The 52,513-nt window shown below is 34.1% G+C and overlaps 5 protein-coding genes and 1 long non-coding RNA gene across 7 annotated transcripts; 3 read left to right on the forward strand and 3 right to left on the reverse strand.

Annotated features, from left to right (window-relative positions):
* The first annotated feature begins 8,577 nt into the window (after nt 1-8,577).
* On the forward strand, nt 8,578-11,172 carry LOC123910382 (protein WALLS ARE THIN 1-like). Of its 2 annotated transcripts, none has more exons than XM_045961479.1 (6): nt 8,578-8,897; nt 8,998-9,060; nt 9,288-9,404; nt 9,498-9,903; nt 10,199-10,350; nt 10,789-11,172. In XM_045961479.1, the coding sequence occupies exons 1-6, from the start codon at nt 8,719-8,721 to the stop codon at nt 10,961-10,963; spliced, it is 1,092 nt and encodes a 363-aa protein (XP_045817435.1). In that variant the 5' UTR covers nt 8,578-8,718; the 3' UTR covers nt 10,964-11,172. The 2 variants fall into 2 exon arrangements, with proteins under 2 accessions (XP_045817435.1, XP_045817436.1); XM_045961480.1 differs by having other exon boundaries at nt 8,584-8,721.
* Nucleotides 11,173-13,390: 2,218 nt separating this feature from the next.
* LOC123910384 (protein RTE1-HOMOLOG) lies at nt 13,391-15,766 on the forward strand. Its single transcript, XM_045961481.1, has 3 exons — nt 13,391-13,528; nt 13,672-13,985; nt 15,146-15,766. Exons 2-3 carry the CDS (start codon nt 13,704-13,706, stop codon nt 15,566-15,568), a joined length of 705 nt encoding a protein of 234 aa, XP_045817437.1. The 5' UTR covers nt 13,391-13,528; nt 13,672-13,703; the 3' UTR covers nt 15,569-15,766.
* A 1,651-nt stretch (nt 15,767-17,417) lies between these two features.
* LOC123904196 lies at nt 17,418-18,434 on the reverse strand. Its single transcript, XM_045953885.1, has one exon. The coding sequence runs from the start codon at nt 18,432-18,434 to the stop codon at nt 17,418-17,420; it is 1,017 nt and encodes a 338-aa protein (XP_045809841.1).
* Nucleotides 18,435-19,498: 1,064 nt separating this feature from the next.
* On the forward strand, nt 19,499-22,828 carry LOC123910386 (thioredoxin H1). Its single transcript, XM_045961483.1, has 3 exons — nt 19,499-19,690; nt 22,115-22,237; nt 22,514-22,828. The coding sequence occupies exons 1-3, from the start codon at nt 19,595-19,597 to the stop codon at nt 22,655-22,657; spliced, it is 363 nt and encodes a 120-aa protein (XP_045817439.1). The 5' UTR covers nt 19,499-19,594; the 3' UTR covers nt 22,658-22,828.
* Nucleotides 22,829-23,277: 449 nt separating this feature from the next.
* LOC123910385 (beta-galactosidase 3) lies at nt 23,278-29,138 on the reverse strand. The gene is made up of 19 exons (XM_045961482.1): nt 28,755-29,138; nt 28,519-28,614; nt 28,273-28,385; nt 28,077-28,143; nt 27,700-27,792; nt 27,398-27,541; nt 27,187-27,275; nt 26,996-27,101; nt 26,821-26,908; nt 26,570-26,688; nt 26,319-26,483; nt 25,979-26,154; nt 25,490-25,599; nt 25,298-25,407; nt 25,007-25,117; nt 24,806-24,919; nt 24,520-24,722; nt 24,095-24,431; nt 23,278-23,890 (listed from the first exon to the last, which is right to left on the reverse strand). Exons 1-19 carry the CDS (start codon nt 28,917-28,919, stop codon nt 23,765-23,767), a joined length of 2,532 nt encoding a protein of 843 aa, XP_045817438.1. The 5' UTR covers nt 28,920-29,138; the 3' UTR covers nt 23,278-23,764.
* A 12,661-nt stretch (nt 29,139-41,799) lies between these two features.
* On the reverse strand, nt 41,800-43,898 carry LOC123910387. The gene is made up of 2 exons (XR_006810204.1): nt 43,610-43,898; nt 41,800-42,002 (listed from the first exon to the last, which is right to left on the reverse strand). It is a non-coding gene; the product is annotated as an uncharacterized LOC123910387 (long non-coding RNA).
* Nucleotides 43,899-52,513: the final 8,615 nt, after the last annotated feature.

Here is a 52,513-nt window from a genome sequence, read left to right on the forward strand (position 1 = left end):
TAAGAAAAATGGTTCTCTTAGAATATGTATAGATTTTAGGGACTTAAATAATGCTACCCCTAAAGATGAATATTCGATGCCTGTAGCAGAAATGTTAATAGATTCAGCAGCAGGTTTCGAATATCTTAGCATGTTAGATGGGTATTCTGGATATAACCAAATTTTTATCGCTGAGGAAGATGTGGCAAAAACAGCTTTACGATGCCCAGGGGCTTTGGGTACCTATGAATGGGTCGTAATGCCGTTTGGATTGAAAAATGCTGGAGCCACATACCAAAGAGCAATGAACTCAATTTTCCATGATTTTATAGATACTTTTATGCAAGTATATATTGATGATATTATTGTTAAATCATCATCACAAAATGATCATTTGGTCTGTTTAAAAAAGTCATTCGAAAGAATGAGGAAATATGGATTGAAAATGAATCCATTGAAATGTGCTTTTTGTGTACATGCAGGAGATTTCCTTGGGTTTGTGGTGCATAAAAAAGGCATTGAGATAAACCAAAACAAGACAAAAGCGATTTTGGAGACTAACCCTCCAACAAACAAAAAGCAACTTCAATCCTTGTTGGGAAAAATCAACTTTCTGAGAAGATTCATTTCGAATCTAAGTGGTAAGGCTCAAGCTTTTTTACCATTGCTTCGACTCAAGAAAGAAGATGTTTTTACTTGGGGGCAGGATCAGCAAGAAGCATTTGATGCAATCAAAAAATACTTGTCTAATCCTCCAACTCTGATGCCACCAATTAGAAATAAGTTTATGAAGTTGTATATTTCAGCATCTGATACCACATTAGGTAGTATGTTAGCCCAAGAGGACGAAAATGGCGAAGAAAAGGCCATTTATTATCTAAGTAGAGTCCTTAATGATGTTGAAACTAGATATAGTAGTATTGAAAAGCTTTGTCTTTGTTTGTACTTTTCTTGTATGAAATTGAAGCATTATATAAAGCCTATTGATGTTTATGTTTATTCTCATTATGATGTTATTAAACATATGTTGATAAAACCAATTTTACATAGTCGAATTGGAAGATGGGCTTTAGCTCTTTCTGAATATTCACTTTCATACAAACCTTTGAAAGCAATTAAAGGCCAAATAGTGGCTGACTTTATTGTTGATCATTCAGCAATCGAATCACCTCAAAATTACATTGCTCTAGAACCATGGACTTTGTATTTTGATGGATCTAGACATCAGCATGGTACTGGAATAGGTATTTTGATAATTTCCCCACAAAAAATTCCTACTAAGTTCAAATACAGGATTAATGGTATTTGTTCGAACAATGAAGCTGAATATGAGACTTTGATAGCAGGATTAGAAATATTATTGAGCCTGGGGGCAAAAGACATTAGAATAAAAGGTGATTCAGAATTAGTGTTGAAGCAATTGACAAAAGAGTACAAATGTATTAAAGAGCATTTGATTCGTTATTTTGTTATAGCAAATGCGTTACTAAAACGTATCGATTCGATTGACATAGAACATGTTCCTCGAATAGAAAACCAAGAAGCAAATGACTTAGCACAGATTGCTTCAGGATACAAAGTGTCCAAAGAAAAGCTAGAACAATTAATAGAAATCAAAGAAAAATTGATTCCTAATGAGCCAATGCAATTGGAATTGTCAATGCCAAAACTTGAGGGGGCAGAGATGTCACCAAATGACATAAATAATTCTGATAAAGAAATGAATTATGATGAATTCCAAATTTTTGTTATTGACAATTTAATAGATGGTGATTGGAGAAAACCAATTGTAGAATATTTGGAGAATCCAATCGGGAGTGCTCCTCGAAAAATCAAATATAGGGCGTCAAATTATGTGATCATTGGTAATGAATTGTTTAAAAAGACCCTCGAAGGAGTACTGTTGAAATGCCTTAGTGAGAATGAGGCCTACATAGCAATATCTGATGTTCATAGTGGGGCCTGTGGCTCTCACCAATCAGGCCATAAGATGAAATGGCTTTTAGTTCGACAAGGCATGTACTGGCCGTCTATGTTAAAAGATTGCATAGATTTTGCTAAAGGTTGTCAAGAATGTCAAAAACATGCAGGAATCCAACATGTACCTGCAAGTGAATTACATTCGATAATAAAACCTTGGCCATTTAGAGGTTGGGCATTAGATTTAATTGGCGAAATAAAACCGGCATCATCAAAAAATCAAAAATACATAATAGTTGGTGTTGATTATTTTACCAAATGGATCGAAGCTATACCTTTGCCCAATGTTGATCAAGAAGAAGTTATAAGTTTTATCCAAAACCACATCATTTATAGGTTTGGAATTCCTGAAACCATCACAACTGATCAAGGTTCAGTGTTTACTGGTCGAAAGATGCAAGAATTCGCCAGGCAAACAGGGTTTAAACTTTTGACTTCGACATCTTATTATGCACAAGCAAATGGTCAAGTAGAAGCTGCCAATAAAATTATTATTGGATTAATCATAAAACACATTGCTCAAAAGCCAAGAAATTGGAACAAGACTTTAAATCAAGTCTTGTGGGCATGTAGAAATTCCCCTAAAGAATCAACAAATTCTACTCCATTTCGATTAACATATGGTCATGATGCCGTGTTACCAGTGGAAATTCATTTGCAATCTATCAGAATTCAAAGGCAAATGGAGATACCAACTGATCACTATTGGAGTATGATGTTTGATGAATTGGTTGATTTAGACGAAGAAAGGCTAAGAGCGCTTGATACTTTAAGTAGACAAAAAGAAAGAGTAGCAAAGGCCTATAATAAGAAGGTTAAATCAAAAACCTTTGAAGTGGGGAAGTTAGTTTGGAAAGTTATTTTGCCTATGGACAAAAAAGATAGAGTTTTAGGCAAATGGTCTCCAAATTGGGAAGGACCTTTTAAAATAATACAAGTGTTTTCGAATGGTGCATATGAAATAGAAGAATTGACTTCAGAAAAGCGAACATTGAATATAAATGGTAAGTATTTAAAAAAATATAAACCAACGCTTTTAGAAGTTAATGTTAGCACAGAATAAATATTCGAAACGAAATTGAAATGGCATAAACAAAGTAAAAGTGCCATGAAAGGCAATTGTCAGGGTTACAAACCAAATAGAAATAAAACCAGATAATTGTTCGAGAATTTAAAAAACATCAAAAGAAAGTCTAAGACAAACACTTGGATTTGAAATCAGCATAATGGTCCTTAATAAGGCCAACTTCGACAGTCTGGATCTTGATTGCATCTTCGAGAGACTTAATCTCTTCTTTGATCACAGTGGCAGCACTGATGTGAGAAATACCTTCCTTCGCAGCTTCGCGGATAGATTCCTGAGTGGTAGCAGCAACAGCTTCTTCAATCTTCGAACGCTTTGCTTTCTCTTCGAGGATCTTCTTCTCTCGATCAGCAATCTCAGCTCGAAGAGAATCTATCTCTGCCTCCCACTTAGAAATATTGTTGGTACATTCTTGAATCCCAAGGCCTGGTTGCTGAACTTGTGCCTTCATTTGGTCAACTTTCGATTGAGCAGCCATGGCCTTCTCGAATAATGCATCATAAGCAGCCTGCTGACCAACAAGTTTCTGAGAGTTGCGTTTCAAGCTTTGCACCGTAGTAGCAAATTGGTCCAAGATCGATTCGAGCTGGATGACTTTCCCCAAGGTTTCGAGATCAGTTTGAGGATTGTGCAACTTGTTCAAAAAAGATTTATGCTTAAAAGCATTAGCAGGGTGCTCCTCAACTGATGCCAAGATGTCTCCATTGATGAAATCAGTATATAGCTTTGAAATCAGAGAGTCTTGTCGAACAGAAGAATTGATTTCTGAATCTGAAGCAGTCGAATTGCTGGGTCCATTCGAACTTAAAGGATCAGTAGTCGTTTTAGAAATCAGAAGTTTCAGAGCAGCCTCAGGATCATGAATTTGCAAGGAAATGAATTCTTCTTCAGGAAGCCCTAGGCTGGCTGACAGTTTCGACGTTGAAGTTTCAGGCAGCAATTCTGATCCACCAGCTTCCGCTTCTTTCATGGCTTCAGAGTCAAAATCTTCTTCTTCTGAGGAAGTCTCATTAGCATCGACATCGATTGCTGCAGTCTCGTTCCATTCCTTGAAAGGGGATGTCTTGTTATCAGTCTCTGCAGATTTAGGATGCTCTGGTTGATCTTGACTAAGCTCTGGTATGATCTTTTCAGAAATAGTGGTCTCACTATCTTTGAGGGTATCACCACTAGACTTGTTCGATATGATGTCCTAAAAAACAGAATCGAATATGAGGGAAAATAACTTTACTTATTTTTAAATGAGAATGCAAGTGAAGTAGTACAAGTACCTCTGGATTGATGTCTTGCTGGGGCATGTTATCCGAATCATTGAGTGTAGCATCAGGCATAGCAACATCTTCTTGAACTTCAGCTTCAGGGGTAGGCTCTTGTTGTTCACTCGAAATCGATGGAGTTTTAAGGTTGGTTGCAGAGGGATCGCTCGAGGACTTGGACTTTTTATTCTTTTTCTCCCGGGTTCGATCCTCTGAACTTTTCTTTCCTTCTTTCTTCTTTTCCTCTTTCCTCTTTTCTTTCCTTTCCTTCTTCTCTTTCTTCTCTTTCATCTTCCTCTCCTTCTCTTCAGTAGAGAGAATATCAGAAGTAGTTTCCGGAATGTTTGTTTCAATATTCGCAGGAGGCTGTCTCCTTTTTCTCTGGAAACTTCTTCTTCTTCCTGCGAATAGAAGTCGAGACAGGAAACATTTGAATTAATGGAATTGATTTGGGAGGAACTTTGAAAATAAACTAGAAGGAAAAAACTTATACCTCTTCTTCGTCACTAACGACTATCGTGCTAGGTTTTGGCTTCTTCGATGGGCCAGTCTCAGTAGAAGGGACGTTGGTTGGTCTTTTACGTGCCTGGAAGAAGTAGGTTAGAAAAATAAAGATTTAACTTAGAATTTTCAAAAGAAAATAAGTTTCGATTCAGTAAGTACCTTGGAAGGCTCTCCAGTGGTTTCAACTACCTTTGGTGTTGTTTTTTCTTTAACTGTCTTAACAGTTTCTGCAGTTTGTTTCTTGGTGACTAGGGAACATAAGCAAAGGGTTAAATCGAAATAGTATGAGAATATATGACAAAAGAAAAGTGCATACATAAAGACAAGTTACCTGTAGTCTTGACTTGTTGTTCGATTCTTTTTATCTGAGGTTGAGTAAAACCACTCTCCAACCTCGAGATAAGCACTGCATCTCCCAGGTGTTTGCTGTCGAAATATCGCCTCCACCAGTTGGCAAACTCTTGTGTACAGTAGTAAGAAAGGTTGAAGTCAAATGGCTCGAAGCCATAAACATTATCACGACTAATCTTCATATACCTTTCATACAAAGTAGAAGTCACGGTAGTCCCAAGCACGATGTTTTTCTTTCTTATATACATGCTCTTTGGTCGAAGTTGTGAGAAACCAAACTGTATAGAGACCAAATTCGGTTGATATCCAATTAATGCATACTCAGAAGATAAGGTACCAATTCGAATAGACAGAATGGTAGGATCCAAATATGCTGTCCAGGTTTCATTTATTTCCTCCTCAGCATTTGGATTCAGCACTGGTATCTCTTTGACGAACCAGGAGGGACCAATAGTTCTCTTCACAAATGGGGCATGTTCGGGCTTGAATTGGTCGATGGCTAAGAAAATTTTCATGTACTTCATGAAAAGCTGTTGAGAGTTTTGTTCGAGGGGATTAGGTTGGAGCCTTATCAAGCGGGTGCCTTCGACTTTCCTTTTAGCTATCGAAGCATGGTGTTCAGTGGGAATAAACAAACCAAGCTCTTTTTCAAAGGTGGCATTCAACCATAATTGTAATAGCCACATAGGCCCAGCAGCTTGAAAGCATCCATCTGCGGCAGCTTTCTTCGATTTCGACTTAGCAGGGACTAAACCTTTCAGGTTATCACAAACTTCCCCAATAGATTCATACAAGGTTGCCAGCAGAAGGCGTCCTAAGGCAAAGTGGCATCCTTCATGAATTTGCACAGCCATAGGGATAAATTTCCTAGCGACTTGAAGAGATCGAGAGCAGAATACATAATGGGATAGCCATAAAGTGAGAAAAGCCACATGTTCTTCATCTGAGACTTCTTCATTCTCAGGTCCTGAATGTTTAAGGATATAAGCAGAAAAGGCATTTTCTTTGTAGTTCAAAGTGATGTTATCACTAACATCATTGGGGCTGTAGGTTTTGCCAGTGGGTCTTAACCCTGTGATAGCTGACACATCGAACAGGGTGGGTGTCATCATACCACTTTTGAATTGAAAGGTGTTGGTAGATTTTTTCAAAGAAATGCATTGCAGCAATGAGCATTTCAGGTTGGTATTTGGGCCCTATCCTAGAAAATTGTATTAACTCGAAGATCCCATAATCTTTCCAGAATTTACCAAAAGATTGTTCTATTCGATCAAGCCAAGTAAGGTAAAGGCTATTTCCGTAATAAGGATGGGATCGAAAGGGTTTATAATTTGTCAACATATATTCAAAATTATAGGGTTTACTGTCAAAGATTCTGGGTTCGCAAGTTTCGAGACATGGAAATATCTCATCTACTTCCCTAGTCAAGTTCATATCATCTGGAATCGGACCACCAAAAGCATAAACGTTTTTATTAATAGCAAAGGGAATCATTACCTGACTTTCCCAGATTTCTCGATGTTCTTTGCTACCTTTGGGTTCTGGAACGTACTTTGTTCCATCATCAGCAATGGAGAAATCGCTCCATTTTCCAGCGAAAGGGACTTGAATCTTGTTGGATGAAGACGCCATGGAAGCTCTCGGAAAAAGAAGAAGATGAAGAATGTAGATCTGAGATCTGGAAAGATATGATTTGGAGAAGATAATCCAAGATACGGTAAGTTCAGAATCGTTTTGAATCTTTGTCGTTTCAAGATTGAAAGAAAGATTTTGAGAGATTTTTGGAGCGTGAGAAGCTATGGAAGAAGTTAGAAAAGTTTCAACTGAAGTGGCAGAGCTCTATTTATAGCCATTCTTGGATTAAGACAAAATTTAATTAAAAAAAGGAATAAATGCTGAAAAAGCGCTTTTTGTCTATTACGATTCAACTTCTCAGACTGACGCGTGTCCCACTACTCAAAAGGGCGCAGAACGTGACAGTTTTGTAAGAAGTGAAACGGTTACCTTTTTAAAATGCCATGACATCATAAATTCGAAATAAAGGGGTGGCGTTTGGAAATACAGAGGTACTTTGAAAAATGCCCATATCTTATTTCATTCGAATCATTCAAATCGAAATAGGCATTTTTGGGGGCAATTTGTTATCCCATATTTTAGCTCAAGGTAAAATATGTGATAATCTCCAGTTCCAAAGACATTTATTGTTATAAAAACCTGTTGAAATGACTTTAAATAGCCTTAGTCTTTAATGTCTTCAAGAACAAGAGAGATTATCTCTCTTGTCGTTTAAATGAAGGTTAAGGGTAATGTCTTTAAGAACAAGAGAATTCTAATGGAAAAAACTTCACAGCTCGAGACTGAAGAATATTTCGATAGAAGCCAGCGAATCGAAGTAGTCTGGAATTGTGGACTTAGAGCATTTTTCATCATTTAAGTGTGACTCGACTTCGACGGTTACAACGGTTTAAAGGCCTTGGTTCATTTCAAATGCAAAAGGACGCGTGGCTGAAGTTTAGTAGTTTAACGTTAGGGTAGACGTTACTTAGTTTTCTATAAATAGAAGTATGTATAGTCGAAATAGGGGTCACAATTCATTTACACAAAATCTCAAACACTCAAAGTATCCATGTTAAGGCGAGAAACGAGTTACTCGAGAAAGATGTATGAATCGGTGAACCTTTACATTTTCTTTGTAACTTTTACATTCTTAATGCAAATTTACTTTCCATAAGTCTTTACTTCCTAAAGCATTTACAAATTTTGCATTTTATTAGTTCCCTCGTTCGAGTGAACTTACTTTAATTATATTTAACATATGTTTCAGAAATCAAACATATTGTTCTTTTGCAAAATAAGGATGTCTTTAAAGATAAACTTCCAAATTTCTTTTAACAAAATGCATGAACAATTGTCCCGAGATTTACTAGTTGATCTCTCAAGTAATTAATTTAAACTAGCGGTTGTTTACCAAAAATCAGTGTAAACAACTAGTTAATGAAGTAAAAACATAAATATTTTGTATTAAATAAAAATCATTTTTTTAACTTCTAATGACTTAATTTCCAAGATATTATCATTGATTCTTTAACAAGTGCCTTTACTTTAGTCAAAAACAAAAAAAAAGTGCCTTTACTTGTTAGTATTTTCATTTCTTCTATTAGTAAATGGGGCAGAAAATATTACCTCATAGTATAAGTAGAGATATAATTTCTTATTTGCATGCGTCATACTAGAGGTGTATTATTTCAACCTGTATCATAGAATATAAAAATATGAGATGCAATCAGATAAAGACAATAAACACTACTTCACAAATCACAATCACATATTCAATGCTAAAATAAAACATAGTAGTATTGAACTTGTCTTTTTGTTTTGTTTTTATTTTAATTAATTTCCACAATTAGATAGATACAAAGATCTCTCTAGCTATTTACAAAAAAAAAAAGATCTCTCTATCTTGCATCAGATATTTTTTCCTCATTTTTTCTTGGTCAACATCTACTTCTCTGAGTGGATCCATATCAACAAAACCTGCAAACAAAACACAATATCCAAAAGACTATGGTGGGTGAACGAGCTAAGCTACACATAGCCTTAACTTTCTTACAATTTTGTCATGCAGGAAATCATATATTTCTCAGAATTGCACTTAATACAGGAGTTAGCAAGCTTGTTTTTCCTGTATATAGAAACATCACTGCTTTCATTCTTCTAGCTCCACTTGCATATTTCACAGAAAAGTACTATATTATTAAGCACTTTTTAGTTTTACTTTACCTCTATAGTGTTCAACTGTCTCACTTTTTTGTTCTTGTTTTTATCTGTTTCCCTCTTTGTAAGGAAAGATAGGCCAAAAATAACCAGTTATTGTCTGCTACAATTTTTCCTTCTTGGACTTGTTGGGTACATTCTCTTTTCATTAAGTCACTCCATTCATCACGGAGTTCATGTTTGGATTGTTGACGAGTTTGACAAAATTACATTGACACAGATTTTGTTGAAGCTCTGATGCGTAACTTTTGCTAAAATTACGCTGGTACACTGTGATTCTACAAAATCGCCGTCAATCCAGACATGTACTAACAAAACATGTTTGTGTAACTTAAAATGCTACCTTTGATTTCTGACAGAATAACAATGAAAGAAGGATTTTATCTCTTTGGTTTGGACAACACATCACCAACATTTGCTTCTGCTATGCAAAATTCTGTTCCAGCCCTTACATTTCTGATGGCTGTGTTACTAAGGCAAGTTATAACCTCTGAGCTTTAGAGCATAAATTTAAGACCTTTTTGATGAAATATTCATAAACTTGTTCAATTATGTATGTGAAAGTGCAGATATGAGAGCTTACACTTAAATAGGATAAATGGTATAGCTAAGGTTTTTGGAGTACTTGCTTCTGTTGGAGGAGCTTCAATCATTACCCTTTACAAAGGACCTACCATTTATGCTCCAAATCTAGAACTTCACCAAAGACAATTTTTATTGTCGTTATTTGAGGATGCAAATGGGAAAAATTTGAACTTAGGTGGTATCCTTCTATTTGGTCATTGCTTGTGTTGGTCTGGTTGGATTGTGATGCAAGCATTTGTTCTGAAAAAGTACTCAGCGCAACTCACAGTTTCCGCTTTTACTTGCTTCTTTGGTGTTGTGCAGTTTGGGACAATTGCAGCCTTTCTTGAGAAAGATCCTAAATCTTGGAAGCTCAATTCCATTGAAGAGGCTTACAGTATTTTGTACTCGGTTCGTAAATCAAATTTGATTGTTTAATTTACCAGTTTTCTTATAAAATTTTAAAATTTGGGTTGAGCCTAACCCAACTTTACAAAACCGGCATGGAAGGTCAGAGATGTCTCCCACTTATAAACCTGTATTCTCCTGAGTGACCCGACGAATCTTGGATAGGCTCTATTGTGGAAGTGCTTATGTCATAAGAAAACACCAAATAAGATCTTCTAATTGAAGCCTTAATAGGGGATTATGATTAGTGACTTTGACATCTATAGAACTCATTTTAACTATTAGTGGTTTGTATCAGGGACTGGTGATTTCGGGGATGACAGCAGCAATACAAATATGGACTATTAACAAAGGAGGGCCAGTGCTTGCTTCAATTTATCTTCCCTTACAGACAATACTCGTAGCTTTGATGGCGCCCATTGTTTTTGGTGAAGAATTCTTCTTGGGAGGGTGTGTTCTTATAATCCATGTAACTTCAATTTCAATTTATTTCATTGATATTTTGATGATGGCAAAATAGTCCTTGATATTTGTGAATTAGTAAGTACGTCCTTGAAATTATAAAGTATCGCTCAAAATAGTCCAACTAAAAACTTTTACTTTTAGGGATCATGATGTGGCATGTTAACTGCATATGAAGTCTCTCCGCATTGATCCCACATCAATACCACTATACTATGCAATAATTTGCCAATGAAATTTGTCCCAATGTGATCTAAATTTCATAGGCAAATTTATCCTTAGCAAGCTGATATTGTGTGGCATCAATCTGTTATACAAGAAGATCTAAATTTTTTATTATAGAAGCTTTGTTAATATGTTATAGTGTTATACAATTCCTTTGCTCATGCTATAAATATCTTATTGTTTTTCAATTTTGAGGTGCAGGATTATTGGAGCTTTCTTAATTATATCTGGGTTATACCTTGTTGTCTGGGGAAGAAGCCAAGAAACTAAGTTTGTTGAGGAGTTCATAATCTCCACTGAGCCTGAGAATCATTTGAAAGAAAAAAGTGACGGTTCTTCCCTCATAGAGCCATTGATTCCTGTGCACAATTCTTAGGTGTTAGGGGAAAATTTTATATGGTAATAAAATTCTAATAGTCTCTTAAGCCTTAAGTTAAGGTGGCCAAATAATATTACAACATTTATTTGCTGTAACAGTATTGTCATTAGTCAGTTGATCACATACACAAGAATAACAACAACTGGTAGATAACTGATTTAATGTTGTATTAAATTATAAGCTACCAACAAAAATTATTTCACGCACCTTTTAATAGCCTTTGCTTGTTGTTGGGTTTCTTGGCAGTAGCTTTGGTCTGTATTGCTCAAATGATCTTTTCTTGACGAACAAATGATCTTATAAGACTAATTATTTGAGATAGTGAATCTATTTGGAGGTTGATATCTCCCAAAAGTTTATTTACCATACACACCTTGTAATCTATTACAATATAAGAAAACTTAAGTACATGGTAAAGTCAAATATGTTCTTGCTTAATATGTTGCCAATTGTCCAAACAAAGGGTATTTGATGTCCAAAAATTATCTAACTAAACTAAGATGAAGTCTAACTGAGCTATATGGCTCACTAACTAAGCTAGTCTGCATGTTTGTGAGACAAAAACAAATTTTTTGTTTAAGGATTAAATAATTTAGACGTGAATACCCCGTCCGTCGATAACAAAGTCATAGTTTCAATGAAACGGATCTATTTAAAAATGAAATGGAAACTTTATGTCAAATCAAAACTTTTCTCTGTTGAAGACAAACTTACATTTGTCATATCATTTTTCTCTCTCTATTCATTTTTTCTTCATACAACACCAAACTCATTTCTCTCTTCTATGCATACTTGTCATTTGAGAGCAAAAGGTAAAAAAATTCTTTTCATATTATATTTGTCAAATAACTGGTCAACACTAAGAAACTATTATGCGATAGTAAATCATTTTAACTTTGACAAATAACTGATCAACTGCTTCATTATGTAAGATATCGTTCACATACAACTTATATGATACAAGAAACATTATTAGTAAAAGACAAAATTCATCAACTTAGTATTTCATGTGGTCTTCTCATTGTCATAAATGTACCAACAATGAATATTATGTCTTCTCATTAGTAAATCTTATTTCTTTTCACAATTTGTCCTCATGTTTCTTTTCCAATTGGCTTAATTAATAAAATGGTCCCTTAAAGACATTTTTGGTTTCATATTGGTCCCTTAAAGAAAAAAATGTCTAAATAGGTCTCTTAAAGAAAAAAATGTCTGAATAGGTCCCTTAAAGACATATCCGTTAATCAGTTTGGTCCTATTTAGACCTCTTTTTAGGGACCAAACTGATTAACGGAGATGTCTTTAAGGGACCTATTCGGACTTTTTTTTCTTTAAGGGACCTATTTGAACCTTTTTTTTTAAGGGACCAATCTGAAACCAAAAATGTCTTTAAGGGACCATTTTATTAATTAAGCCTTTCCAATTTTATAAACCATTCAGTATTCACAATAGAAATCACAAATCTTTCAACTAAATTCTTCAACTTCATTTCTTAACTTCAAATATCAAAAAATGGTTTCAAGTAAACATGTTCTTCAAGGTGAACCTATTTGAACTTTCTTAACTATACATGTTCCAAACGAGGTTACAAATTTTTTAATTTATTCTTTCTTACAAAGTTTCTAATTTTTCCTTTTCTACAAGTTAATATTTTGTTTATTTATTCTTTTTTAATAGCGATATGGTGAAATCGATCCAATTTTCTTTAAGGAACTTCACAACCATTAATTTGAAAATATTTGAAAGTTACAAGATGAGCACGGAAAATATCATAGAATTCTATTCAATAGAGACTATTGTCATCCATTATTAACTAAGGGTTGGAATAAACTAAGAAATTATTATTCAATGAAAGAGCACCGATTGAAATATTAATTTCATAATAGGCTTAATTAGTCTATTGGTCCTTTAAAGACATTTTAGGTTTCACAATGGTCCCTTAAAGAAAAAAGGTTCGGATTGGTCCCTTAAAGAAAAAAGGTCCGGATTGGTCCCTTAAAGACATATATGTTTGTCATATTGGTCATTTTCGTTAAATTTTAACTCCAAATATAACAAAAAATTCCAATTGTTAAAATTTTAAAAATTAATAAGGTTTTGGTGGACCACTTAGACTTAACGATATCCACAATTTAGTCAACTAAAACTAACGTTTTTTGTGAAAAATTGACAGAAAGGACCAATGTGAGAAACCGATGTGTCTTTAAGGACCAATCCGGACCTTTTTTTTTCTTTAAGGGACCATTATAAAACCTAAAATGTCTTTAAGGGATCAATAGACTAATTAAGCCTTCATAATACTATGGTAAAAATCTTTTTAAAATTCAAAATCTTTCTCAAATTATTTTTGGTGTTGGACATAACAGTAATCTCAAAAAACAAGTGTTGGACATAACAGTAATTTTGTCTTGTGTGTAAAAAAACAGATTGTAAGTATAAAGTACTATGTATCTATAGCCAAGAGTGTAAGATATTATTCCTCCCGAATCTTGGCATGAAATTGTACGCAGAAATGGTCCTCTAGTTATAGCTACAGTATATTACATACTTCTTCTTCACCAGGTAACTCGATCGGATCTCGCTCATATTCCTGTTATTACGTGATTAGCGATGATAATTAGGGTTTCTTCTACTATAATTTCATCGTGAATGAATGATTATTTAGAAATTAAAAGTTTTATTTAATTAATCGTTATTATGTATAGGCAAATTGAGTAGTGTTGTTCCAATATTTGCAATGGAAGCAGAGTTAGATTTGGATCCAGAACAGCAACAAATGATGGAAGGAGGTTTTTCTAGAACTAATACTATGCAAATTGATCCTAGAAGGTCTCGATTTCCATGCTCAATTGTTTGGTCACCACTTCCTGTCATTTCGTGGTTCATTCCTTTCATCGGTCACATTGGTATCTGTAGAGAGGATGGGGTTATTTTGGATTTTGCAGGTCCTAATTTTGTCTGTGTTGATAATTTCGCATTTGGTTCTGCTACTCGATATCTTCAAGTACCCAAAGAAAAGGTTGGTTTCTTCTGTTAATTTGTTCTTTCGTCGTCGGAGAATAATATTGTAAACGCAATTTCATTTTGAGTAGTTGATACTAATCAAGAGACAGAAAGTAAGATAATTGCTTTGTTTACATAAACAACTTAACATACTTATCATATAAGTGTCTATTTATAAGCTATTTCTATAACAAAAGATATAGTAAAGTCAAATGGTTTTCATATAGACTTTAGTAGTTTACATAAGCTATTCTGGTGACCTTGTGGAAATAAGCTACAAAAATCGTATGGATGTATTATAAGCCGTTTTCATAAGTTCTCGCAATTAGGGCCGCCGATAAGGGTGTGCAAGACAGGCTATTGCATAGGGCCTTAAAATTTTGACGGCAAAATTTCCCCGAAAACATTAAATAAATTTTTTTAACGAGTCAAAATTTTAATCAAATATGAAATTCTGAGGGGCTTTAAAGTGTTTAAGGATCCAAGATCTTGTATATACCAATTTTTAAGTGCCCAAATTTTTTGCATATACCAATTTCAGCGTATAAAACTGACGGCCCAAATTCCTGCACATACTAATTTTTAAAATTAGAACAGGGTTCCAAAATGTTTAAGACAACCCTGCTCCCAATCAGTCTCAGTAGTGTTTATGTCGATAGATAAACTCAAGTAAGTCAATCCAAACAAACCTATATATCATGAAACTCTTGCTTCTTTGTGAAGCATTGAAACAATTTTGAGAATCTGTAACTTCCTTTTGGGGTTTGATTTTTGCACCATGTTGTGAAGACCTATATGTCAAAAAAAAATTATGTTAATCACAGATTGTGAGAAATAACAGTTTGTTCAAATTTTGTTACGCTATAGTGTTATAACGCCGCTATTTGACAATACTTTGTACTAAATAGCATATCTTAGAACTATAGTGATTTGTTCAAATTTTGCTACGCTATAGCGCTGTTATAGCTGCTATTTGACAACATTGCTTATAGTGTGTTTATTTTGGCTTTCATTCAAGAAAAAGTGTATTGTATCTGTTGTAGATGCCACAGAAACACATACCGAGTGGGTTTGAACGCCAAAACAAACATTGCATTAACTTGTCCAACTTTTTAACCCAATGGCTTTCTACTCCTTTATTGTTTGTCTAATGATGTTTGATATAACTGCTGGCAGTGTTGCATCCCTTTAGGCCAGTCTGCATACAAGGGTGAGGAACACTACTTGCAGGACGAAACTGGAGGTGAGTTGAGGACCTGGGATGATGCTCTACGGAAGAGTACTCAAGAATTCCAACACCGATCTTACAGTCTCTTTACTTGCAACTGCCACTCCTTTGTTGCCAATAATTTGAACAGACTCGGCTTCCTGTCCAATGGATGGAATGTGGTGAACCTTGCAATTTTCATTTTACTCAACGGACGCTGGGTCAGCAAAACATCTATGGTGCGAACTATTTTACCGTTTGTGGTTGTATTTTTTCTTGGCGTCACATTGGGAGGCTTCACTTTCTTAAAATTTTGGTCCTTATTCTCTTCGGTTCTTATCGGTTGGTTCCTTCTTGGCACATACTGTTTTAAGAATCTGATTCAGTTGTAGTATCCATTTTTCTCATTGATACTTTGTATAAAATTCCAATGCAATACATTCCAAGTTTGTTTTAACCGTGTACTTTTTCTGTTCAGATTTGAGAATCTGATTCAGCTGTAGTATCCTCCTACTGGTATCTTTTCTATTTTGTATAAACCTCTAATGCATTCACATTTGTGAAATATAATCATATACTTTTTGTATTCAGATTATTAGTTACCAAAAATTAGTTGTTTCGGTATGAATCCCTCAGAGGTATTGTGTTATGTGTGATTTAACATTGAAATACTGCAAATATATTTGGCACCAATGGAAAATGTTCCTTGGTCCTAAAGGAACTATCCTTTGGGGTCAGATGTTTACAGTTTTTCATTGAGATGTTGAAGCATCAAGCATGTAGTGGTTTCTTCTGAAAAGGTTGAACATCATGGCCAACTCTTGAAAAGTGCATATGTTATAGTGTAAGTAATATTCTTGTGTCAAATGGTGAAGAATACTAAAAAGGATGGCAGAAAATTAAAGTTGAAATTGTTCTCTAAAGTGACTTGCTATCGTTTGATTCAAACTCAAATTCACTAGTTAAAGTTAAACTAGGAGATACATCTCTAAAGTTGGATTGTTGGAAGAAAATTTGAAATTCATAAATTATTGTGTAAATTTCTCAATTTGACTAGATCAAAATAAAAATTATTGAAATCACGTATTTTGTCAATTTAATTTATAGGCACTCCGTTACTCTTAATTTATATGCACTATTATGCACCATATGGTCAAATTATTTTATACATGCATCAATCACATCTCACCACATAAATATTACTCCCTCCCAGTCCTAAATAAAAGAAACAAAATATTTTGGCTTAATTAGTAAAATGGTCCCTTAAAGATATTTTTAGTTTCACATTGGTCCCTTAAAGAAAAAAAGGACCAAATAGGTCCCTTAAAGAAAAAAATGTCTGAATTGGTCCCTTAAAGATATCTCCGTTAATCAGTTTGGTCTCTTAAAAACATCTCCGTTAATCAGTTTGGTCCTCAAAAAAATGGACGGAAAGGACCAAACTGATTAACGAAGATGTCTTTAAGGGACCTATTCGGACTTTTTTTCCTTTAAGGGACCTATTCGGACCTTTTTTTCTTTAAGGGACCTATGTGAAACCAAAAATGTCTTTAAGGGACTATTTTATTAAATAAGCCTAATATTTTTTAGATTCATTGAAAAATGGATGTATTTGGTCTATAATCACTCGTTTTCGTCCTCAATTAATTGTCAGTTTTGGTCTTAGTCTCAAATGTTAAGTCAACTAACAATTGACAAACGGAAGTCCATGTGGCAGCGCCACATTGGATTCCGTTGACACAACTGTGCGTGCTAATCCCTCCTATTTTAAAAGAAAAATATTTGTTTGCTAATCCCTCGAGCAAAATTATTTTTTTAATTTATTTTTTCTTTTAATTTTTTTTAATATTTATGTTCAACTATTCGATGAAGCCGCTCTTAGGACTCGTGTATCATGCATCTCTCCATATACTTATCTTTAAAATAAAAAAGAGATGCATGATACATGAGTCCCAAGAACAACTTCATCGAATAGTTGAAGATAAGTATTAAATTTTTTTTCAAATATTTATAAAAAAAATAAAAATTAATCACATATTTAAGGGGACCAAACCCTTACCACGGAAACCAATTCATTGTTGGTATTTAACCTAAGAGTTAAGAAATAAAAGTACGAGGGTTTAAATCTTGATGAAGGAAAGAAATACTAACTTCAATTATTTCAAGTTTTTTTTTATAAGCAAAAATTGAATTATAAGGAGTACAAGGTGCACTCAACCCTTACAATTCAAACGAAAACCATTAGATGTTATCAATGCAAACTAACGGATCGTTACACCAATAAGAAAATACAAAAGAAGTATTAACTCCCAAACGACCTATAAAACAAAACCAAGAAATAAAGATAATTTGATCTATCAAAGCATCCAAATTAAACACATCTCCTCGAAACACAATATTATTCCGAGTACGCCATATGCTCCAAGTAGTTGCTAACCAAATGACATGACGAGTTTTAGCAAGTCTCTTACTCATCACCGAATCACCAAAAGATATGAAGTGCTTCCACCCTTCCTCAAAGGGGATGAAATCCACATCCATCCACTTATAAATTTTCTTCCAAACTTGAATTGAGACAGAGCAATTAAAAAATAAATGATCTATGTCTTCTTCTTCTCTAAAGCAAAACACGCAACAAAACTCACGTGAATTATTGATAATTCCTTTTCTTACCAAAGCCATACGGGTCGGAAGTCGTGCTAATAGCAATCTCCATCCAAATATGTTCACTTTAGACGGTACATCGTTCATCCATAAATCTTGCAGCGCATCCACCACATTACTATTAATAGTCAAAAATGAATCACGGTTTTGCAAGAAACAATATGCTGATTTTACCGTAAACATACCGGCATGGTTCATGAGCCATTTTCGATGATCCAAGCATTCCTTCTTAGGCCTAATATCTGCTAACAAAATCGACATCTCAGTTGCAGCATCCATATCATCCCGCGCTAGCTCCACAGCCCAATCAAAACTCCAAGTCCAAATATCATCACTCCAAGAACCGAAAGCAGCTATAGGAGCATCAGGTTGCAACGATTTTGCATACAATTGAGGGAATAAATTCATGAAACTTTCATGACCCAACCATCTTTCTTGCCAAAAACGGATAAGATTGCCGGATCCTAATACATTGCACATGTTGGATTTGAACCAACCCCCGCTCTCTTCACCTCCTATCCTTAAGATGTCGCGCCACCAAATGGATTGAGCTCTAACATTCTTGTTGACATCCAGAAGAAAATTTCCAGCCATTGACCATATCTATACACCAGTAACTTGCACCACAAAGTGTTATCTTCATTAAGCCCTCTCCACTTCCATTTGCATAGTAAAGCTTGATTGAACAAATCAAGATTCTTAATACCCAAACCTCCTTTGTCTTTTGGGAGACATATAGTATCCCAACTAACCCAACACATCTTGTTGTTGTCCAAGCTCCCACCCCATAAAAACTTGCGTTGGATACTTTTTAATTCTTTTAAAACACAAGCAGGTGCTTTAAAAAAAGAGAAAAAGTATAGCGGAAGACTAGATAAAACTGAATTGATGAGGGTAACTCTACCACCGATGGACAAGTTTCGGCCGTTCCAAATACTAAGGCGTTTCTTCATATTATCCACAATAGGGTTCCACGTTAATTTTCTCCTTGGATTGGCGCTAACTGGAATACCTAAGAAACGAAAAGGGATGGACTCTACGCCACAATGAAGAAAAGTTGTAGCAGCGTTCAAGAAAGAAGCATCCAAGTTAATCCCATATAGCTTGCTTTTAAAGAAATTAACTTTCAGGCCAGAGACTAACTCAAAGCTTCACAACACAGTTTTTATAGACCACAAATTGTCTCAATCCCCTTCAACAATCAAAATTGTGTCATCTGCAAATTGAAGAGTATGGAAGAGTAGTTCGCCGCTGATCTTATAACCATGGAAAATTCCATTACCAACAGCCTTTTGCATCATCCTTGTAAGACCCTCGGCTGCTATCAAGAAGAGAAAAGGAGATAACGGATCACCTTGTCTCAAACCTATTTCAATGTATCTAGTCATTTTCTTTTCTTTTTTTTGGTAACTCATTTTATATTAAAATTTCAAATTGAGTAGGATTGTTATCATTTATAGAATAGAAATAAATAAGACTTTTTTTTTTTTACAAAAATAGGACTTTTTTTTTGGTACAAGAAATAAATAACACATTTGTTAGGGGAAAATAATATATTGCATGATTGATGGCAAACTTGTAAAAAAGTAACAAAACCAAGCCTTTTTATTTACAAGACTTCCTAACCCCATTTTTCTTATTTAAGGCAGTGTGACAGAGCTGATAGCATACATTCCTTCCTTTGAAATTAAAATTAAAAGTTGTTATTACCAAAAAAAATAAATTAAAAGTTGTTACAAAAAAATTAGGAGAGAATGGCAGGTTCATCAGAAGAGGGACAAGTAATCAGTATTCACAACGTTGATGCATGGAACGATGTCCTCCAAAGGGGCAATGAATCCAAGAAATTGGTATTTTTTAGTAGCTTAATTATATTTTTAACTATCTTTTATATTTTATTTTCATTTTGGAATTTGGATCTCAATTTATGGCTTCTATTTGTGTTATTTATGAACATGACATGATTATAAATAATGGTTATATTCATATGCTTTGGTACGTTAAACATTATGCATCTGGCTTTTAAAAAATTAATGAAAAAGATTGTCTATTGATTTGTTTTGATCATCGTTTTTGTTATTATTCTCATGCAACATGGTTCTGAAACATTATTCTAGGATTTTTGTTTTGTACAACGTGATTGTTTTTTGTTTATGGTAGTGTCATTGATGTGTATAGTTTCCTGGACTAATACAGAGAAGAGGGATAACAGAAACGTAAATTGATCTTAATTTTCAATGAAAAAAAGTGTTTTTTTTTATTTATTTATAAATTTGAAAAAGAAAAGAAAAACTAGTAATTATTTTAGGAAATTCCTTAAAAAAAGTAATAGCCCTAGTCTTTTTTATAAGAAACAGTTGACTTTTTAAGTTAATTAAATAACTAATGTATCGGGTCCATAATATATATGGTCCATAATATATATCAGATGCATCAAATTATTAGTTTCTTATGCAACCTTAAAATTATTAGTATTTTCACAATAAGCTTCATGAGTCATGACAAAGTTCATAGAGTGCATATTTGTTTTTCTCAACCAAAAAAAGAGTGCATGTTTGGCGTGGATTAACCAAAAACACATTAAAGCTATAGTGATTTTGCAAAAGTTATTGTAACTATTGCAAAATTATGGTGGTTTGGTTTTTGTGATTTTGTCAAACTCGGTGCAAATTAGGTCTGAGCATCGGTCGGTTTCGGTCGGGTTCGGGCCAAAAATCACTAAATCGATAAAAACCGCAACCATTTAATTTGGACCCAATTCCGACCGTCTATATCTTTGGTTTGTTCGGGTTCGGGTCATACGGGTGGCGGGTTGAACGGGTCGATTATTACGGGTTAGATCGAAACTTTGTTTACATCTAAAACTCCTCTATTATCCAAAAATTCCTAATTTTCAAATAGTTTAATACCTCGTACACAATGCAACAAAAGATAGACGAAGTAAATTAAAAAAACAAAGAGGGTTAGATGCAGTTACTTTCTTTCAATATGTAGATCTAAAGACAATAAAATATCAAGTAGAAGAGACGTAGAAATTAAAATAGATCTAGAATATATATTAGAATATATTTCCCACCTTCTTCATCACCATATTATTAATTATATAAGCTTTGTAAAATATAACATTTTTATCTTATATCAAAGATGGATAAAAATAACAAAGAGGAGTATATGAGATTGAGAGGGAAAGAAGGAAAAAAATTAATTTGCATCTCATGGTTGTTCGATCGGTTTCGGTTATGGAGAGATAGAATTTTAGAGACCCGCACCCGCCCGTATGCAACCGTTCATGCCCTGTTTTTTGCAATTTGTTGATCCGAGACCCGACCCGCACCCGACCGAATGCTTCAATGTGTTGTCGGTTATATCGGTTTCGAGTCGGGTCTCGGGTTCATGCTCACCCCGAGTGCAAATCCAAACATGTTAGTGTAAACATAGTCATAGTTACCAGATTCTATACCACATATAAGGTTTACCTTGAAGAAAACCCTATGCAGATGAAGTTCTATATGATGTAAACAGTGAACAATTTGCAAATCAGACTGAATTTATTTTTGAACTGTTAAGCAATTTGTTTATGTTCCTGCCAAATATGACCAATAACCATGAATCATGATGAGGAAGCTTTAGAGGCCAAATTTAATTAGTGTGTGTTATATGCTATGTTGTCTCATGGATTAAAGGTCTTCTTTTGATATTACCTTAATTAGGCTGCTATAAATTAAACCTCATAAATCTATCACAGTTATAGCCTGTACGTTGCCTATGTAGCCCGGTTTTAAATGGAAGACTTGCCTGGTGTCTAAGACATGTGATTACAATTAATCGCTTTTTTTCTTCTCAACTTATTAACAGTGTATGTCTCAATGTCGTGTCTGATGTTCATGTGTCTATGTTTCATAGATTGTTGCAAGTTTCACACTCTTCTACACTATTTTTGCAATAGTATCATTGATTAGATATAAGGAGTGCCGGCTTATAATGATGAAAAAATGCATGTGATTATTTTTTATAATTTTTGGTATGTAATGATTTTTGTTTGTAATTATACAGAACTGAATGATGAATTCACCTCTTCCCTGTCTGTACTTACTGTATTGCATGCAACTCTGTTCCCAAACCTTTCAAAACATTTTCTTTTATGTTTTTTTTTTAATCTTGGTAGTATCATATATCTTAATTTAGTGCAAACTTCAAATATAAGATTCATGAATTCATCATATTATGCTATTATCTCAAAAATTGAAATATATTTACCTTTCTAATTGAACCAGATTGTTGTGGATTTTACTGCTTCTTGGTGTGGACCATGCCGTTTCATTGCACCATTCCTTGCTGAGCTGGCTAAGAAGTATACAAATGCCATATTCCTTAAGGTGGATGTGGACGAACTAAAGGTAAAAAAAATCTAATTAATTTGCATAATGAAGATATACCGTCACTATAAAGCTGTTTTACACCGGCACTCAATGACAATTCATCATTTTGTCGCATTATCGCATAAACTTACTATGTAATTGCATGTATAAAATAATTGCGGAATGATGGATTCTTATTGAATGTCAGTGTAAAAGTGCATGTTATCTGAAAGAAGAGTAAATTTGACAAATAATCAAATACTATATAGCTCATTTAGAGAATAAAGATTAAATAATTGTTTGATTGTTTTGCAGTCTGTTGCTCAAGATTGGGCTGTTGAGGCTATGCCAACTTTTGTGTTTGTGAAAGAAGGAACCATTTTGGGCAAAGTGGTAGGAGCAAAGAAAGAGGAGCTACAGCAGACAATAGAGCAACATGTTTCATCAGCCAATGCTTAATTTTGTTGCTGGTGTTTGTAGCTTCACCTTCTGTGACTTGATGATTTATTTACTGTGATGTTATCTTTATTTTCAATTGTTATCTTGGAGTGGATGTATCAAAGACTATTCTATCTTGTCTTAAATAATGGTGGATGATAATGTTATATTAAGCATTCCTAATTCACAACATTGACATCTTTCTAGTACTATTTGGTTTGGACTTAAAGTTGGAATTGAAGGGCAACTTAGTGTTTTTTCTAGTATGAATCAAACTCAATAACATGCGTTTACTACACTCGCACACACTTGTGCTAGATTCAAGTGGTCGAGGGCATTCAAATCACAACAGATATGAGCGGAAGATCCAACCCTATGCACCAACCTCGGCTATACAAGATCCTTTTTTTTGTCAAGTAACCTATTGGCTAGAAATTCCACCCTCAAGGTGGATAAATGGGATGAGCGGAGTTCGAACCCCGGCCTCCTGCATATATAATGCAATATTCCTGCCTAGTGGCTATACAAGATCCTTTTAATATATGATTAGTAGGTTTGTGTGTATATGAAAGAACATTATTATTCAGCAACCAAAAAATGAGGAATGCCATTGAAGAAAGTAAAAAGCAGTAGAGTAAAAATGAATATAAGAAACAAAATGCATAGAATAATAGTGAACTTCCAACAAATGTCATGGTTACATTAGGATCCACTCCTAACTTTAACCTAAACTGGAGTTTAATCTACTCCAGTAAGACAAACAAAAACACATCATAGCAATGAACTTGCCTTTCTTTCCAGTGCCTATATCCAACTAAAACATATAGGCTTGGAACTATGGACTCCAAATTCACACTCACAAGGGTCCAATTTTTAGACCCTTGATTTCAGATTCACCTATCTAGCAATGACTAATTTTAAATTCGATCACATTAACATAACAACACTACTTAAAATAAATAAAAAAACCATGTGCCTTTGGCACAACATATAAGAACAAAGCTACTTACTACCCTAAAAAATACTATGACACTATCTATTCTACTCTTATTTATTCTTTCAACTTTACTTGCTAAAAAAGTCGCTGCAAATTACACTTAAAAAGGGTGCCGTGTGAACTAATCATCTTTAATTGGTAGTAGTTGGAGTGCAAACTGCTTCAACTGATAACCGCTTCAATACATTTGGACACGGGTCGTGCCCAAAGTTACTGTTTGATACTGTTACTATGCATCTTGGCTTTCCTATACATTTCTGTGTAAAAAAAAAAAAAAAAACAAAGAGTGTAAGCAATGTTATCGTCCAAAGAAATAGTTGTTATTTGTTAAGAAATCAATCATTGGCAGAAAAAAATGAAACTAGTCTACACTGCGCAACGGAATTAGAGAGGATCGTTGATTCAACTTTTAATAATAGTAAAAGTCGATGATTGTTAAATGAAGCAAATGGTTGAGTTACCTTCTCTAAGATGTCATAAGATGCAGAAGAATGACAAGCTCCTTGCTCATAATTTCCACAGGTTCCCAAAGGAGTTCCAAAACTTGCAAATTTAATGGAAGAAATAGCTTGGCCAGGATTGCAATGCAAGTGAACTTTTGGAGGATGAAAATCTTCTGATTTGCCATAGCTATCAATGTGCCAATTCTTAATATTTGGATGGTACTCTGATACATCAGCACACACACTGCTAACCGATCTCTTTACTAATGAAATTTTTGAAGGGTCTCCCCCAAGTTCCTCAAAAACAACTAACAGATTATGATTTGGCTTCAACCAAGATCGCGGTACATGGTACCTGAAACATTACGTAACCCATATATAAGGTACTTTTGGCCCGAGACAGTCATGCATCACCTACAATGTTAACAAAAAACAATACTTACCATCGCTGAGTTGGTTCACCACAACCAAGCTGGCACTTTGGAGGTCTATATGACCCGGCATAACTGCAGTCATTGCAACTTCCAGTAGCTGTAGCAGTCCAGTATCTTCCAATACTTATCCCATTAATCCATATTTGACCTTTACCCATACCGTTCATGTCTAATGCCAATGGCTCTTCTCCTTCAGGAGCATCGAAAAAAGTCTGAAAGGTTTACTAATCAGTTATTTTATCATTTTTGAGGTCTAGTTTTTTTTTAAGTCGACCTTAAGCACATTTTTTATTACCTTGTGCCATGTCAAAGGCTGATTCTTTTGTACAACTAACGCTGACTGCATCCATTCTACAGAAGAGATACCTTCTGGAGATTCAAGATTCATGGCCTCTCCTTTAAGTCCGACCTGTTTTAAGAAGAAACTGTCTTAACTGAAACTTCTTTGTGACTGGGTCAATTTAAGCAGCTAATGTAAGAGTTACGACTAAGCTACCTGGTAAGTCCATTTCTTCCAAGACAAGTCCAACTTTCCCTGATCAAATCCATGGATAACAACTGGACCTAGGATTCCCGTGTTCCAAGTCTCGAAATGTCCACCTACATTCTTTGACAGCAAAAAACAGAAAAGAATGATATTAGTATGTACTAAGTAGTAGATAAAGAATAAAAGTATAAAACCCCACAGTAGAATGATCTTGAGCACAAAAAATTAACTGTAATTTACAAAACCGCGATGTTAACTGCAATAGAATTTCAGAAAATTAAGGTGGAAAACAAAACTTACTGGAAGTCCAACAGCAACACTGAGCAAAGCTATAGTATTTGTTCCAGCACGAAGATTTACATCACCGGTATATCTGAATCTCCTATCTTCCCTTGTTCCATAGGCAGAACCTGTTTTCAATCATATATATTATGTTTCCTTTCACTTTCAGATGGAAACAAGACCTAATAAAGAAGCAAACAAACCACATACCAGTAAGTTGACCATTGATAAAAACATGCACAGCATGGCCAGTGGACTGAACAATGAGACTGGGGTGTTTGCCTCCATGGAGAAAGGATTCGGATGATTTTACATCAACACTGTAGACATATTGGCATGAAATAAATTAGTACAGCAAAAAATGGTTTTTAAATCTCCTTCGTTTAGCAGCTGGAACCTTCGACATTCAGTCAAAATGTCAAAGTCGTGCAATTATAGATGACAATATTCGATAGAGCATCTAGATATATCAACCATTTATATACATGGTTGATGCAAATTGCAAGTGATATATAGTGTGCTAGAAAAAAAATGTAAGAGAATTGCTAAGCATTGTCGATGTATGTGGGATGAAAATAAAGAATGACTCTTCTTTCTTCAACTAGCTAGGGAATCTAAAAGCATAAATAATTTCCAACAGTAGATGACGACAAAATCACTTAAGGAGGAAATGAAACAACTTATAAAATCAAATCTTACCTAGTTATATACCAAAGATAATCACTTGCATCCCGTGTTACGTTTATCTGTTCCAAGAGACCGGAAGCAGTGATTGTATTTGAAGAGCTAGAAGAAGTATCTTCATCGAAACTCTCCCATGAGAACATGTGAGTATTTGTAGGCAACATTTGCATCTGAGATGTTTGCACTCCAACCTAATACAGGAAGAAAATGAATTCAGCGGTTTTACAAAATGCTAAATTGTTAAATCTCGTTGAATGGAGATGTTGAAGGTGAATAAATTGTGTCTAGGAAGCATAATTGTGATCTCTTAGTATCAAAGTATGATGATTTCATATCTGAAACTTTTGTTACATACCTTAGCCGTGTTAAAAACAGCATTTCTACAATCCGGGAGGATGCTGACGGACCAAGGAGGTAAGTTATAGTGCATATTGTTGAACAACACTCTAGCAGAGGATTTAGAGTCAAAGTTTGAGAGAAAAGCAGCGCAATCCCCAGATTCTGTTGAGTATACATAGGCCTGTGAAAGGATGAATACCCAATAATGTCAATAAAGGAACTTACTGATATCAATGAAAGCAAAAAACTTTTGAAAGTAAGTTAAACCTGTTGGAAGTTTCCTAATGAGGTAACAACCGCATCAGTTGAAACTAAAGCTCGCTCACACATCTTCACAGCCTTATGAAGCTCCTTAAGGTGACCATACTTTGGTTGCCTAATCAAACCTGACAATATTTTTTGCAACAAAAAGTATTCGGTCAATATTTTTTTGAACTCAAAATTGTTTATTCATGCATAAGAAGCAACTAAGAAAAAGAACGATTATGGTCTGAAGTTGCATAAATTGTAGCTCTCACCATATTCATCTAGTGGAGCATCATAGTCATAGCTGGTAGTGATAAAAGGGCCTCCAGCTGTGCGGCCAAAATTGGTTCCTCCGTGATACTGCACGAACAAGGTAAGTTACTCAAGTGGCTGTCATGAATTCATCGCCAAAATTTGTATTGTTTAAATCGGTATAAGAAAACCAACCATGTAGTAATTTACAAAGGATCCTCCTTTTTGTATGAATCGAGCTACTGCAAATGCCAAATCCTGAACAGGTCTTTTGTGAGTTGGACCTCCGAATTCTGTAAACCTTCATGTTTCACAAAAAAAAAAAAAATTATACAAGTCCATTTCCGCAATTCCAAATTATTGGAGTAAACTATAAAAAGGATTACCAGCCACTCCATGCCTCTGTCCACATTGTAGGCTTGTAGGGTTTATTGGGAGCAAATTTGTCACAATAAAAGCCATTGCAAGTGTTTATCTGTCACATAACAGGAAACAGATTAATTTATCAACCACATTCCAGAAAAAACTTAATACATTACTACATGTTACCAGCGCATAATGTTAACAACCTTTAAGGTGGAGAGTAAGAATACATACCACTGGATCTGGAGCATCGTCTTCCTTGCACATAACCCATGGAACCCCAGTTCCCATTTCAACGGCCATTTTTGCAGCCCAGCTCATATAATTATAGCCAACAGGTCCAAGCATTTTACTTTGCACGCCATACTCGTTCTCAATCTGAAACAACATAAAGTGTATGTATCGTTATTAATGTTCCTACAAAGCTAGATCTAGAAGAAAAGTTTACAACAATTAGTACCTTTTCTAAAAAATTATTAAAGGGAATTTGGTAGTTTACAAATACACAAAAAGCAAATTAACAATAGAGGTTATACCTGAGAGAGAATGATAGGGCCACCCTGTGATTCATAGAGACGTTCACTCTTCATCATTCCCACAATCTTCTCGGTAAACCCTTGCATTGCCTTCTGCAACACCATACATTTAAAATAAAAAAACTATGTCAATTGAATGAATGAAGGAATTTCACAAACTTCTTTCTAATTTGGCACTAGTCATATATTTTTGGTCATAACCCTCCTGTTGGCGGAGGAAAAGGCCCTAGTAATCGAAATTTCGTCAATAAAGTTTGCTTAAGGATTGTTGCAAGTCGCAACCAGGGTTCGAACTCGAGTACTCCCAATCGGTATTAAATGCTTGAAGGCAATGTTCTAACAAAAAAAGTTATTAAAGAAAGTATATAAGAAGAAACCTTAAAAGGCTCATTGTCTTGTCTAAAGCTTATGCCTGGAACATACTTGAGCCAAACAGGAAATCCTCTGCACATGACAAGAGAAAATTATTAAACAAGGAAACATAACCCACAAAAGACCAAACCAACAATTTTTTAAGGATTTACTCAACAACCAAAAAAAAAAAACATTTTTTTAAGGATAAATAATGAGTACCCAAAATTCCATTCAGCACAAACATAAGGTCCAATACGAAGATGAGCATATAATCCTGCTTTCTGTACTGTCTTAATAAACCTCACTAGGTCATTTCTTCCTTCAAAATTGTACTGCATTGAATTCAATTTCATCAAGTGTGCACAAAAATAGTAAAAAAAAAAAAAAGCCTAAAACTCAAATTCAACAAAGAAAAAAAATTAAGCAGGACAAAATTAACAACTTGAGAGAGTGAAAGTGAAGTACATTTCCAGGAGAAGGTTCGTGAACATTCCAAAAGACATAAGTTTCAATTACATCTAAACCTCCTTCTTTAGCCTTAAAAATCAGATCTTCCCACATCTGCAAAAGGGTCATTACATTTAGTTACAAAATTCAGAAAAAATAGGTAAAGTTTCAATTTTTATTTTTATATTTTCTTAATTTAGAAAAAATAAAGTTGAAAATGAAATAATTATGAAAAATGGGAAGATAAAACATACATCTGGGGTACTTCTAGGATAATGTATGGAACCAGAAAAAAGGATTCTTCTTTGGCCATTGATGATAATGGCTTTTCTGTCATAAGTGACATTAGAGTAAACAACTAAGCATAATGTGAAGAAAATGAAGAGAAAGAGAAATTTGGAAACTGAGTTAGTTTCCATAATTTCTTAAGCAAATTCTGTTGATGGAGACTGAAATGTAGGTAGGATCACAGACAAAGAATGAAGAATTATGGAGAGAGAGAGAGAGAGAGAGAGAGAGAGAGAGAGAGAGAGAGTGGAAAAAAGGGGTTATGGTATCCTATGAGAATGGTGAAGGGGTTATGGTGACAGCACAACAAAACACTCACTCACACTGTTTTTTGTTCTAACGTAAGAGACTCTTCCTACGAGATATGTCACGATACCGATATGATACGACATCGATACGAAAAAAATTTCAAAATTCCTGATACGATACCACCGGAATACGTTATTTAAAAATTAAATTTAAAATTAAATATATAAATGCACAATATATAAACATAACTAAAATTGATAATCATAAAAATTAACATTCAAATTACTCAAAATAAGAAAACAAGTTACAATTACATATATTAAGTTAAGTACTACCCAAAAGATGATGGGATGGGTAGCTTAACTGGTTAAGCTAGTTGAGCTAAGGGTTAAAGAATTAGAGGTCCAGAGTTCAAGTCATGACAAGGAGAAAAACTAATAAAGACATAGTAGTTGGTAACATCATACTCTAACATTCAATACTTAAGAGAAAATACAAATTGTATCAGTCTCCTCTCTTGCGTTTCTATCATCAAAGAACATTAATTGCCCAATACTTTTTCGATCGATACGCGTATCAGAGAAGTATTCGACAAGTATTGGTTATATTTTATTTTAAAAAAAAATATTAATTGTCGATACTTCTCCGATACGTGTATCAGAAAGTATCGGTATCGAATACGTATCGGACACGATAATTTGTCATTTTTAGAGTATCGGACTTTCCAACTTCCTAATGAACAGACAATATTTTTTACTAAATTTTGTTGTTGTAATAATGATTAAAAATAATGTATGTAATGAAAATGGTAACAGTTGTTGTTCCAACTGTTTCAGAATTCATTCAACACGCTCATTCCTAGCCACAACCACAAAGTGTCGGTTAACACTCCTACCTACCTGTGACCTTCTTATTTTTTTAAAGGAAAATATTAACATGGGTTGTAAAATGTTTTACATAGAAATATTCGTTTGGTATTTATGTAATTAACCTTTTTTGTATTATTTAATATTAATTTTTTTTATTTAGATAGTTTATTGTATGCCAATTACTCTTTTTTAAAACACTACAAGTGAATTATGTTTTTAATTTTTATCAAATATAGTTTTTTTTAATAATAATTTTAGAAAATATGGATAATATATATTGTTAAAATGACCCCTTTTAGAAGAAAAAAATAACCCCAACCTCTATAAATAATATTTCTGATATTATATATAAATGAGGGCTTAAAGTCCAATATTTCTCATATTACTCCAACCGAACTACATACACATGTAGAATAGAAGGTGCTCTTGGTCTGGCTAACGAGTGTCCCCGGATATTTTTTAAACATTTTATTTAAAGAAATTTTTTATTCAAAAAGTTAAATATTATGATTTTCAATACATTGACTTTACAAATTTCCATAAAAATTATATAAAAATTTACTATTTACGGTCTTTAAAGAGTGTCTCGGGAGCACTCGGTGGTATATGCCTTATTTTTTTTGTTTTTTATGAACAAATCAAAATGAGATATATATTAACAAAAAATAGTCTACTCAACACAAGATGTGCTAGATAGACTACCAAACTTTACAAATAGTGACAAAAGGAAATACAAATAATCATACAAGGCTCAAACATAGCAAAGGACTAGACCACCAACTATGGTAGTTTGAGACTAAAGTAACACTCGTTGTCTTCAACCACCTATAGGAAAAAAGTTTGATCTTATCCAAAAACTGATTAGAAGCACTGGTTAAACCTCTGAACAATCTGTGATTTTTTTCGTCCACACAACCCAAACACTAACAAGTCAAATGAGCTGCAAAAAAGACCGACGCGTTCTAGAATCACCGGCTGAGAGTGCCTTATTTTTTTGTAGAAGAAGGAGCTCCCTTTAATTAAGGAATAATGTCATACTTTTCTTTCCTTTTGTTAACCTTCTAATTTTTATGGGAAGTTGAAAAGTTTGGCTAAGTTATTAGGAATGTCTAACTAAGAATTGTTATTATCTATAATTGAACTCGAGTTTTTTTAAATAATTCATTTTAAAAGAAAGTTTATTAACCACTTAAGTCCAATATTGTTATGGCTTCATAAAATAAAATGTCATACTTATGAAAAACCATGGCCCACTCATTGAATGATTTTCGATGTGAATGTGAACCTAAAACAGAAAAAACCCATTAAACTTAAATGGTTGTATCATGTGAACCAACGGTGAGCCGATCAATTCAAGCTCTTTTCTTACTCCTTTGAGAACGGCCATTTCCTATCCCCACACAATTTCAATGTTGAACATTTTTTTTTTCTTCTAAAAAAATACTAGTGCTACTTGGGAGATAACAAAATAAAAAATATAAAAGAAATAATTATTAGAAATTAAACAAAGTAAAATGTCCTCATTGATTTTGTTATATGGTTCTTCTACTTCTTCTCCAAACAAAAATAAATAAATAACAAAATTAACCATAATATTATAGACTAAATAAATAGATAAAAGCCTAACATCATTTAGTCAATTTATTTTGCCTTTCAAGTGATGATACCAAACTCCTATAAGTTCTACCGCTTCTTTTTGTCTCAATTTTCCACTCATTAGTTAGCATAAGTTAAGGGGAACTTGTCGTATTTTAGTTTGGCCGCTACTAATTAATTTATGTCCATTGTCTATATGTAAATTTTAGGTAGGGTTCCATTTTTTCCTTTTTTTTTTTTTGGACAAATTATGTGGGGTTCATGGAATCATGTTCAAAGCATTGTATAAAAAAACTCATTTTCTTATTGTCTATATGCATATATTGTTAGTGGGGGTTGTTTAAGTCTTACAAGATAAGTAAATCTTATGATTTTAATTATATTTTTTACTTATAACTTAGATGATTAGACACACATAAAATAGTGTAAGTATATGAGACATGACTCTTAATGGAGATAAGTATGCTAATCTTTCATTCCACGAGGGGATGATCAATTTATGTTTTATTATTTGCAGGCTTTGGATGAATATCTTGATTAGAGATAAAGAGTTAAAGATCGTATACGTTATTTCTTTACCGAATATTCACTTTTTTCCTTTTGTATAAAATCACTAAAAAAAGGCAAAGAAAGATAAGTAAAGCAAAAGTACTTGTTTGGTTGCTTTGTGTGAGGTGATTCTCCAATTTCTATTTTGACATCATGATCCTCTAATTTTGTTTACTACTACTAATAATAACAATCCATTATTAAGTCACATTGCATGTGCTCCTCAATTAGACCAATGTCAAACAAACGATTAAGCATGACAAAACCGGTACCATAATTGGTTGGTAAGTCATAATATTATCATGTCCCGGAAGATGCAATCTCCCACATGGTCATGTTTTGGTTTGTCAATATTTGAAAGCCACACACCATTTCCGTTTTTGTATCATCTTCTAAATTATATTTTTTAGTTATCGTATAGTATAAAGTTTTTGCAGCCATTTAACGGTAAGAAATATCCGTCTACATTTGTGTATATAAGGTAAAATTTTATCTCTAGATCATTTTTTTCATACTACTTGTCGGGTTTTTTTTTCTTCCATATATCTCATATACTGGATCACATAATTTGGTTTTAAGATCAGTTCTAACATCAAGTAGTTGCAGCTTTTTCCGATCGTAGTTGTGGCGTATCAAACCGTGGTCATCGTTGGGCTCATTTATCTTATTACTTAGATATTAAAAAAATTTGGAACGTTACTTAGATAAATTATAAGTGTTGATTATGATGTTCTCATTTAGCATACTACGTTTTTTTCTTGACGACGTATCGTCACACTCTCTAATTCATGCCTATTTGAGTAACATTAGATGCATTTTAGTAGGTTTTAAGCAATAAATTCAAGAGAAATCTACTCGGAAGCATGATTACTTGTTCTTCAAGAAAGCAGGAAAATACCAAGTTGAACTACGCTGGGGGCGTGATGGACCACGCGCCGCGTAGGACCTGCACCAGAGATGACCATTTCCTGCTACAATTACGCGCGGCGTGGGGACCTACCACGCGCGGCATAATTGCTGGACCAGTGAGGGGTTTTTTCAGCTTTCTACGACGCGCGGCGTGAGAGGAGGATGACGCGCCGCGTGATGGCCAAGTTGTACTACGCCGGGGGCGTGAAGCCATCACGCGCGGCATAATTGAGCCAAGATTGAAGACCAGTGCCTCTGATTATGATCACGCGCCGCTTGATGCCGTTACACGCGCGGCGTAGTTTGAGGATTTGCAACCACGCGCGGCGTGGTTGTGTTTATTATATATAGAAACTTCATTTTTCTGGTTCAGGAGTTCGATTTTCTGCGACTGTTCATCTGCATTCTGTGATTCGGAGCGATTATACCTTTTGGATCCTGAAACACACTGGATAGCTTCAAGATTCTCAACTGAATGGCATTCAAGACCATGACGTTGAAGCTCGGAGCTGAACGAAGCACTATGAGGAGTTGATCTTCTCATAGAGGTAGGATCTAGGATAGCTTAGAATGCAGTTGTTCTTATGTAATCTGCTGCGTAGTGTGGAATTACTCTTGTAATAGTATTCATTTAATGCAATTATGAGTTTAATGCTTTATGATTCTTGATCAGCTTTATAATGAACTTAGATTTGAATCACGTATGAGAATATTGATTTAATTTCTGAACTGAATGCATTAAGCACTTGAGTGTTTCCGGTCGAGAGATTGAAACATAGAGTGTAGCGAACGATCAACGCATTTTCAAATACTTCGTAGTCGGTAGCTTACATCCGAGAGATCGGAGGAGTATCGACAACGGATAGAGTGAATTTTGACAAGAGATTGTGATTCACCATATTGTTGATCTAGTTGTGAATACTTGAGTGATTCCATGTGATATGTTAGATTGCATGTGATAAACCATAGACTAGGCGATTCCGATGATTCTACCTCACTTTTCTATCATTTGAACTAGCACATTTTCTTACCGTCAAAATTACTCAACCAAACCCCCATTTATGTTTGCTTATTACATTATGTTTATAGACACGAATCTACTTGTTTAATCGCGCAATCCTTGTGGATCGACAACTCTTTTATTACTACGTGGCGATTTTCATACACTTGCGAATAGGTCATCAGTTCTCTTTCAACGGATCTTCAAGAGAGAGATTATTTTTTGTCAAATGGTTTATAGTGGTTAGATTCACATATTTTAAGTGTAGAAAAATAGAGGTTTATGGTTTAATCTTCAGTTCTGCAATATTAGCCGAGTCGAAACATAATATTTTTCTCTTATAACATAATAAATAAGAATATTTTGTATAAAAAATAATTTAAAACGTGTCTTATATAAAAAAAGGACAAATAAATCCAATAAAAAAGTTAACAACTAAGTTTTTTCTTTGGGATAATAGGACTAAGTTTTTTCCTTACAATAGTTAGTTACCAAGTTTAATGGCGGAAAGAACGGGCGGAGATTGGAATTTTTAAGTCCAAAGGAATGAATGAAGTGGGGGCATTAGCCACACTCTATTTGTGATGCGATTATTTTGTAGGCCACCTACTTTATTTGCTTATATTACATCTAGCCTTAGCTTCTATTGGACTTGAAGTTTCATTTCACAACAAGGATACTACTGTATATTACTCCCTCCCTCCCTCAAAAAATAAGTGCCGCATTTTATTATTGTATATTTGTTGATGCATAATTTTGAATATTAATATATTTAATTGTGTAATATTAAAATTATGAAGGAAAAAAATTATGAAAAATTGATATTTTAAAAATATTCATCAAGAAAAATCTAATAAGATCTTACATGTTAATATTTATTTTTATATAGTTGTAAAAAAAAGGTCAAAGTAGTTTATAAGAATAATGCACACAGGCCGTTCAAAAAAAAAATATAAAATAAAGTATACAATTAAACTGTGATTAAGTCTAATTCAATTAATTAAGAGAGTTTCGTGATTAATATTACCATTTTGCACTCTCTTCTTTGGAGATTAATTCCTTCAACCGTACGTAAGGTTGATATAAAAAAATAGTGCACTTTTTTAATCAGCGAACCACTATGCAATTGCTAGTCACATTACATTTGAAACCTATAAAAATATAAAATAGTGATCTCTCTTTTGACGATGATAGTGGAATGGATTAGTGTTGTTATTCTTATTTTTTTAGGTTATATTTTTCAATTCATGGTATAAAGTTTCTCATCTAGAAATTAAAATAATTTTTTCTGTCCTTAAAAAAAAGTAAGAAATTAAAGTAACGCCTTTTGGTCGATTATGTTGATATGCGTTCCTTTCAATAATTAAACTGATTGATTTCTCAAACTTCACTTTCTTCTTTTGGCGGGACCTTGATGGATTTAATGGCGCCACAAAAACAGGGCTTTCTTTGACTTAATTATGAGCATGCAAATTGCAAAGTTCAGCAATGTATAAAACTGTTAGGCTTAGGTATCATAATGAGACTAAATGTTGGCTTATAGCTTAGTTTATATCGCAAAGTGCAGCCTAGTGGTTGGCTGGCATTAAGTTCTAAATACAAGTTCATTTTGTTTCTTTAATTAAAATATTAAGTTAAAGATTCATAGTTACAAAATGATAATAAAAATAACGTGTTTCTTGAATTTTTTGTCTATATATTTAAAAATTGACTAAAGATTCATAGTTACAAAAAGTTTGTGGAGTTTACCCTACTCGTGGGTATTTTGACTATATATTTTAAAATTGACTAAAGATTCATAGTAACAAAAAGATTGATAATTAATAGTAGATTGAATAATAGGATGAGTATGATAAGATTTTATCCTAAGCAATAATTGTTATATATAGATATTGTTGAAGTGAAATAGTGGGAGATTCCAAGTTCTAACTTTGACCATGTATATAAGATACAAGATCCCTACCAATTAAACTATCCTCGTGGGGGAGTAGATCTGCTTGATGTATTTTCTTTGTGGAAGGAGATTAGTTTCATACAATTCAAACATCCTGTATTGAGATAAACAACTATTTTAGTCTATTAACATGTGTGAGGGGAGGGGGTGTTGGGAAAAACCGGCATAGAGAAAATAAAAGAACGCAATCAACAACACAAGAATATAACGTGGAAACTCCAAAACCGGAGAAAAAACCACGGCCGTTGTCAAAACCGACAACCAGAGAATAAACACTATGTGAAAATTGTTACAACACATAGACTTCACTCTCAATCACCCCATGCCCCAATACACCCACACTCTCCAAAGTAAATATTTGAACTACATCTCAAATACTCTTAAACAAGAGCATAAGAGAAAAGCAAAAAGACACAAATATAAACTTAAAGTGTTTACAAGTGTTACTGCTTGGTGCAATTATAAACAAAGAACTTAGGTCCATTATATAGCTTTGATTTCCTTCTTGCTTCACAATTCTAAGCGATGTGAGACTTTCAATAGCTATTTTTTAACCTCCTTCTTTTTCTTCATTAGCAATGTGGGACTTACATTGCAATCAATCCCAACAATCTCCACCTTGATTGTAATGGTCTTCAATCTTCATTGTCTACACCGACAATCATTATCTTCTGCTTCCATTGTCTATACCGACAATCATTGTCTTCACCGACAATCATAATTCTCATTGTCTATACCGACAAATTAAATTATCATACTCCACCATAAAGAGTATACTCCACTTGGAACTAAATCATCCCAAGAATTTTCTTCACTTGAAACTAAACAATCCCAAGATTTTTCTTCACTTGGAACTAAATCATCCCAAGATTTTTCTTCACTTGGAACCAAGCCATCCCAAGAATTTCATCTCGAAACCTCGCTGAAAATTTATGGTGCAACTTCCATGTTGGCTTTCTCTGGAAGTTCATCAGCCATCGAGATAACCGCGTACCTTGCATCAATGCCAACCAATGCCTGCACGCTATCATCACACACCTTGCATCCATGTCAACCGATGCCCATGTGTCACTTGAACAACTTCAAACATCCATGAAACCACCTTCAGGCCATTGTTAGGCTCCAACAATTCCGGTTTAGTTACATCACCTAGTAAACCTTGTTTCACTAGTCCAACTAAACTCATGTCACTAACAAGTATCCACCCGAAGATCCACAACTTAACCAAAACATGAGAATCACCACTAGTAACAGATGCATAACCAATAATAGTAGAACTATTTAACAAGTATCTACCTACTATCTATGCATCAAAGTTCAAGAAAATATCTCGCATTATGTTAAAAGAAACTCACCCATACCTTGAACCTTACAAGCTTTCCGTCACCGAGATGAACAACTCCACCTTCAACTAGCTCTAGGGATTCAAAAGTATTTCTTCTTCAAACACATGTGATAGGAGCTTCCAAAGTCCATATGACTCAACACTCCACCGATTCTCAACTTCCACTAGCACCTTCGCATCCTCATAATAAGTTGTTGTTTCAGACGTAACCCGAGTATTCTTAGCACCGCCTCTCCAGACTGATGTTGAGTATTATTACCACCGCCTCTCCAGGCTGACCTTGTGTAACCCTGATTGCATCAGCACATCCTTGACTTTATTTTTCACAAGCCAAACATGATTCTTCCATCAATTTTCTCTAGCCTAAACTTCACTGCGGAACTCCCTCTCCCTGAATCAAACCAAGAGCTCTGATACCAGTTGTTGGGAAAAACCGGCATAGAGAAAATAAAAGAACGCAATCAACAACACAAGAATATAACGTGGAAACTCCAAAACCGGAGAAAAAACCACGGCCGTTGTCAAAACCGACAACCAGAGAATAAACACTATGTGAAAATTGTTACAACACATAGACTTCACTCTCAATCACCCCATGCCCCAATACACCCACACTCTCCAAAGTAAATATTTGAACTACATCTCAAATACTCTTAAACAAGAGCATAAGAGAAAAGCAAAAAAACACAAATATAAACTTAAAGTGTTTACAAGTGTTACTGCTTGGTGCAATTATAAACAAAGAACTTAGGTCCATTATATAGCTTTGATTTCCTTCTTGCTTCACAATTCTAAGCGATGTGGGACTTTCAATAGCTATTTTTTAACCTCCTTCTTTTTCTTCATTAGCAATGTGGGACTTACATTGCAATCAATCCCAACAGGGGGTTGGGTTTGGCGACGACCTCTTTTTGTTTGGGAGGAAGAATTGTTGGAAGGTTGTTGTGCTCTTTTATAGAATGTTATTTTGCAGAGTAATGTATCTGACAAGTGGTTATGGAGGACTACTCATTCAAAAAAAATTCTCAATATTTGTAATATGTTTGCTGCATGGTGCATTCTTGTTTCATATTCTACAATGATATCAAATAGTAAACTAATTAAATACCAAAATAAAATATCCAAACAATTTGGACAAAGTATACAAAAACTAGCTGGCTAACCGTTTTTTATTTCTTCTATTCAATGTTCTACTCAGTCAAAGCATGATATATTAATAGTACAATTTTCATGCTGAAACCGTCAGTAACGGGGGGTGCAAATCTTAATACGGTGGCTTAAATTTTCTCATCGGGGACCAATAATACACACATAATATATGTATGTGTGTATTTTTTTATTTATTTTTATTTACACACATAATATATGTTTGCCAATTTAATTTTAGGTGTTTTTATGATAGTAAAGTCTACGATCATTGACTAAACTAAAAAAAAAAAGTCTACGATTATCCATATTCAAACTCAATTATTCAAATTTAGCAAAACAAAATTTGACCGACGTGTGGTGAATAAAAGTCAAAGCCTTAAAATGCACAAAAGTATAGGATAGCACGTGGTCCTTCATAGTACTTACTAGTAGATTTCTAACAAATTTTAGTTTTATCTGTAAAAAAAAAAACAAATTTTAGTTTTTTAAAAAAACTTTAAAATTATTTGTTCAAAAAAAAAACTTTAAAATTATGGAATTTGAGATCTCAAATTTTTCATTTCAATCAAATGGAGTACTTATTAGTGAATGTTGCGCTCAATAATGGCTATAATCTCGTTCATTTTACATATCGGTAATACTTTTAAATAATATCATAATATCTTCGATCTATCGTAAATTTGAGGAGATATATTAGATTATATTATTATGCATGTAAATATGTTTCATCTGTTGAAAAATAAGGGACCAGACATGACAACTCCTATTGTACTGTGTTTGATTTTAAAATTGTTTTTGTTATTAGACAAATTGAGGATAAAGGGACAAGACAAAAACTAAAATTTTTGTCTTGCACATACCAAAATAATATTTTGTCCACCAAACATCTTACAACATAAAGTTTGTTCAATACATTAAACGTTTGTCTCATGTGTTGCTCTGTCTTCTACTGTCATGTACTGTTCTGTCCAGTACTTATATTTTACCAATCAAACGGCCCCTCCTTAGTCTTTTATAATATTTAGTCTATATACTCTATTGTAATTATTGTTTCATTAAGTTTTGCTCATATGATTGAAACGCTAAACTAAAAGGTGTTCTCTTTTCCTTATTGTTCTTCTCTCTATTTCTATATATGTTTACCGTCGTTAACAGATACAATTCATGAAATTGTACACAATAATTAACTTTTAATCGGAATTTTTCTTGGCGAGTCACTTTCCCAAATCAATCATACTTTTTTTTTTTGACAAAATTAGTAGAATTCATTTGAATTTTTAGTCGGTTAGAAAGTTTTATTGAGAAAAGCATATATATATTTTTTTTTATAAAATTGAGAAAAGTATATTAAAAAAATGTGTTGCTAACTAGCATAACTTTTTTTTTTTCCTTTTAATTTCAACGTGAAGATGGCGAACATTTTGGGGATGATAGATAAATAAAGGTTGTCTTGATCTTGGTTTATCAACAGATGGGAGATATCATCATATAGTTTTTTCATATTGATGTAGTAACCCTTTAAAAATAGAGAAGTACTCCAAAAAAATACTTTTAGTCAAATGCCCTAAGCAATTGTCTTTTCCCCTCTGGAAGAGTAGTAGAAATCTCTCTTGTGTCATCATTTTGATAAATTGTTTGCATCTTATATTCGTGCCAAACTACTCGTGTCAAACCCAAGAAAAATCTTGAAATGTAAGTTACTTTGAATTGAACTTGAATTTGTCAATTTTAACATCTATTATCAACGTCTCTTTGTCATAGGTACCCTTGCTTCTAAATTATGTGGGTCATCTTGTCATAAAAAAAAATATATCATGTTCCTCTTTTAGTTAAAATAAAATGCAACAAATTAATATCTTTTAAATGGGCATGCACCATATATAATTTTAGAATATTTTAACATCAAAATGAAATAGTATAAATAAAAAAAGAGTTCAAGGAGTGTACTCAAACTAAAATACACGTAAAAGAAAAAGAGCTCAAGAACAGCTAAAGACAAAATATCATATTGTCTCGTGCTTAAGAAAAATCTCATGCTTAAGAAAAAGGAACGGAGTGGCTATTGTGATTCTTTTTTTGTTGACAATTGTGGCTTGTGATATTAGTGATCACATAATTTAAAATGAGACTTTTAGCTCCTTGTTTGTCACATTTTATTTCTTTTAGTCAAAACCTATGATGTCATTTTAATAAGAACTAGTTTATTTAAAATGATATTTTTAGCTCCTTGTCACATTTTATTTCTTTTAGTCAAAACTTATGAATGTCATTTTAATAAGAACTAGTTTAAAGGCTCGTGTCATGGACATTTATTCGATATTTAAGTTTGTCATTATATTATAGTAGAAAATTTATTTAGAATAAAATATTTAAAAATTTGTTATATAATATTGTTAAAATATAAGTGAAACTTCTATCAAAAAAATATACGTGAAACTATTGTGCTATTTTTTGTAAAACATATTAAATGAATAAATTTGATTATAATTATCAATGATAAATTATCCAATTTTCTATGTATCTGTCACAGATAATAGTCCTGTGTATATTGTATTATTATTATTATTATTATTATTATTATTATTATTATTAATAGTTAATACTCCCTCCGTCTCAATCTCAATTTGATTGACACAGTTGATTGTTTCATGCATATCGATGCATAACTTTCACTATATTTTTGATATTTTGAAAATTATAAAAATTGTATAATAGTAAAAATTATAAAAATTTGATATTTTGAAAATACTCATCGAGACGAATCAAACAACATTTTACATGCTAATATTTATTTTTGTTTATTAGTAGAAAAATAAGGTCAAAGTAACATGTGTGAATAGTGCAAACAGTCAACTGTGTCAATCAAATTGGGAGGGAGGGAGTAGTATTTTTTTTTTTTTTTATAAAAAATATTGTTTATATTTCTATTTCTATATTATTATTATTATTATTATTATTAACAGTTAAATTTTATGCATATTTATCTTATTTTTTCTATAACTTTTTTTATTGACTATTTTTTTTAATATATTATTGAGTTGGTCATATTGTATCCCAAGAAAAATATTACCTAATTTACCTTCAATATGTAACAAAAATAATTGTCTTCATTATATATATAAGTGATTTCACTCTTTAGCTAGCTTCTCATCAAGATCCAAAAATTACTTATACGCACTTGCTAGCGGTAGTTTAAAATTATTTATGCACTTCCTTTTTTTTAGAATCAACCAAAGAGTCGCATATATTAAAAGAAATGACACTCTGTAACACCCTTAATTTACACCTTTATTTTATTCGTGAAAAAGTTAATTTCATTTATTTAATAAGGATGTCACACTTACTCAACGTAACTATGTCCTCAAATGATTAGAAATTATGCAGCGGAGAATAAAAATTAAACCAATAATATAGGTTTCAAAGTCCGAATTGAAAATATTGAATCAAGTGACATAGTTCAATTGTTATAAAAATGTAACAACATAATTAAATAAAAGTTTCTCCCAACAACATCCTAACAGAGCGACTCCAAATAAATAGCAAAGCAACAGCGATCCGAACACACCATCTATGATTCATATCCTACCTGAAAATCTACGGTTGCACACCGTAGGGCCAACCCAGAAGGGGGAATGTAAAGGTGAGTCAAAATACATCAAGAAAGTAACTGAATTAAAACAACGCAATACTAACAACATCATAAACAACAACAACAAGACCACCTAAGCGGATGGCCACGCACATTCGTCAGTCAACCACAATCATCAATCGTTAATTAACTAAAGAGAAATAACAACATTTAAATAAATAAATATAATTAAAATGCATGCAATGCGCCTAGACTCGCTACATGCATGTGGTACCAATAGCAACGTCATTTCTAGTTTTACATCATAGAGGATCAACATCATTATAAGCAACGTCATTTTCAACTTCATTAGGCAACGTCATTTTCAACATTATTTATACAACTTCAATAAGCAACATCATTAGACATATGAATGAATGCATGTCATGTTATAATAAGCAACGTCAATAGGCAACATCATTTAACAACTTTGATAGACAACTTCATCATCATTATAACAACATCAATAACCAATGTCCATAAGCAACTACAACAATAACAATTACAACATCATAATTTCGGCACAACTCCAACATCATTAAAATAGATAATTCAACATCGTTATAACCACGTAACTCAACATCATTATTCAACGAAACGACAATTCAAACTACACAATTACTATCAACGACTTAAAACAACACCGATAAACAACAATTATTAGCAACTTCGATTACAACACTAACTAAAACTTCATAACTCAATTAATCATTCACTCCTCTCCAAAACAACAACCTATTACTCCTTTTTAACAGGACTCATAACCCAAATCATCTTGATTTAGTTTACCGACAAAACGTATGAATTTTAAGTCAATTTAATTAATAAAAATTAAGAAATAAATTCAAATCTTAATAGCATATAAAACCAGGGAGAGTGAGGTATACCAGAGGGTTCCAAAATATTCAAAATACCCTTCATAAAATTTTGGGAAATTTTCACTGTTCATCGTCTTGTTCACCCAGTTCACGGCAAAACGGGTCGCTCAACCCGGTTCCTCGACCCGACTTGTTCTCTGTCATTTTTCAACGAAAAACAACATTCTTTATACTGTTTTGATTCCCATTCAATTTTAGAAAGATAACCGGTATTTATTTTTAGAAAAGCACTCAAATCAAATGTTTTACATAACAAAAGCTTCACACGAATTTTTACACAAAAACTCCATTGATGGTTGTTCAAAAGCTTCGGTTTTGACATTCTCTCGACTTAGAAAAATCCTAGAATCGCTTTAGAATCGTATTGGATGCTCAATACGTTATAAAATGTTTCTTTAGAATTATCCTCAAAATCCCAAAAACCTCATTATTTGAATTTCTCAAGAACAACACCAATCCATGGTTTTATTTTACTCAACATCGGAACACGAATTGCAGCAACAACAAAAGCATAAAAACATTATCATAGCAAATTATGAAATCGAAATTAAGAATAAGTATTGAAACAACAACAACAACAACAACATCACATAATGGTAGGAGGAAGTATAAGAACAACAACTTAAGCACATACATAATCAATACAAAGTATGTCTATTGAATTCAGAGTTTTCAAGAGTATAAAGCTCCCTTACTTGTTTTTGCAGTGATTTCCCTAAGGTTTGAGATCGAGTTCCTTCTTTCCCTTCATTATCTTCTCTCCCACGTGCATTCTCCCTTTCTCACACTTGCACTCTTAATTTTATTTTATTTTTATTTTTATCAGAATGTTGACTATTCCTATTTCCTAACCTTCACCTATAGATTAATGCCCAAGGACAATGACATTATTATTGCAAATAAATTGGTTTAATGAGAATTAAAATTATATTTATTCTCCATTATTCTCATCTATACTATTTTTCCATCTCCACCCCCCATATGCTCTCAACACCTCAATATATAGTTTTCTACTTCTTTTTCTTCTTTTAATTTTTATTTAGCAACATCATTATTTTTTTATTTATCAATTACTTAATTATTCACCACACAAAATAATTAAATAAATTATTCGTCACCCCAAATAATTAAATAAACATCGTCAATCAACACCACAACAACTAAATAATTAAATAAAATGAATTCTAATTTTTGGGGCGTTACAACTCTCCCCCACTTAAAAGATTTTCGTCCTCGAAAATTATCTGAAGAAAACAACGCTAGATAAAATTCCTTCATTCGACTCTCTCCGACTCCAGTGCCGCATCCTCACTAGTAGGTCCTTCCTAGACTACGTTCATCGTAACGATTTCTTTGTTCCTTAGGTGTTTCGCCTCTTTACCTTCAATTTGTAACTACACGAATTCCACAGTCAGATACCTTCTCAATTGCACATCATCGGATTAAATCACGTACGACAAATTGAAAATACATCCTCACAACTGCAACACTTGAAAAACACCATGAAGATTTGATGGTGGTGGCAATGCAATCTGATAGGCCACGCCCCTATCTTCTGAAATATATAGTACGACCCAATAAACCGCGGAACGAGCTTTTTGGACTTCAAAGTTTGTCCAACACATGTCATCACAGTCACTCTCATAAACACATGATGTCCCTCTCGGAACTCTACTGCCCTCTTCTTTTGATCGTAATAACTCTTTTGTCGATCTTGGGATGCCTTCATTTTCTACTGAATCCTTTTCACCTTTTCAGTAGTCTGCCTAATCATTTCAGGCCCCAACACTACTCGCTCAATGGATTCGTTCCAACACAAATGTGTCCTACACCTCCCATACAAGGCTTCAAACGGTTCCATTCTGATGCTAGAATGGTAGTTGTCATTGTAAGTAACTCTATCAATGGCAATGATAAGTGCTCAATTTTAGTTATAATGTTTGATAAATATGAGCACTTACCAATACTTTTATGATGAAATCTTGATTAAAACCCCTTTTGGTGTAAATATAAACATTAAATCTAAAAGGAATTGATCCCAAGGCATTTTTGTTAGGAATGGCTAGAAAAGCAGGTTTTGAAGCCTTCGCTCAGCGAAGCCATAGCGAGCTACAGCGAACTAAACCAGTGGACAAAAGGTCCATGACGAGCTTCAGCGAGATTCAGCGAGCAGGACAGCAAACTCAACGTTCGCTCAGCGAAAGATAGCGAGAGATGGCGAGCACAACCCGGGAGGAAGGGTATGTTAGCGAGAGATAGCGAGCATCGGCGAACAAAGTGATGAGTCAAGCCTTTTGCTACGTGTCAAGAAACCCCTGGCTTAAGTAACCAGTTCGCTCAGCGAACGTCATTTCGCTTAGCGAACTCCTCTGTCCTGAAAGTCTATAAATAGAGCTCAGAAGCCATTTTCTGATATAGAGTTTTTGTAATAGTTAAAAGAGACGAGTAATATTAGTTTTAAAGAGTTCTTGAAGGTGGATTCATCATTATACTTGAGAAATCAAGAGATGTTCTTCATCCCTTTTTCTTGTAAGTTTACTTTTATCATGTCTAGCTAAATTCCTTTGTTGTTGGGATTAGATGTAGTTATTTTGTGAACATGTAGTCAATTTAATCTTAATATATGTGTTTTCTTTATCAATCATTATAAGTGTTATCTTGTTTTAATTGTCTATTTCTAAAAAGATTTGAACAACATAGATATATATTGTTTGAATCAAGAGTAAAAGATAATCACTTATTAAACTTCAATGTTTAGACATAGATGTTGAGTTTAGTAATCACGTCAAATATCAGATCTTAATGCTATTATGTCGATTAATGATTCGAGGCATCGAACGTTGGTAGATATAATAGATTTCACGGCGTAATCCGGATACGGATACGATCGATGTGTGATATGTGATAATAATGATTGGTAAATGAAATATATATAGTGAGGTTGATTAATACATGCTAACGAGATAATGAATCTAGTCCCGACAACCTTTTATTATCCGAAAGTTTATCACGCACTTTTATCGCAATTTTATGTTACAAAACCAAATCAAAACAAACCCGCACTTAGAATCATGGAATTTGTGTATGTGCAATTGATATCACACTAGTCCCTGTGGATACGATATAACGAAAATACTTGCTTTTGTACTTTTATCACTCAATCCACTCAATCCCCGGCAACGGCGCCATTTGATGAAAGTACAAAAGCAAGTATTTTCGTTATATCGTATCCACAGGGACTAGTGTGATATCAATTGCACATACACAAATTCCATGATTCTAAGTGCGGGTTTGTTTTGATTTGGTTTTGTAACATAAAATTGCGATAAAAGTGCGTGATAAACTTTCGGATAATAAAAGGTTGTCGGGACTAGATTCATTATCTCGTTAGCATGTATTAATCAACCTCACTATATATATTTCATTTACCAATCATTATTATCACATATCACACATCGATCGTATCCGTATCCGGATTACGCCGTGAAATCTATTATATCTACCAACGTTCGATGCCTCGAATCATTAATCGACATAATAGCATTAAGATCTGATATTTGACGTGATTACTAAACTCAACATCTATGTCTAAACATTGAAGTTTAATAAGTGATTATCTTTTACTCTTGATTCAAACAATATATATCTATGTTGTTCAAATCTTTTTAGAAATAGACAATTAAAACAAGATAACACTTATAATGATTGATAAAGAAAACACATATATTAAGATTAAATTGACTACATGTTCACAAAATAACTACATCTAATCCCAACAACAAAGGAATTTAGCTAGACATGATAAAAGTAAACTTACAAGAAAAAGGGATGAAGAACATCTCTTGATTTCTCAAGTATAATGATGAATCCACCTTCAAGAACTCTTTAAAACTAATATTACTCGTCTCTTTTAACTATTACAAAAACTATATATCAGAAAATGGCTTCTGAGCTCTATTTATAGACTTTCAGGACAGAGGAGTTCGCTAAGCGAAATGACGTTCGCTGAGCGAACTGGTTACTTAAGCCAGGGGTTTCTTGACACGTAGCAAAAGGCTTGACTCATCACTTTGTTCGCCGATGCTCGCTATCTCTCGCTAACATACCCTTCCTCCCGGGTTGTGCTCGCCATCTCTCGCTATCTTTCGCTGAGCGAACGTTGAGTTTGCTGTCCTGCTCGCTGAATCTCGCTGAAGCTCGTCATGGACCTTTTGTCCACTGGTTTAGTTCGCTGTAGCTCGCTATGGCTTCGCTGAGCGAAGGCTTCAAAACCTGCTTTTCTAGCCATTCCTAACAAAAATGCCTTGGGATCAATTCCTTTTAGATTTAATGTTTATATTTACACCAAAAGGGGTTTTAATCAAGATTTCATCATAAAAGTATTGGTAAGTGCTCATATTTATCAAACATTATAACTAAAATTGAGCACTTATCAAATCTCCCCAACTTAGGACTTTGTTTGTCCTCAAACAAAAGGTAATATTTCAACAAGCTCAAAATTTTAAATCTCAGGAAAGGTTTGTAATCAATCAAAGTTTTTGAAATTTCTTTTCCTAAGCATGAGTAAAACAATGCCTACTCAAGATTATTCCTTAAAATATTCAAAAGAACAAAGCATGATCATGAATTGATTGCTATGTCTAAGCAAAATTCTCCACATTTTTATCAAACAATCAAGACTCAAGTGTTATCAAAAATGTCTCACCAAAATATCACTCAAAGGTAAGTGTTTCACTCAATCCAAACAAAGTGCATGCAACAATTCAATTCAAACATTTATCAGAGCAATGTCACAAAACATGTCGTCAATTGTGGATCACTAAGGACTTTATTAAGCTTGTAACGGGGCTGGGCTACAAAAAATCATTGTTTTTCTTTGGATTTCAAAAGGCCTCAAGAATAAGAGAGCAATACAAAACTTACAGAAAATTCAACTTAAAATTTCACATTCATTTACTCCCTTTCTTTTCTTTCTCCCCTATTTCATTGGTGATTCTTTTCTTTCTTTCCAATGACACTTTCTTTTTCACAACTTTTTCTTTTTCTTTCTTTTTGTGTCAATCTTTTATTTTCAACATTTTTCTCTTTTCAATCACTCAATCCACTACTTTCCCAACTACATCTCGTTAGCATGTATTTGATAAGTGCTCAATTTTAGTTATAATGTTTGATAAATATGAGCACTTACCAATACTTTTATGATGAAATCTTGATTAAAACCCCTTTTGGTGTAAATATAAACATTAAATCTAAAAGGAATTGATCCCAAGGCATTTTTGTTAGGAATGGCTAGAAAAGCAGGTTTTGAAGCCTTCGCTCAGCGAAGCCATAGCGAGCTACAGCGAACTAAACCAGTGGACAAAAGGTCCATGACGAGCTTCAGCGAGATTCAGCGAGCAGGACAGCAAACTCAACGTTCGCTCAGCGAAAGATAGCGAGAGATGGCGAGCACAACCCGGGAGGAAGGGTATGTTAGCGAGAGATAGCGAGCATCGGCGAACAAAGTGATGAGTCAAGCCTTTTGCTACGTGTCAAGAAACCCCTGGCTTAAGTAACCAGTTCGCTCAGCGAACGTCATTTCGCTTAGCGAACTCCTCTGTCCTGAAAGTCTATAAATAGAGCTCAGAAGCCATTTTCTGATATATAGTTTTTGTAATAGTTAAAAGAGACGAGTAATATTAGTTTTAAAGAGTTCTTGAAGGTGGATTCATCATTATACTTGAGAAATCAAGAGATGTTCTTCATCCCTTTTTCTTGTAAGTTTACTTTTATCATGTCTAGCTAAATTCCTTTGTTGTTGGGATTAGATGTAGTTATTTTGTGAACATGTAGTCAATTTAATCTTAATATATGTGTTTTCTTTATCAATCATTATAAGTGTTATCTTGTTTTAATTGTCTATTTCTAAAAAGATTTGAACAACATAGATATATATTGTTTGAATCAAGAGTAAAAGATAATCACTTATTAAACTTCAATGTTTAGACATAGATGTTGAGTTTAGTAATCACGTCAAATATCAGATCTTAATGCTATTATGTCGATTAATGATTCGAGGCATCGAACGTTGGTAGATATAATAGATTTCACGGCGTAATCCGGATACGGATACGATCGATGTGTGATATGTGATAATAATGATTGGTAAATGAAATATATATAGTGAGGTTGATTAATACATGCTAACGAGATAATGAATCTAGTCCCGACAACCTTTTATTATCCGAAAGTTTATCACGCACTTTTATCGCAATTTTATGTTACAAAACCAAATCAAAACAAACCCGCACTTAGAATCATGGAATTTGTGTATGTGCAATTGATATCACACTAGTCCCTGTGGATACGATATAACGAAAATACTTGCTTTTGTACTTTCATCAAATGGCGCCGTTGCCGGGGACTGGCGTTTGATTTTAGTTGTTTAATCGCAATTTCTATCGTTTTAAGCAATTTTGTACTTTTTAATTTCAGTTACTATTCGTTATCTTTTGTGCACGCTAACTTGTCTGGTTAGGTTGTTGTCCTGTTTATGCGAGGAAAGATTTCTGCAGAGAATTTACTGTTTGATCCAGAAATCGAAAGAACAGCTCGAAGGAATAACAGTCAAAGAAAGAAAAGGAAACAATTAGCCAAACAAAAGAGGCTGCAAGAAGAAAATTCTGCTTCTATTTCTTCAACATCCTCAATAGCTGAAGAGATGGCTGAAGATCCGCCACGTAACGAAGGTGCCGGTATGAGGCCATGTCACAACAGTCCACGAAGGCTTGCTCATCTTACAAGACCTCCCAGAGGTGCAAGACAGACGGAGATGAAAACCGGTCTCTTGCAACTGTTATATGCTAACCCTTTTACAGGTTTATCACATGAAGATCCATACAATCATTTGGTGAAGTTCTATGAAATAGCCGGTTCACTTGGTGCTCCTGAAGCGGAGGAGGAAGCGGTGTTCATGAGAATGTTTCCACATTCATTGATAGGAAAGGCCAAAGATTGGTACCTTGATTTACCAGCACAAGTCATGACAAATTGGAATACTTTGGAAGAGAAGTTTCTTGATCGGTTCTTTCCGCATCACAAGTTCATGGAGTCAAAGACATCAATCGCGGTGTTTTCTCAAGGCTCCAATGAAACTCTATGTGAAGCATGGGATCGATATAAAGCAATGCTGCGTAAATGCCCTAATCATGGATTTGATGAACTAACCCAAATTCATATTTTTAGAAATGGTCTTTTGCAGGATTCAAAGCTCCTTTTAGATGCAACAGCAGGTGGTTCTCTCTTATCATTAAGTGCTGCAGATGCTACGACTATCATTGAGAAAATGTCACTTAGTGATCGACAAAGTGAACGCAGCAAAACTCAAAGGAAGCCTGGGATTCTTGAACTTGATCCGTCAGATGCTGTATTGGCTCAAAATAAACTTCTTACCAACACAGTGGAGGAGTTATCCAAACAAATGTCAAAATTGATGACTCTTCAAGAAGGATCGGGGAAAGCAAAGCAAGTAGCATCATGTGAATTATGCACCGGAAATCATCCAACTGGTCATTGTCCTCCATCTCATGAAGAGGTGAACTTCATGGCAAATCAACAAAGACAAAGTCAGTATCCGAATAATGCTGGCTATCAAAGGGGAAACAACTCAAACTATGGTCAAGGTTGGAAACAAGATGGTGGCTCAGCAAATAGGCAAAGACAATATGAAAGCTACAGTCAACCACCGGTGCAACAAACTCAAAATTCAAATTTGGAAGAAGCTTTGAGATCATTCATAGAGATGCAGACCAAACAGAATCAACAACAAAATGTGATGAATCAACAACAAAATCGGTTTGTGCAAGAAACTCAAGTCTACCAAAGAGGCAATGATGCGGTGTTAAGAAATCTTGAAACTCAGATTGGTCAAATAGCAAAAGAAATGGCCAATACCAACAATCAAGGAGGATCATTTGCAGCCAACACCGAACCGAATCCAAAAGAACAATGCAAGTCAATTACAACAAGAAGCGGTAAGGAAGTTGGCAAGGGAATAGGTGATAATTTGAGGAAGGAAAAGGAGGTTATGAGACGAGCAGATGAAGAGGAGGAAGGAGAAAGTGAGAATGAAGCAGAAAAGAATAAAAAGGAAGATTTAGTTGAAAAAGAAAAAAATGAAAAAACAGAAAAAAATGAAAAAAATGCAGAGAAGGGAGAGAAGGAGGTTGAAGTAAGAAAAGAAAAGAATAGTTTACCTCAACATCTGCCATATCCACATGCTCCATCAAAGAAGGATAAAGAAAGGCAGTATGCAAGGTTTATGGACATCTTTAAAAGATTGCAAATCAACATTCCATTTTCCGAAGCCTTGGAGCAGATGCCAACATATGCAAAATTCATGAAAGAAATCCTTACCAAGAAGAGAAGGTACAATGATGATGAAGTTATTCAACTTGATGCAAGCTGTAGTGCCATTATTCAACGAACTCTTCCGACTAAAGAAAAAGATCCGGGGAGAGTCACGTTGCCGGTTACCATTGGTAATGTGAATGTTGGAAAAGCCCTTATTGATTTAGGGTCAAGCATCAATCTTATTCCTTTATCGGTGATTAAACGGGTTGGTGGTCTTGACATCACACGTACAAGAATGACATTGCAACTTGCTGATAAATCCATCACTCGTCCGTCGGGAATGGCTGAAGATGTTCTTGTAAAAGTTGATAAGTTTATGTTCCCTATAGACTTTGTGGTGATGGACATTGAAGAGGATGATGATGTTCCGTTAATTCTTGGAAGGCCATTCATGAAAACAGCTCGTATGATGATTGATATTGATGACGGGGTGATGAAAGTTCGAGTTCAAGATGAGGAGGTTAGTTTTAATTTGTGGGAAGCTATGAAGCATCCACATGAGAAAGATATGTGCTTCAAACTTGATGCAACTGAAGAAGCCATATTAGATGTGAGGAAACAAGCACATCAACCTTCATCACTCGAACAAGCCCTAACTGAAAGTTTTGAAGCACTTGATCCTGAGAAAGAGGAAGAAGTTGAGAGTTTTCTGAAGCAGCTGGATGCTTTAAAGGAAGTAACTCCTTTAGAAGCAAAGATTGAGGAGCTTAAGAAAGATGAAAGACCGGGTGAAGTAAAGCTTGATTTGAAAACATTACCATCTCATCTCAAGTATGCATTCCTTGAAGAAGGAGAAAAGAAGCCGGTGATCATTAGCAACTCATTGTCAGCTGATGAAGAAAAAAGCTTGATTCAAATTCTGAAAGAAAACAAAGAAGCAATCGGGTGGTCTTTATCCGATCTCAAAGGTATTAGTCCATCTTATTGTATGCATAATATTATGATGGAAGATGATTACAAACCCGTTGCTCAACCTCAACGTCGATTGAATCCAACAATGAAAGAGGTGGTGCGAAAGGAGGTAGTGAAGTTGCTTGAAGCTGGCATGATTTACCCTATTTCTGACAGTACTTGGGTGAGTCCGGTCCAGGTGGTCCCGAAGAAAGGTGGGATGACGGTAATCACAAATGACAAGAATGAGTTGATACCGTCAAGAACAGTCACAGGTTGGAGGATGTGTATAGACTACCGGAGACTCAACAAAGCAA

Source organism: Trifolium pratense, linkage group LG2, assembly GCF_020283565.1.
Source record: "Trifolium pratense cultivar HEN17-A07 linkage group LG2, ARS_RC_1.1, whole genome shotgun sequence".
NCBI classification, from domain to species: Eukaryota; Viridiplantae; Streptophyta; class Magnoliopsida; order Fabales; family Fabaceae; genus Trifolium; species Trifolium pratense.

Excerpts from the sequence above, each read along its gene's own strand:
- LOC123910384 (XM_045961481.1), top strand. The coding sequence starts at position 13,704 with ATGGAAGCAGAGTTAGATTTGGATCCAGAACAGCAACAAATGATGGAA. Across the intron at positions 13,986-15,145 it reads TTCAAGTACCCAAAGAAAAG|TGTTGCATCCCTTTAGGCCA; the intron begins GTTGGTTTCTTC and ends AACTGCTGGCAG.
- LOC123904196 (XM_045953885.1), bottom strand. The coding sequence starts at position 18,434 with ATGGCTGGAAATTTTCTTCTGGATGTCAACAAGAATGTTAGAGCTCAA.
- LOC123910385 (XM_045961482.1), bottom strand. The coding sequence starts at position 28,919 with ATGGAAACTAACTCAGTTTCCAAATTTCTCTTTCTCTTCATTTTCTTC. Across the intron at positions 28,386-28,518 it reads ACGAACCTTCTCCTGGAAAT|TACAATTTTGAAGGAAGAAA; the intron begins GTACTTCACTTT and ends AATTCAATGCAG. Across the intron at positions 25,600-25,978 it reads TATCTTTGGTATATAACTAG|TGTTGATGTAAAATCATCCG; the intron begins GTAAGATTTGAT and ends ATATGTCTACAG.
- LOC123910386 (XM_045961483.1), top strand. The coding sequence starts at position 19,595 with ATGGCAGGTTCATCAGAAGAGGGACAAGTAATCAGTATTCACAACGTT. Across the intron at positions 19,691-22,114 it reads GCAATGAATCCAAGAAATTG|ATTGTTGTGGATTTTACTGC; the intron begins GTATTTTTTAGT and ends TAATTGAACCAG. Across the intron at positions 22,238-22,513 it reads TGGATGTGGACGAACTAAAG|TCTGTTGCTCAAGATTGGGC; the intron begins GTAAAAAAAATC and ends ATTGTTTTGCAG.
- LOC123910382 (XM_045961479.1), top strand. The coding sequence starts at position 8,719 with ATGGTGGGTGAACGAGCTAAGCTACACATAGCCTTAACTTTCTTACAA. Across the intron at positions 9,405-9,497 it reads CTGATGGCTGTGTTACTAAG|ATATGAGAGCTTACACTTAA; the intron begins GCAAGTTATAAC and ends GTGAAAGTGCAG. Across the intron at positions 10,351-10,788 it reads GAAGAATTCTTCTTGGGAGG|GATTATTGGAGCTTTCTTAA; the intron begins GTGTGTTCTTAT and ends TTTGAGGTGCAG.